Consider the following 72,089-nt stretch of genomic DNA (forward strand, 5'->3'; position numbering starts at 1 on the left):
AAGAATTTTCAACCCCAATTCTGTTGAATATGCTACAAAGACAACATATTTGATGTTAAAACTGCTAAACATTTTTTTTGCAAAGAATTTAGGGATTTTACCATCTACGGTCCGTAAAATTATCAAAAGGTTCAGAGAATCTGGAGAAATCACTGCACGTAAGCGATGTACTGCATTAAAAACCGACATCAGTGTGTAAAAGATATCACCACATGGGCTCAGAAATACTTCAGAAAACCACTGTCAGTTACTACAGTTGGTCGCTACATCTGTAAATGCAAGGTAAAACTCTACTATGCAAAGCAAATGCCATTTATCAACAACACAGAGGAACGCCGCGGGCTTCGCTGGGCCCGAGCTCATCTAAGATGGACTGATGCAAAGTGGAAAAGTGTTCTGTGGTCTGACGAGTCCACATTTCAAATTATATATGGAAATTGTGGACGTGGTGTTCTCCGGAACAAAGAGGAAAATAACCATCCGGCGCAAAGTTCAAAAGCCAGCATGTGTGATGGTATGGGGGTGTATTAGTGCCCAAGGCATGGGTAACTTACACATCTGAGAAGGCACCATTAATGCTGAATGGTCCATACAGGTTTTGGAGCAACATATGTTGTCATCCAAGCAACATTATCATGGACGCCCCTGCTTATTTCAGCAAAACAATGCCAAGCCACGTGTTACAACAGCGTGTCTTCGTAGTAAAAGAGTGCGGGTACTTTCCTGGCCCGCCTGCAGTCCAGACATGTCTCCCATCGAAAATGTGTAGCGCATTATGAAGCGTAAAACACGACAACTTAAGCTGTACATCAAGCAAGAATGGTAAAAAATTCTACTTTCAAAGCTTCAACAATTAGTTTCCTCAGTTCCCAAACGTTTATTGAGTGTTGTTAAAAGAAAATGTGATGTAACACAGTGGTGAACATGCCCCTTCCCAACTACTTTGGCATGTGTTGCAGCCATGAAATTCAAAGTTAATTATTATTTGCAAAAAAAAAAAAGTTTGAGTTTGAACATCAAATATGTTGTCTTTGTAATGCTTTCAATTGAATATGGGTTGAAAAGGATTTGCAAATCATTGTATTCAGTTTATATTTACATCTAACACAATTTCCCAACTTTTATGGAAACGGGGTTTGTATATATATTAGGGCTGGGCAATGATTAAAATTTTTAATCGAAGTTAATCGCACTATTTCTCTTATTAATCGCGATTAAATGCATTGTATACACAAAGCCCAATAATGAATTCAAAAGTAGTGTGTAGTGCACCTTTATTGGGATATTCTCCCACATGAACAAAAGCGCCAAAACATTTGTTGTGCAAACACAATTTAAATCAGTCCTTGTTAAACAGTAGCAGTTAAATAGCATATTTGATGAAAATCAACTCGAAAAATGTAAATACAAACATTTAAGCTTATTGCCACTGCCAGGGTATTTAAGTTATCCTGTTTGTTATGGAAAATAAATATAATCTACATACAAATCTCTGAGCCACAATCATAACATCTGAACAGGCAATTTCTGAGGTAACAGCAGAAACATTTTTTTTTTTAGCAGGGATCTTATGTTTAAAAAACTTATATTATAGGTAGTGGGCTGTTTTAGGGAATTTTTGATCAAATTATCCGTAGTAGCAATATTAATAATGTTGTGTTTATTCTGCGTAGTGGACTTAAAATAATTATGACCATATCTGTTTGCTTGGTGCTTTGATAAACTGAACGCATATACATGGTACTATATTGTAATGTTATGAGCCAGGGGAAAAAAGAACTACCCTACCCAGCATGCAACAGGAGTGACGAGCATGCGCGGGAGCCCGGGATAGGTTGTGTCGCCATGACGGCATCTTGTATGTTGTGATATGCACGCTCTGAAAGCAAACGTTAAGAACTCAGCCAACACTCCTCGTCTGCATTATTCATAAATAGACAGACAACACATATACTCCGCTACTTCACAAAGCACAATATGTTAAATGTTTACTTTTACAGTTTTCTAATTCTTCCTTTCAGATTGACAGCAGGACAAATCGCTGGAAGTAGGTATGTCTCAAGCTTCTTCCACTTGGTCCACTCCAAAGCGGGGTAAATAAATAATCCACATCATTTACTAGAATATTATATTACGTTTTGCACCTTTTCACTGTGTTATAGTCATTATTCCTTCAGTAAGAAATTGTATTTTGTCTCCTTTATGACAGCTGCAAAGGGGAAGAAGTGGAAGCAGTTGAATGACACATGTTGCATTTTGTAACTGGCAACAAAGTACCAGGTAAAAAAGATTGTGAAGCCTGCCTCCATAAAGAACTAGTAGCTCTACAGGACAGAGATTGGCTTGCCATCAAGTACTACATCCATAACAGAATTACATTAAAAAAAGGGAAAACAAATGTTTTCCCACATCTTCTGTGCTAGTTTGAGTATGTTACCAGCAATTAAAAAAGCAAAATAAACAGCAAGCGTTTTGTATTTATTCCAGATAATTCTTAGCGACAAAATCCACAAAAACAATTCAGTTACACTTAGTCGACAATTACATTTTTACCCATGTTTCTTTTAAACTCTTCTTGGTTTTAGATTACAGTAGCATGGGATTGGGATTTTTTTTTTAAATGACAACACATCAACTAAACCAACTCAGGTGGTTTTGTTAAGTCTCTGATGTCATTAGCCTCATATGTCACATGAACCTGAAATCTTTAACACTCTGTGATGTCATGGTTGTCATATTTCACAAACTTGAAATCTTAAACACTCTGTGACGTCATGGTCATCATATGTCACATAAACTTGAAATCTTAAACACTCTGTGACGTCATGGCCATCATATGTCACATGAACCTGAAATCTTAAACACTCTGTGACGTCATGGTCATCATATGTCACATAAACTTGAAATCTTATACACTCTGGTCTTCATTTGTCACCTAAACCTGACAAGTCCTCATATGTACCATAAAAATCAGGTTCAGAAAAAAACAAAAGAGTTGCAAAAATCTCAATAGACCACTGTGTTTCTAAAATTCTGGTTCACTAACCGTCTGATTCCCAGGCCTGTAGGACCATTGGAAAGGCATGTCCCCATATGTCACGTTTTTGTCATAAGTCCTCATATGTCACCCAAACACGTATGTGTGTGTGTGTGTGTGTGTGTGTGTGAGACAACATGTCCTCTTAAAGTAGCCCACCTACCTTCATCACCATCATCTCCATCATCACCTTCACATGTCATGCTGCCTCACAGCAGCACCTTGCTGACATCACATGCTTTTCATCAATCTCTTACTTGAGGTAGAAATAGATTTTAAACTCAAGCCCCCCCCCACCTCACACACACACACACACACACACACACACACACACACACACACACACACACACACACACACACACATACACACACACACACACACACACTTTTGCAATGAGCTTTTGGTTTTCTCCCCTTGTGAGCGAGACAAAACAACAATAATAATTCTGCAGACTTTCCTCAGGAGACTGACTCCATGGAGTCTTACACACGCACACTCTCACACTCAAAAACACACACACATATTCTCACAGACACACGTACACACTCACACACTCTCTCACACACGCACACATACACACACACACACACACACAAACATACACGCTCACACACACTTTTTCACACACACATGCACTCTCACTCACACACACATACACACGCACCCTCACACATACACACGTACACACTCACACACACACGTACACAAGCACCCTCACACACACACACATACTCACACACACACACGTACTCACACACAAGTACAAACACACACACACTCACACACACACACATACAAGCACTCTCACACACACGTACACGCACACACACACATTCTCATAGACACACATACACACTCACACACACATTCACGCACACACACACACATACACACTCACACACACATTCTCACACACACGTGTACACACACAAATACGCGCACACACACACACACGCTCTCACGCTCACACACACACACACACACACACACACACACACACACACACACACACACACACACACACACACACACACACACACACACACACACACCTCCCTCACAGGCTAAATAAAAGCGATGGATATTTGCAAAGCAGTTCCATTTAAGTCGAGATATAAACTGCCTCATTGCTGACAAAGGAAATAGCCGCTAGTTTTTTCCTTCGCTTTGTACTCTACGGCTCATGAAACACTGCGGCTATTTTGGGGATTTTTTTTTTTTTGCGCTGACAGCAGAAATGCAAATAGTTTTATAAAAAAGAAACTAAAAAGGTGTTGTTACTGCGCCATCTTATGCCGGTGCGTCACTAGCTTTTGTTTAGAGCTTTGAACCGGAAGTAGAAGTGCCGTTCAGTCTTCTCGCCGTCCATAGCGTTGCTACTCTAAAGGATTCTTCAGTCATCGCTCCAGAATCAGAATCAGAATCAATTAACGTTTTGTAAGTTTTACAATATAACCAAAACAATTCTTCCTTACTAAAGCATCCCATGTGTGATGTCTGTAGGAGTGTTTCCATGCATATTTGTACCTGCTATCATGATGTGATGACGCTAGCGTCGTTAGTATTAGGTAATATGCTAGCATGTTTACAAGTGTCTGTTAGTATTATTAACTTACATTCTTTTTGTATTGTTTCACTTTCCCAAATTCCTCAGTAAATTCACCCAAAACGTCACCGTGGAGTTATTGAGTCTGTTTACCATACCACACCGACTTTATTTATAAAGTCCTTTAAAAACAAGCACAGTTGAAGATGAAATACAAAGAAATACAGGCAAAAGAAAGACAAAAAATAACATTTAAAGGGGAACATTATCACCAGACCTATGTAAACGTCAATATATACCTTTATGTTGCAGGAAAAAGACCATATGTTTTTTTTAACCAATTTCCGAACACTAAAAGGGTGAATTTGCCGATTTAAATGCCTTACTTCGCTGTTGGAGCGATGACCTTTCACTCGTGACGTCATAACAGGAAGCAATCCGCCATTTTCTCAAACACATTACACACACCAAGTCAAATCAGCTCTGTTATTTTCCGTTTTTTGGACTGTTTTCCGTACCTTGGAGACATCATGCCTCGTCGGTGTGTTGTCGGAGGGTGTAACAACACGAACAGGGATGGATTCAAGTGGACTTACGTGGAGTGTCCATCGATTAGCACGGCATGCTAATCGATGCTAACATGCTATTTAGGCTAGATGTATGTACATATTGCATCGTTATGCCTCATTTGTAGCTATATTTGCATCCAGCCTTTCCCTCCACCCACATTTAATGCCAAACAAACACATACCAATTGACGGATTCAAGTTGCACCAGTGTCAAAAGATGCGAAAGTCCCTCGTTTGTTCTGCACATTTTACCGACGATAGCGATGCTACGACAGATGGCACAGAGATGTGTGGATATCCTGCGACACTCAAAGCAGATGCCTTTCCAACGATAAAGTCAACGAAATCACAAAGGTGAGTTTTGTTGATGTTATTGACTTATGTGCTAATCAGACATATTTGGTCACGGCATGACTGCCAGCTAATCGATGCAAACATGCTATTTAGGCTAGCTGAATGTACATTTGTAGCTATATTTGCATCTAGTCTTTCCCTCCACACATTTAATGCCAAACAAACACTTACCAATCGACAGATTTAAGTTGCTCTAGTGGTCAAAAGATGCAATCGTTGGTTAGAAGGCGATCGCCGAATAGCTTCAATAGCTATTCGCTCAATAGCTTCAGTTTCTTCTTCAATTTCGTTTTCGCTATCTGCCTTCACACTCCAACTATCCGTTTCAATACATGCGTAATCTGTTGAATCGCTTAAACCGCTGAAATCCGAGTCTGAATCCGAGCTAATGTCGCTATATCTTGCTGTTCTATCCGCTCTGTTTGTTTGTATTGGCGTCACTATGTGACGTCACAGGAAAATGGATGGGTGGATTTACAGATAGGGAAAATCAGGCACTTTAAAGCCTTTTTTCGGGATGTTCCATGATGGGTAAAATTTTGAAAAAAAAACTTCGAAAAATAAAATAAGCCTTATTGGTTTTAACCCTTCTGAAATTGTGATAATGTTCCCCTTTAAAACAGAAGTAAAATTCACATTGAAAAAGCAAATACAAATGATTATAAGAACAATTTGTTAGATAAAAAAACTGTTAAAAACAGTTAAAAGTGTAATTGTTTAGTGTAATTAATTTGCTGTCTTCTATCATTTTTGTCAAACTTAATTTTTGGACACTTTTTTGAAAGGTTTACTTAATTCCATTGCTTCTTCAACGTATCGCCAACTTATTTATTCAAAGATTTTTTTTAACGAATAAAATTAAATACGTTTGTATAACTTGTAAAAATTAATTGAAAAATGTTGCAACCTTTTTAAAAAGCTGCATCAAAGTAAAATATTTTTACCTTATATATATTTTAATTAGGTGTGGCGTAATTAATTAGCTGAATTTTTTCATGTTTATTCAACCAAATTTTGTTGCAGCTTCAACTTTTCACCAACTTAATTACACAAAGTAAAAAATAAAAAAAAAGTAAGTTCCCAAAACGTAAAAAATTGATTGGAAAATGTTGCGACAATTAAAAAAAAAGTGGCATTAAAGTACATTTTTTTAAAATCATATTCATATATATATTCATATATATATATATATATATATATATATATATATATATATATATATATATATATATATATATATATATATATATATATATATATTAGGTGTGGTGTAATTAATTTGCTGTCTCCTTTCATTTTTGTCTAACTTAATTTTTGAACACTTTTTTGAAAGTTTTACTTAATTTTGTTACATCTTCATCTTATTACCAACTTAATTACATAAAGTTAAAAAAAAAAAAAAATTAGTAAGTTCCAAAATATTTAAAAAATATTGCGACAATTACAAAAAAATTGCATCAAAGTAACATTTTTTTTACTTATAAATATATTTTAATTAGATGTAGTGTAAATAATTTGCTGTCTTCTTTCATTTTTATCTAACTTAATTTTTGGAAAATTTTCTAAAAGTTTTACTTCATTTCGTTGCATCTTCATCCTATTACCAACTTAATTACATAAAGTTAAAACAAAGAAACATTTAAATAGTAAGTTCCCAAAACGTGAAAAATTGATTGGAAAATGTTGCGACCAATTTTTAAAAGTTGCATCAAAGTAAAACATTTTAACTCATATATATTCTAATTAGGTGTAGTGTAATTAATTTGCGATCTTCTTTCGTTTTTGTCTAACTTCATTTTTTGGACACTTTTTCGATAGTTTTACTTAATTTTGTTGCAACTTCATCTTATTACCAACTTAATTATACAAAGTTTTACCAACTTATAAAACACATTTAATTAATTAGGTGAGGTGTAATTAATTAGCTGTCCTTTTTCATGTTTATTAACCTTAATTTTGTTGCATCCTCAACTTATCACCAACTTAACAACACAAAGTTTTAACAAATAGAAAACAAAATATTAAGTCCCCAAAACGTGAAAAACTTATTAGAAAATATTGCAACATTTTTTTTAAAAAGTTGCATCAAATTTTAAACATTTTTACTTATATATATTTTATTTAGGTGTGGTGTAATTAATTTGCTGGCTTCTTTCATTTTTGTCTAACTTAATTTTTGGACAATTTGTTGAAAGGTTTACTTAAATTTGTTGCATCGTCAACGTATCACTAACTTATTTATGCAAAGATTTAACAAAAAATAAACAAAGGAAGTTCCCAAAACGTGAACAATTTATAAGAAAATGTTTTTAAGTTGCATCAAAGTAAACATTTTTAACTTAAATATATTTTAATTAGGTGTAGTGTAATTAATTTGCTGGCTTCTTTCTTATTAATATTTGGACTCTTTGTTGAAAGGTTTAGTTAATTTTGTTGCACCTTCATGTTATTACCAACTTAATTACACAAATTTTTAACAACCTATAAAACACATTTAATTAAGTGTGGTGTATTAATTAGCTGACTTTTTTCATGTTTATTAACCTTAAATTTGTTGCATTTTCAACTTAAAAATTTTTATGAGAAAATGTTGCGACAATTTTTTTAAATGTTGCATCTAAGTAAAACATGTTAACTAATATATATTTCAATTAGGTGTGGTGTAATTAATTTACTGTCTTCTTTCATTTTTGTCTAACTTCATTTTTGGACAATCTGTTGAAAGGTTTACTTAATTTTGTTGCATCTTCAACGTATCACTAACTTATTTATACACATTTTTAACAAATTTAAAAAATAGTAAGCTCCTAAAACGTGAAAATTTGATTGGAAAATGTAATCAAATTAACATCTAAGGACCGTGATGACAGAGAGCTAACTGTTGTATTGACATGTTGACCTGCTGCATGGCCTCTGAGTTGGTGAAAGTGAATTGCAGATGATAAATCTCTCACCTGGATAGTAGAATGTAGTGTACATAAACCACAAGTCAGTCAAAAGATGCTTGTTTGCAGCATTTTTTTGTAACCCTTAACAAGGATTTTAATGAATTGTTGACTTAAGGGGAAGATACAACCATCCCACCAGTCTTCATCCCCGTGAGAGCACACATTGTCCAATAAGTGATTGTTTTATCATGTTTGTTGTCTGTGATATTTGTCTAACTTAGTTTTTGGACACTTTTTCGAAAATTTTACTTAATTTTGTTGCATCTTCATCTTATTACCAACTTAATTATACAATGTTTTACCAACTTATAAAACATATTTAATTAGGTGTGGTGTAATTAATAAGCTGTCTTTTTTCATATTTATTAACATTACTTTTGTTGCATCTTCAACTTATCGCCAACTTATTAACACAAAGTTTTAACAAATTGAAAACAAAATAGCAAGTTCCAAATTGATTGGAAAATGTTGCGACAATTAAAAAAAAAAAAAAAGTTGCAATATATAAAAATTATTTCACACATATATATTTTAATTAGGTGTGGTGTAATTAATTTGCTGTCTTCTTTCATTTCTGTCTAACTTAATTTTTGAAAAATTTGCTGAAAGGTTTACTTAATTTTGCTGCATCTTCATCGTATCACTAACTTATTTATACAAAGTTTTAACAAATTAAAAAAAATAGCAAGCTCCTAAAACGTGAACAATTGATTGGAAAATGTAATCAAAGTAACATCTAAGGACCGTGATGACAGAGAGCTACCAAGTTTATGCTGCTACTGTATATTGACATGTTGAGCTGCTGCATGGCCTCTGAGTTGGTGAAAGTGAATTGCAGATGATAAATCTCTCACCTGGATAGTAGAAGGTAGTGGACATAAACCACAAGTTGGTCAAATGATGCTTTTTTTGCAGCATTTTTTTTTACCCTTAACGAGGATTTTACTGAATTGTTGACTCAAGGGGAAAATACAACCATCCCATCAGTCTTACTCCCCGTGAGAGCAGACATTGTCCAGTAAGGGATTGTTTCATCATGTTTGTTTGTCTGTAATGTTTAGTAGAGTTGTTGTTGTAGGGAACTTTGGTTCACGTCATGTCCGTGAGATTGATAACTATTTACTGGTGTGATAAATCAGAATATATGATCATTGAAGCAGCGACATGGGAGAGTCGGAACCTTCCGGAAGACAAATTGCATGTCAGGAAGAGCGCGTCACACATCTAAAGTCTGGCCACTAAAGTGCTGGCTCAGCACCACAACTGGCAAAAAGCCTCAATTCCTAGCTTTCCAGCGAGCAGAGGGACAAAACCATGAAGCAATTGGACGGTAGCGGAAGTTTCCGCATTAATTCTCTCTGCCCGCTAATCACCCCATGAAGTCTTCTCACAATGCTGCAAATTAAACCTTTTGTTTGTCGCACAATAAGCAGCAACGTCTGCAGCCACCACCGCTTACTGGAGGGACACTGTATTAGGGACACCTCCATAGACCGAATGAGCCAAAAGACCGGAGAGAGTTGTGCACCCCTGCCAGACACAGCACACCCGGATCTCTTTTTATGTTACAGCCTTATTCCTCAATGGAATACATACATTTTTGTCCTCAAAATTCTATACACAATACCCCTTAATGATTATTTTATTTTAAATTATTCTGCAAATGTATTAATAATAAATAGGTATACAGACCCTTTGCTCAATACTTAGTTGAAGCACCTTTGGCAGAAATTACAGCCTCAAGTATTTTTGAGTACGATGCCACAAGCTTGGCACACCTATCTTATCTTTGGGCACTTTCTCTCTATACACATACACATATACATATATATATACATTCACATATACATACATACACACACAAAATGTTGTTTGCGTTTGCATTATCATTATGGGGTTTTGTGTGTAGAATTTTAAGGACAAAAATGAATTTATTCCATTCTAATATGCAAGATAAAACAACTGTTCACGTTGTCATTATGGGGAGTTTGTATAATTGGGAATTTTGAGGGCAAAAATAAATGTATTCATTTCTAATATGCAAAACAAAATAAATTGAAAAAACATTTTTACATTGTCATTATGGGACATTGTGTGTAAAATTTTGAGGGCAAAAATACATGTAATCCTTTCTAATATGCAAAACTAATAAAAAACATTTTCACATTGTCATTATGGGGTATTGTGTGTAGAAGTTTGAGGGCAAAAATAAATGTATTCCTTCCTTATATGGAAAATAAATAAACATTTTCACATTGTCGTTATGGGGTATTGTTTGTAGCATTTTGATGACAAAAAGGAATTCATTCAATTTTAATATGCAAAATAAAAGAAAACGTTTCACATTATCATCATGCGGTATTGGGTGTAGAATTTTGAGGACAAAAATGTATTAATTTCATTCTAATATGCAAAATAAACATAAAAACGTTTCACATTATCATCATGAGGTGTTATTTGTAGAAGTTTGAGGGGGGAAAAGATAATGTATTGCTTTCAAATATGGAAAATAAAAAACATGTTCACATTGTCATTATGGGGTATTGTTTGTAGCATGTTGAGGACAAAAATGAATCCATTCAATTTTAATATAAAAAATTTAATAAAAAAAAAACCGTTTCACATTATCATGAGGTGTTATGTGTAGAATTTTGAGGGAAAAAATAAATGTATTCCTTTCTAATATGTAAAGTAAAAAATATTTTCACATTGTCATTATGGGGTATTTTTTTTATCATCTTAAGGACAAAAATTAATGCATTCAATTTTAATACGCAAAGTAAAAATAAAACATTTCACATTATCATCATGGGAAATTGTGTCTAACATTTTGAGGGCAAAAATAAATGTAATCCTTTCGAATATGCAAAATAAATAAACATTTTCACATTGTCATTATGGGGTATTGTGTGTAGAAGTTTGAGGGCAAAAATAATTGTATTCCTTTCTAATATGGAAAATAAATAAACATTTTCACATTGTCATTATGGGGTATTGTTTGTAGCATTTTGAGGACAAAAAGGAATTCATTCAATTTTAATATGCAAAATAAAATAAAATATTTCACATTATCATCATGTAATTTTGAGGGCAAAAATACATGTATTCCTTTCTAATATGGAAAATAAATAAAAACAACATTTTCACATTGTCACTATGGGGTATTGTGTGTAGTATTTTGAGGACAAAAATTAATTCATTTCATTCTAATGTGCAAAATAAAAAAAAATAAAAAAAACGTTTCACATTATCATCATGGGGTGTTATGTGTGGAATTTTTAAGGGAAAAAAATAAATGCATCCCTTTCTAATATGGAAAATAAAAAACTTTTTCCCATTATCATTATGGGGTATTGTTTGTAGCATTTTGAGGGCCAAAATGAATTAATTTCATGCTAGTATGCAAAAAAACACACACAAAAAACCATGTTTCAAATTATCATCATGGGGTGTTGTGTATAGAATTTTGAGGACAAAAAAATACTTTGTGTGTGCGTCATAAACAAGTTGCCGCTGTGTACCTAATGAAGTTATATATATATATATATATATATATATATATATATATGAATGTATATGTATATATATATATATATATATAAAAAGAACTCACTCGGCAATGTCGAAACTGAATGTTGCTCTCCATTTTTCAAAGAGACTCCCAGAATGAAGCTGCAGGTCTCTGGAGAAGAAGGATCTGCCAAGAGAGGAGCAGGAGGCAAGAAGATTTCCTGTGAGGACGACAGGAGATAAAAACTAATTCGCCCGTTTCACTTTTACAAGCCCTCCCTGGACACTGATGCAGACTCGAAGCCGTCGGCGTGGAAGAAAAAGACGCCTCTGAGCCCTAAAAAGAAACATCAAACACACTTTTTTTTCCATTTTACTTCAGCACAAAGTGTCCCAACAATAAATATTAAGGATGGCCAACAATTTACAGATTTAATCCCGATAAATCCCACTTTGTTCATATTTAACTCAAAATTAATCGCAGATAAAAATATTTTCCATCATTAATAGGTGCACCCTAGACAAATATTTGTTAAGTTTTAATTATCACGACTGGGCAATTAATATTGTTATTTTTTTAATGTTCAACACAAAAATGAAAAACATGCTTTTAATGACAATTAAAAAAAAATGTACCTGCAGAGTGGTCGTGTCTTGCCAGATTTTGTATTTTATAGGAATACAGAATATGTATTTCTGTTGTAGGAGCACTTGCATTCAAAGGACGAGCTACAACATGTTTAGAGAGCCCCTCCATCCATTTTCTACCGCTTATTCTCTTTTGGGGTCACGGGGGGCGCTGGCGCCTATCTCAGCTATAATCGGGCGGGAGGCGGGGTACACCCTGGACAAGTCGCCACCTCATCGCAGGGCCAACACAGATAGACAGACAACATTCACACTCACACTCAAACACTAGGGACCATTTAGTGTTGCCAATCAACATGTATTTGGAAGTAGGAGGAAGCCGGAGTACCCGGAGGGAACCCACGCATTCACGGGGAGAACATGCAAACTCCACACAGAAAGATCCCGAGCCTGGATTTGGACCCAGGACTGCAGGAACTTTGTATTGTAGGGCAGACGCACTAACCCCTCTGCCACCGTGAAGCCCTGTTTAGATAGCATTTTGTTTTTAATTACATTTTTATTGACATCCAGCATTAGAAATTCCTATCCATTACATCAAATTTATATGCATCTATTTTCTGCCCTAAATGTCAAAATCTTTTTTTGTTTATATTTCAACAATGCCACCCATCCAAAAAAAAGAGAAAAACAGCGGGGGAAAAAAACAAATCAAACCAAAGCGATACTGATATTAAAAAAATACATATATAAAAATGATAATAATAAATATAAGAATATTGAAAGATAAATAAATAGATAAAAAACTCTAAACATCCATCCATCCATTTTCTACCGCTTATTCCCTTTCAAACATATATGGATTAATCTTTTTTATACAGTCCAATGACTGATTGGAGAAAATAAAATCACGCTTATGGGGTGTGACATCATTGACCCAGTTTTCCTTTTATGAAAAACATTTCTCCAATTTATAATGAATTAGAGAGCAGTTTCACACATGGATAACACAAACTGTGGATAGTTAGCATCACGCTTTGATTGTCAAAGATGTTTGCTATCTGTGATATTTGCATCTGCTTCTGATATTTTGGTCTTCGTATCTCTGCATGACAATGTTTTAGCCTTCTCAATTAATTCATGAAAGCCTGCTAAACAAGTTATAGAAGTTATTTCAATTTGCCAGAAAACCTTTATTTAGGGTAGAACAATCACAGATTACATTACAAAACATATTTGACAAAGTATGATTGTAATTTTTCATTTAATTATAAATGTATTATATGAATATACATATATATATGTATATACATACATATATATATATATATATATATAGTATAACCTACTAAGTGGCCTAGTAGTTAGAGTGTCCGCCCTGAGATGGGTAGGTTGTGAGTTCAAACCCCGGCCGAGTCATACCAAAGACTATAAAAATGGGAGACATTACCTCCCTGCTTGGCACTCAGCATCAAGGGTTGGAACTGGGGGTTAAATCACCATAAATGATTCCCGGGCGTGGCACCGCTGCTGCCCATTGCTCCCCTCACCTCCCAGGGGGTGATCAAGGGTGATGGGACAAAAGCAGAGGACAAATTTCAGCACACCTAGTGTGTGTGTGTGTGTGTGTGACAATGATTGGTACTTTAAGTTTTTAACTTAATATATTTAAATATAGACATGTATGTACATAAATACATGTACGTATATACATGCATATATGCATACTTGCATATGTATAGATACATATATGTATATATACACATATATATACACACACACATTCATATTTATACATATATATATACATATATACACACATAGCGGCATGTATATGCATATACAAACACACATATATACAGTGTGTTTGTATGTATGTGTTTTTGCCCCATACAGTGGGGCAAAAAAGTATTTAGTCAGCCACCGATTGTGCAAGTTCTCCCACTTAAAATGATGACAGAGGTCTGTAATTTTCATCATAGGTACACTTCAACTGCGAGAGACAGAATGTGAAAAAAAAATCCGTGAATTCACATTGTTGGAATTTAAAAAAAAATCATTTGAAAATTATGGTGGAAAAGTATTTGGTCAACCATTCAAAACTCTCACTGATGGAAGGTTTTGGCTCAAAATCTCACGATACATGGCCCCATTCATTCTTTCCTTAACACGGATCAATCGTCCTGTCCCCTTAGCAGAAAAACAGCCCCAAAGCATGATGTTTCCACCCCCATGCTTCACAGTAGGTATGGTGTTCTTGGGATGCAACTCAGTATTCTTCTTCCTCCAAACACGACGATGTGTACATACTGTATATATATGTATACACATATATATGTATACATCATATACATATATATACCCACATATATACTGTACATACATGTATACATAGATATACATATATATGTATACATACATATACATATATATGGATACATACATAAACATATATGTATACATACATATATAGGGGACGGCGTGGCGCAGCGGGAGAGTGGCCGTGCGCAACCCGAGGGCCACTGGTTCAAATCCCACCTAGAACCAACCTCGTCACGTCCGTTGTGTCCTGAGCAAGACACTTCACCCTTGCTCCTGATGGGTGCTGGTTGGCGCCTTGCATGGCAGCTCCCTCCATCAGTGTGTGAATGTGTGTGTGAATGGGTAAATGTGGAAGTAATGTCAAAGCGCTTTGAGAACCTTGAAGGTAGAAAAGCGCTATACAAGTACAACCCATTTATCATTTATTTATTTATATACATATACAGTTATGTTCATAATAATAGCAGTGTGTTTAAAAAGGTGAGTAAACCTCAAAATTATTCAAATAAGTTGTATTTAAATGAACACAAATGCATTGGAGACACTGCACATTTATTTCAAAGCCAGAAAATTGGAAAAAAGTCAAATTAATTTGGTAGTATTTTACAGAAAGTCAAGAAATATAAAACAAAAAAAGCAGCGTTATAAACGAAGAAAGGCTTGCAGATTCAACTTTCTTGAGAATCATTAACTAATATTTAGTTGCATAACCATGGTTTCTGATAACTGCTTCACATCTGTGGCACATGGAGTCCACCAACTTCTGGCACCGGTCAATAGGTATTGCAACCCAAGAAAATTGTACTACGTTCCACAATTCCTTTGCATTTCTTGGCTTTGCCTCATGAACAGCATTTTTTATGTCAGCCCACAAGTTTTGAATGGGATTAAGGTCCGGGGATTGTGCTGGCCACTCCATTACTTGAATTCTGCTTGTCTGAAACCATGATTTTGCTGGCTTTCTGGTGTGTTTGGATTCATTGTCTTGTTGAAACACCCATTTCAAGGGCATTTCCTCTTCAGCATACGGCAACATGACTTCTTCCAGTATTCTGATGTAGTCAAACTGATCCATGATCCCTGGTATGTGATAAATAAGACCAACACCATAGTACGAGAGACATCCCCGTATCATGATGCTTGCACCATGCTTCACCGTCTTCACTATGTACTGGGGATTGAATTCATTGTTTGCAGGACGTCTGACAAACTGTCTGTGGCCCTTAGACCCAAAAAGAACAATCTTACTCTCATCAGTCCAAAAAATATTACGCCATTTCTTTTTAGGCCAATCAATGTGTTCTTTGGCAAATTGTAATCGCTTCAGCACGTCTTTTTTTTTTTAACAATGGGACTTTGCGGGGGCTTCTTGCTAGTAGCTTGGCTTCACGTAGACGCCGTCTGATTGTTACAGTACTCACAGGCAATCTTAGATCTTCTTTGATCCTCCTGGAGCTGATCATTGGCTGAGCCCTTGCTATTTTGGTTATTCTCCGATCCATTCGAATAGTCGTTTTTCTTTTTCTTCCTCGCTTTTTTGGTTTCGGCTATCATTTTAAAGCATTTGATATCATTTTAGCTGAACAGCCTATCATTTTCTGCACTTTTTAATAGTTTCCCCCCCTTTTTATTAATTTCTTAATCAAAGAACGCTTTCCGTCTGAACGGTGTCTTGAACGACCCATTTTAGTCTTTTTTCAAGGACAAACACGCAGCCAGCATATGCAGCGTCAGTTTCCTTGATCCTGGAATAAGGGCCACTTTTTTAACACCTTTTTTTCCCACATAATCAATGGCCTCACAATATTGAACTACGCACTGCGATTTTTTTTAATACAACCCTTTCAGTAAATGATTCAGTTTCATAGAATCGGCAGCCTGCACATGAGTGTTGGGTCTGTTTTTTTTTTTATACCTTTACTAAACCTTCAAGAAACTTACTTGCCGTGTCAAAGTTGAAATTCTAACAAAAGCAGTGATTTATCTTGCTAGTGATGTGGGACTGCTATTACTTTGAATACAATTGTATATGTATACATACATATATACATATATAGTATGTATACATACATATATATGTATACATACATGTACATATATATGTACATGTATGTATACATGTTTTGTGGGAAGACCCACTGGAGACGAGTATAATGTCGACAGAGGACCCAATGGAAGGGAGGCTGGTGGCGTCGTGGGAAGAACCACTGGAGAAGAGGCTGACATCACGGAGGACCGAATGGAGGAGAGGCTGGTGGTATGGTGGGAAAACCCACTGGAGAAGTGGCGAGTGTATCGGGTGACCTCGCCAAAGCAGGAGGGAGATGTGCATCCCCCGCCGCACTGCCTCCCATGGCTGTTGTCTCGGGACTTACCATTGGCTGGCTCTTCAAGATCACCAGGATCATCAGTCCTGCGGCAGTCGAGCTGGTTTCATCCACCAAGCGGCATCCGGTGGTCCACGTCTCCAATCTTGAGAAAGACCGTCTTAGACAGCAGAAGGCGGGACAGGGATGTTCGGTATCTGGTTGACTGGGACGTTTACGGCCCTGAAGAACGCTCAAGGGTCTCCAGCTCCTGTATCCTCAACCGATCCCTTCTGCATCACACCTCATCTCTCCATCCTGAGAAACCAGGTACGCCACCAGTGGTCGGCCTATGGGTGGGGGTACACTAGCATGCTAACGTTTTCAGCTGGCCTTTAAGCTAATTGTATATGTTCAAACCTAAAAATCATGAATGTGGACACTTGGCGCCATCCGAGTATGCCGGCCTCGATGGACCACAGGAGCAGACATTGTACAGTAAGTGATTGATTTATTATGTTGATAGTTTGTACATCTTGTCTAGCACTTTGTTGTTGAAGGGAAGAGTGAACGTTATTTACATACAATTACAAATCTGTAAATATTATTGTACATGTTATGTATGTGTCGGTTACTACATTACAAGCATGTATAGAAAACGATGATTTTTCAGACACTTTATAGATCGAATTGAGCAAATCCTATTACCTGCACCGTTAGCTAACTCCACGTGAACAAAATTAGTTTTCACACTTTCAAAAACGCTTTCCTGCTTATGTTTGCATGTATCACTTACTAAATTATGGCTAAAGTGTGTACCTGTAACATGAGGTAAAAAAAAAGCTAGCACGCTAACAGTATTATTTTAGCATGATTAAATTAACTTAACATGCTAATGTTAGCATGCTAAAATGCCAATTGTAGTGTGCGTCAACTATAAAAATATACCACACCGAGGTCTGTATCAGAAAAATTGCTTGCCTGCTTACGTTAGCATACATAAAGCACCAAAGTATGTCTGATGTGCGTATCCCTACACAATTTACTAAAAGAAAAATGTAACAAGCTAACAGGTAGCATGCGTCAAGTCAAAAAATATTTGACGCAGAGGTGTATACCTGCAACATTGGTTAACAAAACTAGCATGCTAAGATGCTAACCTTAATATTTGTCAGGTACCTGAGGCGCTTACCTGCAAACTTTTAAAACGCTTGCCTGCATAAAGTACCAAATTATGACTTAAGTGTGTACCTATAACATGAGGTAAAAAAAAGAAAAAAGCTAGCATGCTAACAGTATTATTTCAACATGCTAACAATAGCATGCTTAGTTAGAATTAGTAAAATACATACATATCACACTGGGGTGTATATCTGTAAAACTAACTGAACATGCCAATGTTAGCATGATAAAATGCCAAATGTAGTGTGCGTCAACTACGAAAATACATTCCTCTGATTTGGGTATCAGAAAAAATTGCTAGCCTGCCTACGTTAGCATACATAAAATATGACTGATGTGTATACACCTACACAATTTACTAAAAGAAAAACCTAGTATGGTAAAAGGTAGCATTCGTCAGGTCAAAAAATATTTGACGCTAATGTGTATATCTGCAACATTGGCTAACAAAGCTAGCATGCTAAGATACTAACCGTAATATGTGTCAGATACCTGATACGCGTACCTGCAAAATGTTTTTAAAACGTTTGCCTGCATTAAGTGCCAAAATATGACTCAAGTGTACCTATAACATGAGGTAAAAAAAAAGCTAACATACCCGATTGTAACTGAGATAGGCGCCAGCGCCCCCCGCGACCCCAAAAGGGAATAAGCGGTAGAAAATGGATGAATGGATGCTAACAGTATTATATCAACATGCTAACAATAGCATGCTTAGCAGTTAGAATGAATGAAATACAAAAACATATGACACTGAAGTGTATATCTACTAAATTAACTAAGCAGGCTAATGTTAGCATGCCAAAATGCTAACATTAGGATGCTAAAACGCCAAATGTGTGCTGCAAGGCTGGATGCCAAAAAAGCCTGCAGAGCAAATCAGAAAGTGAATGCGAGCCACTTCCACGTGTTTCCTTGTGATTTATTCATGCTCCCGCTGAAATATTAACGTCGGGAGACTTCAAAGCCGCCGCGGTGATTTGAAAGGTTGCTCAAAGGTAGCAGCTTCTGTGTACTCAGGTTGCACACCTCAACCTGACTGAGAAACATCGGTACAATGGTCGCTTTGCTTCTTGTTTTGATCGTTGAAAAGAGCGTGTATCGCCGCAGCAAACAATATGAACAAAATGAGGTTAAAAAAAAAAAGGTAGCATGCTAACAGTAGTCTTAACATGCTAACAATAGCATGCTTACCATTATTAGTGAAATACCAACATTGTTGACACTGAGATGTATACCAGATAAATTAGCTATAAAAGCTACCATGCATTAAGTACGAACATATACCAGATGTATACCTACAAAAATAGCTAAAAAAAAAAAGCTAGCATGCTAACAGTACAGTATTAACATGCTAACAATGACATGCTTACAGTTATTAGTGAAATACCAACATTATTGACATTGAGATGTATAGCTGCTAAATTAGCTGTACAAGCTAGCATGCTAATGCTAGCATGCATAAAGTACCAACATATACCAGATGTATGCCTACAAAAGTAGCTAAAAAGGCTAGCATACTAACAGTACTATGTCAACATGCTAACAATAGCATGCTCAGTTATTAGTGAAATACCAACATTTTTGATACAGAGATTTATAGCTGCTAAATGAGCTACAACAACTAGTACCCTAATGCTAGCATGCATCAAGTACCAAAATATAACATATCTATGCCTACAAAATTTGCACAAAAAAAAGCTAGCATATTAACAATAATATGTCAACATGCTAGTAGTTGACGCACACTACATTTGGCATGTTAGCATGTTCAGTTATTTAGCAGATATACAACCGTGTCATATGTTTTTGTATTTTGCTAATTCTAACTAAACATGCTTTTGTTAGCATGTTAAAATAATACTGTTAGCATGCTAGCTTTTTCTTTTTACCTCATGTTATAGGTACACACTAGAGTCATATTTTTGTACTTAATGCATGCAAACATAAGCAGGCAAGCGTTCAAAAAAATGTTCAGGTACACACCTCAGAGTAATTTATTTGGGTACCCGACACATATTACGGTTAGCATCTTAGTACGCTAGTTAGTATTGCAGGTTTACACCGGAGCGTCAAATATTTTGCAACTTGACGAACGCTACCTGTTAGTATGCTAGGTTATTCTTTTAGCAACTTTTGTAGGTGTACACACAACAGTAATATTTTGGTACTTGAAGTATGCTAACTTAAGCAGGCTGGCAATTTTTTCCTGATACGCACCTCAGAGGAATATATTTTCGCAGTTCACACACATTACAGTTGGCATTTTAGCATGTTTGGTTAATTGTCATGTTTTTGTATTTCACTAATTCTATCCAAGCATGCTATTGTTAGCATGTTAAAATAATACTGTTAGCATGCTAGCTCATGTTATAACAGTCATATTTTGGTACTTAATGCAGGCAAGCGTTTAACAATTTTTTCAGGTACACGCTTTACAGTCATTTTTGTAGTTCACGCACACTACATTTGGCATTTTAGCATGTTAGCATTGTTCGCTAATATTGCAGGTACACCATGTTCTGGTATTTCACAAATGTCGAGACGTACATCTGCTCAATTAGCTAAAAAAAAAAACAACTAGCATGCGAATGTAGAAGTCAAGTGCCAAAACATGACTGTGTATACCTACAAAATAAGCTAAAAAAAGTTTGCCTAATAACGTTAGCGTTCGTCGAGTATCAACATATTTGACTCTTGGGTCTATAGCTGTAAAACCAGCCAAGTAACGTTAGCGTTCGTCAAGTATCAAAATATGTGACGCTTAGGTGTATACCTGCAAAATTAGCCAAATCATGTTAGCGTTTGTCAAGTATCGAAATATTTGACGCTTAGGTTTAAACATGCAAAATTAGCCAAATAACGTTAGCATTTGTCAAGTATCAAAATATTTGACGCTTAGGTGTATACCTGCAAAATTTGCCGAAATACCTGCAAAATTAACCAAATAACGTTAGCGTTTGTCAAGTATCAAAATATTTGACGATTAGGTGTATACCTGCAAAATTAGCCAAATAATGTTAGCGTTCGTAAAGTATTAAAATATTTGACGCTTAGCTGTTTACCTGCAAAATTAGCCAAATAACATAAGCCTTCATTAAGTATCAAATTATTTGACGCTTAGGTGTATAAATGAAAAATTAGCCAAATAACGTTAGCATTTGTTAAATATCAAAATATTTGACGCTTAGGTGTATACCTGCAAAATTAGCCTAATAACATTAGCGTTCGCCAAGTATCGAAATATTTGATGCTCAACTGTTTACCTGCAAAATTTGCCAAATAACGTTAGCGTTTGTGAAGTATCAAAATATTTGACACTGCGGTGTATACATGCAAAATTATCCAAATAACGTTAGCGTTAGTGAAGTATCAAAATATTTGAGGCTTAGGTGTATACCAGCAAAATTTGCCAAAAAAGATTAGCATCCGTCAAGTATTAAAAATATTTGACACTTAGCTGTTTACCTGCAAAATTAGCCCAATAACGTTAGCGTTCGTCAAGTGTCAACATATTTGACGCTTAAGTGTATACATCCCAGTGGGCACCTTGACATCAATTTGACGTCAAAACTCAGTCAATATTTGACTCGGCATTGATAAACATTACTGCAGCCAATTTTCCCAAGTCGGTGTTTGAAGATGTACATTGGATAGCAAAAAGCAAATTAACCCGTGAGTATATAATGTGTTTTTGGTGTGGTGGTTGATATGGTCGACGTTCATTTGACATCAATTTGACGTCGGACCATCGATGTCAAATTGACGTCATATTGATGCCAAATTGACATCCATGGCTTCTTAGGTTTTCATAGCTCTCCGCCAATAAAACGGGCTTATTAGGCTTAAATTTATTTTTGCATTGTAGGATTATTGTTTTTCTGGTGTTTGTATGCGTCAGTGGCGCATTTTGGCGTTGCAAATATCGGCTGCCTTCATGTCGAGCTGTCAGCAGGCCGCCACGCTGCCATCAAGGGGTGGTTTGCAATTGCCGATGTGCGAGCAGAATGGCAGGCCACATGGGAACGCCGGAAGTTGCCTCGTTTTGAATCATTCAGCCGTTGAATTTGAACCGGTCAAAGACAAAGAAAATTAGCTGGTGGAGGAAATAGAGTCGTTTCGAAGGTAAATATCAGGCTTCCGCACTCAATTTTGGTTCTATTTGAGAGACTAATGTTTGTAAAGTATGCGTAAATGTGTATTTTCAAAAGATTTTGTGTATATTTTGATATTCGGGAGGCCTGAATCTGGTGGGATTTCCGTTGCAACAATGCACCGTACTACTATCTATTTTCGTTGTACCGCAAACCCCCCCCCAAAAAACTTAGAGAAAATGACCCTTTCCATGGATAAAAAGGATCACATGTACATAAATGTCGAAATAATCCCACTACTTTGGCATGCTTGGTACAATAATGCCGAAATTGCTCACTTGTGTCTATTATTGCCCACAAACGTGCCTAGCCAGGTGGCGGCACCATGACGCCGATCATATGAGTTTTGTATGGTAGGCCCCTTTGTGTTGCATATTATTATATCTAAAATCTACATGGGATAAAGCGACAGCATGTTCAGTTTTTGTGCTATATACATGATGTAGCTGCATGATTAAATGGAATTGGAAAGGCATACTCTAAGCCTAAGACTAGGTAGCAGTAGTCACCTTTCTGAAACCTCATCCCTGGTTATGCATGTGCATGCTTCTATTTTGCAGTCTGTTGAGCAATTCCCGATGGCAAACCACAAAAACTGGAGGAAACGCAATGCTGAAGTACAGGCTCTTACTGAAGATTCAAGTAGCAGTGATGATGCCAGGCCCAGGGAACATTTGGGAACTTCATTCAATGAGGAGGGTGTCTTCTGGCCACCTGCAGTTGATGACATTGGTGACATCTCTGACTATGATTCTGATGCGATGCCAATTACTTCAGACAGTGATGCTGAGCTGTATACTTTTGACCGCCTCACTTTGTCTGACGAAGAAACTGCTCCTGATCTGAGTGAGGAGATTGCATCCTGGGCAACCAGGAACAAATGTACAAGGTCTGCATTGAATGAGCTCCTGGACATACTTCGACGCCAAGGACATCGCCTCCTTAAGGACGCCAGAACACTGCTGAAAACACCTAAGGAAGTGACAACGGTCGAGAAATGTGGGGGACACTATGCCTACTTTGGTATTGCATCGGGCATTATAAAGATTCTGGTCATGAACCCAGGTTTTACGGAGGACAGCATCAACATATCCATCAATATTGATGGTGTACCTTTTTTCAAATCTACCAACATGCAGATGTGGCCAATCCTGTGCAGTTTCAAGGACTTTGCACCCTTCATAGTTGCTCTGTACTGTGGAGGATCAAAGATAACGTCGACTAAAGACTAACTGTCTGATTTCCAGGCTGAACTGCAGCAGCTGAAGCAAGATGGCATTACCCATGGACAAAAAACATTTCACCTGAGAGTAAAGGCCTTTGTTTGCGATGCACCAGCCAGAGCATTTTTGAAGTGCATAAAGAATCACAACAGTTACTTTGCTTGTGAGCGGTGTACAATAAAAGGCACCTATGTCGAATCGAGGGTTGTCCTTGGTGCAACCGAAGCGGGAGCGGTTCCAAGGTCTGAAGCACAATTCAGCAGAGTGGATTACAAGGATAGTCAGGTTGCTAAATCTTCACTGTCCATGGCAGGAATTCCATGCATCCGAACATTTGCGCTGGATTACATGCACCTGGTATGTTTAGGCGTAGTTCGGAGAATGCTTCATTGGGTGAAGTGTGGGCCTGCGACATGCAAATTATCCTTCCAGCAAAGAAGTGCGATTCCAGACAATCTCAAAGAATTGAGTGGACACTTGCCAGGTGAGTTTGCTCGGCAACCCAGGAGCCTGTTAGAATTGGATCGGTGGAAAGCAACTGAACTGCGACAGTTCTTCCTGTACACAGGACCATTAGTTTTGAGAAGAGTTGTGTCAGGTACCATGTACACTTTCTTCGACTGGTGGTCAGCATGTCGATCATGTTGAATTCTGATGGTGAGGTTCGCAACAAGTATCTGGACTATGCCAGGCAGCTGATGTTGTCTTATGTCGAGAAGTGCAAAACCATTTATGGGAGAGCCTTCACTGTGTACAATGTACACTCACTGATTCATCTGGCAGATGATGTGGACCACTTTGGTTGTTCACTGAATGATGTATCTAGCTTCCCATTTGAGAACTACCTCCAAACATTGAAGAAAATGGTCAGACAATCCAGAAATCCCACCGCTCAGGTTGCCAAATGCCTGACAGAGCTGGAACATGTGCAAAGGTCAACACCTTCATCTCACAACAACAATGGGATGGGTGTTTCCTTCTTGAGGATGGAAACTTTGTATTTGTGAGGGAGAAGCGAGTGGACGGCACTCTCCTCTGTGATCTTCTACGCCGGCGTGTTACCGAGAGTTACTTCCATTCTCCGTGTGACTCCAAGCTGATCAACATTGTACGCATTAGAGACATGGACAGGACACACCGTCGGCTGATCAGCAAAGAAGAGTTGCATCGGAAAGTGGTAGCTCTGCCAGTCGACCCAGGATATGTTCTGCTCCCCATACTGCATGAAGTAGAGTGTTACTGATGCCTCACCATACAAACATAGTTCACATTATTAAAAGGGTTATGTTCCTAATCTGAATGTCTGCATCATACTGAAAGGTACCAGCAGTGACTACTCATGCCAAAAGTACTAAGCATGCAGTGTATGATTGCCTTAATTGTGCGATATTATTATTAGGAGTAGTATCATTAGTGTTGTCGCTTTTTCCAGGTTCAATGTGTACCAAGACAGTGCGGCTAAGGACCCGTGCGGTCTGGCTGGAGAAAAACACGGAGCAAGAGAGTGTCATCCCCAACTGCTGGATAAAGGGTAGCAATGTGCTCTGGCCCAATATGGCGAACGCCACCAAGGCCCTCAACGATATGAGGAGCCTGCAGTAACATGGAGCAAATTTCCTCTCGTCAAAGTTAAAATCAGCTCGAGTAAGTTTGCTTACACAGTATACAAGTATTGAATAAATGTTACAATAAGGATAATGATGGGGGGTTTTTCGCTGCAGCGAACAGGAAGAGTGTGAGCAATATGACATCACAACAACAGCAGAGCTCTCTGAATTTGAGGATGGGCCTGAGGAAAAGAGGAAGTCGAAAAAGAAGACATACCCAGATTTTATCACAAGTATGTGACGCATAATTATGTACTATTTATGTGTATGATAATGTGGTTTCTAGTATGGAGTCGCTGGACTGCCACACTTGCCACACTCATATAAACTGATCTTATTGTGCTTAACAAATAGTTCAATTACTAATTACAGCCTCTCCAAGAAGTGCCACATTTTGGTGACCCCATGCGACGGGTCCTAAACGTTACCAAGTAATATGGTTTTGTTTTTGTCTGGATGCAGATGACCAATGTGATGAAGGTGATGATTCTGCAGGACCAAGACTGACGGCGTTGGTTTCCGACCACTATAGCCCCAGCCGCAGCCGCAGTAAATAATATTGTTATGTTTAATATTCATCATTATTATCCAAAATTGTATGACATTGACAAGATGTTCATTTTTACAACTAAATTGATAGTTTATTTCTATCATTTCTCTTTAAGGTGCCTTGCTACCACTGGAACTAGTGTTTGAGACCAGCTCCTACAGTAGGGGGTCCTCTTCCAGGCGCAGGTCGAAGTCAAGGTCCTTGTCAATGTCTACATCAATGTCCACATCCAGGTCCTTGTCAACGTCAAGGTCCAGATCCAGGTCAATATCAAGGCCAGTGTTCACATCCATGCCTAAGCCAGGGCCCAAGCACTGATCAAGGTCTATGTACAGATCCGGTTCGAAAGACCGATCGAGGAGCAAGCACAAGAGGCCAAGATCAACATCCAGAGATAGATCGAGGAACAAGCACCAGTACATCAACCAAAGATGATGATCCAAAATTCAGCTATGGAAGAAGGAAGTGAGTATTAAATTAATGTGTGTCATTGATACACTGGCAGAAGTATGAATCCATGCACCTCTGGAAGAGGTGTGTTAAATTATTATTTTGTACAACTTTCAGAGTTCCAGAAGCGTGTCTTCTTCCTCCTGATGGACATGCGAGCAACAATATCGGACCTTGGGAAAATGTATGAACCCGTCGATTCCCAGTTCCATGTTGAAATGATCAACTGGAGGAAGAGACTCGCACAACTGGAACGAAAGCTTGCCGATGATGACTACCGGAAACTATTGGTGAGTGTATCCTATCTGAACCTTGCATTATTACACCTAATTATAATTGTATTCAATTTTCCCAGCAGGCCTCAGTATCCATTTAATTGGTTCCTTTGTTTAAATTTTCAAACGTCTCGTTTGCGCAAGATTGGGGGCTCCAGCCTGGAGGACAATGTAAAGAACGTGATGAAAAGGTGAGTGAACAGACAAATAATAATAAATACTATGCATTATTGTCACTGAATATTACTCATTGATAAATATTAATAAGCATCTGGTACATCTTATTGTATCTTTTTCCTAATGCTTATACTTGTACACCCCCTGCGAATGCTTACAGAGTCCTCACCAACTGGCTCATGGCTCAACTGAACATGGACGGGGCACCACCAAAAAAGAAGTTCAAAGTCACACGCCTTTGTAAAGTTATGATAGGTATTTACATGACAATTTCTTTACCATTCTCAGATATTTGGTTTGTTCACCAATTTATTACCTGGCTCCAAACAGGATCAGAAGGTTTGTGATATGATTTTGAGTTTCTTGACTGTTATTTCTTGCTCAGGTGCCATTCAACAAACCAACCAGTCAGCCACTGAGAAGGACATCACTTAATTTATGGGGAACTTCTTGCGATCTGCTCCTGACATAAATGGCGGTGGAGGGAGGAAGAAGAGTAAGACTGCAATAGAACTGGCGTCTGATTCCGAGGCAAAATAGGAATTATGGTACGGTACTTTGGTAATTTCTACATGTTCCCATGCTCCCAAATAACGTGTGTAATTAATTGCAATTATAAATGACCATTGATGCTGTTTATTTAAGACCCAAGTGCTCTTTTTGACAGATTTCATCAGTCCTGCATGATGAAGCGCCGAAGGAAGGAAAGAAGACAGAAAACTAGTGGCCGGCCAACAATCCATCACTTTCCTGCCAATTTTGGCTGTATTTTATAAATTAAAATCTTGTCTTGTGCCATGCATACCTGTTTTTGGTGGGTTTATGTAATAATTGAAAGGTCAGAATAGGGTTAAAATCATGACGTCAATTTGATGTCAAACTTTTGGCGTCAATTTGATGTCAAACTTTTGACGTCAATTTGATTTGCAAAATCGACAAATTTTTGACGTCTTTTTGATGTCAATTCAACGTCAATTGCCCACTGGGATATGCAAAATTAGCCAAATAACGTTAGCCTTAGTGAAGTATCAAAATATTTGACACTGCGGTGTATACCTGCAAAATTTGCCAAACAACATTAGCATTTGTCAAGTATCAAAATATTTGAGGCTTAGGTGTATAGCTGCAAAATTTGCCAAATAAAGTTAGCGTTAGTCAAGTATCAAAATATTTGAGGCTTAGGTGTATACCAGAAAAATTAGCCAAATAAAGTTAGCGTTCCTCAAGTATCAAAATATTTGAGGCTTAGGTGTATACCAGCAAAATTAGCCAAATAACGCTAGCGTTCGTCAAGTATTAAAATATTTGACGCTTAGCTGTTTACCTGCAAAATTAGCCCAATAACGTTAGCGTTCGTGAAGTATCAAAATATTTGAAACTGCGGTGCATACATGCAAAATTAGCCAAATAACGTTAGCGTTAGTGAAGTATCAAAATATTTGACACTGCGGTGTATACCTGCAAAATTTGCCAAATAACGTAAGCATTTGTCAAGTATCAGAATATTTGAGGCTTAGGTGTATAGCTGCAAAATTAGCCAAATAGAGTTAGCGTTAGTCAAGTATCAAAATATTTGAGGCTTAGGTGTATACCAGCAAAATTAGCCAAATAAAGTTAGAGTTCGTCAAGTATCAAAATAGTTGATGCTTAGCTATTTACCTGCAAAATTGGCCAAATAACGTTAGCGTTCGTGAAGTATCAAAATATTTGAAACTGCGGTGTATACATGCAAAATTAGCCAAATAACGTTAGCGTTCGTCAAGTATCAAAATATTTGAGGCTTAGTTGTTTACCTGCAAAATTAGCCCAATAACGTTAGCGTTCGTCAAGTGTCAACATATTTGACGCTTGAGTGTATACATGCAAAATTAGCCAAATAATGTTAGCGTTAGTGAAGTATCAAAATATTTGACGCTGCGGTGTATACCTGCAAAATTAGCCAAATAACATTAGCATGCTGTTATTAGAATGCTAAGTGATAGAATGTTGCTACGGGCCGCACTTAACACACCCCTGCCGTACGGTGACACCTTCAAACGTGAAAACTGAAGTGTGGAGTGGGTGAGACCTAACGGTTTTTCCTCCTACAGCTTGGTGGCAAGTCGGGCCGAGGACAGGACTTGGTCGCGGAGGAACTGGGACACCATGGGCGCCAGGACCTGGGGATGGTTGAGGTGGACGTGATGGCCGCCGTGCACCGTCACCACAGAGTGCTGTGGGAGACCGAGACAGGAAGAAGGAGGCCTTGAGGTTTCGTGACCGTCTTTTCTCTCGTCAGCAAGACCTGGACCAGACGCCACCACTTAGGGTTCTCAGTGAAAACATCGTACTCAACACAACGCATGTCATGTTCACACTGAGAAACTTCTTTCTTTTTTTGCAAATAATCATGAACTTGGAATTTGATGGCAGCAACACATTGCAAAAAAGGCATTTTTACCAGTGTGTTACATGGCATTTCCTTTTAACAACACTCAGTAAAGGTTTGGGAACTGAGGAGACACATTTTTGAAGTGGAATGCTTTCCTGTTCTTGCTTGATGTACAGCTTAAGTTTTTCAACAGTCTCCTGCCTCATATTTTTAGCCTTCACATTTTCAATGGGAGACAGGTCTGGACTACAGGCCGGCCAGTCTAGTACCCGCACTCTTTTAGTACAAAGCCACACTGTTGTAACACGTGGCTTGGCATCATCTTGCTGAAATAAGCAGGAGGGTCCATGATAACGTTGTTTGGATTGCTCCAAAAGCTGTATGTACCTTTCAGCATTAATGGTCCCTTCACAGATGTGTAAGTTACCCATGCCTTGGCCACTAATACACCCCCATACCATCACACATGCTGGCTTTTACACTTTGACCCTAGGACACTCGGGATGCTTCTTTTCCTCTTTTGTCCGGAAAACACAACGTCCACAGTTTCTGAAAACAATTTGAAATGTGGACTCGTCAGGCCAAAGAACACTTTTCCACTTTGCATCAGTCCATCTTAGATGAACTCAGGCCCAGTGAAGCCGGCAGCGTTTCTGGGTGTTGTTGATAAATGGCTTTGGCTTTGCATAGTAGAGTTTCAACTTGCACTTACAGATGTAGTGATCAACTGTAGTTACTGACAGTGGTTTTATGAAGTGTTCCTGAGTCCATGTGGTGATATCTTTTACACACTGATGTCGCTTTTTGATGCAGTACTGCCTGAGGGATCCAAGGTGCGTAAAATCATGGCTTACCTGCAGTGATTTCTCCACATTCTCCAAAACCTTTTGATGATATTACAGACCGTAGATGGTTAAATCCCTAAATTCCTTGCAATAGCTGGTTGAGAAATGTTGTTCTTAAACAATTTACTCGAGCATTTGTTGACAAAGTGGTGACCCTCGCCCCGTACTTGTTTGTGAATAAGTGAGAATTTCATGGAAGCTGCTTTTATAGCCAAACATGGCACCCACCTGTGGTATGTTCCAAATAAGTGCCTGATAAGCATTCCTCAACTTTCTCACTCTTTTTTGCCACTTGTACCAGCTTTTTGGAAACATGTCGCTGGCATCAAATTCCAAATGAGCTAATAATTGCAAAAATTAAAGTTTACCAGTTCTAACATGAAATATCCTGTCTTTGCAGTCTATTCAATTGAATATAAGTTGGAGTGTACAGTTTCAAAAGATGCATTGTTATCATCACTTTTGGAGAGGGCGGTGTGTGGTTTCATTTGCCATCTGGGAACACCTAAAAAAAAAAAACAGGTTGCACAGGCGTTTGTCTGCTTTTTGAACATTGCTGCAGCGTGTTGGGAACATTCAGGAGTGCGTGTCAATATCCGCCTGGACTTATTTGACTTTGTTTGTTATTAAGATTCATCTTATATATATATATATATATATATATATATATATATATATATATATATATATATATATATATATATATATATATGTATATATATATATATATATATATATATATATATATATATATATATATATATATAGTTTTTGTGGGTTACTTGTTTGGGGGGAAAAGAACATTTGACATGTGTTTAATTGTGTTTCTGGACTCTATTGCAAATATTCAACACACTTTATATATATATATATGGGACGGCGTGGCGCAGTGAGAGAGTGGCCGTGCGCAACCCGAGGGTCACTGGTTCAAATCCCACCTAGAACCAACTTCGTCACGTCCGTTGTGTCCTGAGCAAGACACTTCGCCCTTGCTCCTGATGGGTGCTGGGGAGCGCCTTGCATGGCAGCTCCCTCCATCAGTGTGTGAATGTGTGTGTGAATGGGTAAATGTGGAAGTAGTGTCAAAGCGCTTTGAGTACCTTGAAGGTAGAAAAGCGCTATACAAGTACAACCCATTTATCATTTATTTATATATATATATATATCAGAGGTGTGGACTCGAGTCACATGACTTGGACTCGAGTCAGACTCGACTCATGAATTTGATGACTTTGGACTCGACTTGACAAAATGTAAAAAGACTTGCAACTCGACTTAGACTTTAACATCAATGACTTGTGACTTGATTTGGACTTGAGCCTTTTGACTTGCTACTTTCCCCAAAACCCAAAGATTAAAAAGTTATTCAGGAGCGCTCCGTATCTTCCATTGTGTACGCAAGTGTGTCAGAGTGTGTGCGATGACAGCCTGTGCGCTACCTGTCAGTACGACAGCCAATCAAATCACATCCACGTTATTTTCGTCACACAGCATTCATCCAATCAAATTGCAGGAAAACCAACGAAGAAGAGCTGTCAAACAATAGAAGAATAAGTGAGGAAAAATTATGCCTTAAAGTGTTTCGTTCGGGTATTAAAACTAAGACTTGGTTAACAAAAAAGGAATTCCAGTATGCAAAACATGCGGTTGGACGATTACAGACAGAGACGCAACAACTTCCAACTTCGTTCGATATTTGAAGTTGCACAAAGAAGGGTAAGTTTTGAATGTAAGCTAACGTTTATTGGCTGAGTAACGTGACTTTTATTTGCTGTTTAGTTAAATCAGTGAGGCTGTAAACTCACTGCTAACGTTATGAAAATAGACATCTTATAATTAGACGCAGCATCCAGCGCTACTGCCTACTGGCGCAGACGTGACGCGGGGCCGCCATCTTGGAGTGGTGATCTGCTCCACTCAGTGCAATTAATTTGTCAGGAGCAATGAAGTGTCAGCGCATTTAATCCATATTAACTCACTGAATACCATTGATATTCACGCGCTTTTTTGTCATACGTGTAACTATGATAAAGGACACATGTTTTGGCGTGTTCATAATTTGCTTAACATTAATTGAATATGCTTATATGCTATAAGTGACCAGATGTCTGAGATCAAAACTGGGAATAATCATCTCAGAGAAGGGGGAAAAAACAGTCAGCTATTTTTAAATTGAAGAAACAATATGATTAGTTTATATATACATGCGTATATCCTACATAAACAATGTATGAATACATTAGATATCTATATATCTTACGAACCTATAGACCAGTGGTTCTCAAATGGGGGTACTTGAAGGTATGCCAAGGGGTACATGATTTTTTTTTTATATTTTAAAAATAGCAACAATTCAAAATCTTTTATAAATATACTTATTGAATAATACTTCAACAAAATATGAATGTAAGTTCATAAACTGTGAAAAAAAATGCAACAATGCAATATTCAGTGTTGACAGCTAGATTTTTTTTGTGGACATGTTCCATAAATATTGATGATAAAGATTTCTTCGTTGTAAAGAAATTTTTAGAATGAAGTTGATGAATCCAGATGGATCTCTATTACAATCCCCAAAGAGGGCACTTTAAGTTGATGATTACTTCTATGTGTAGAAATCTTTATTTATAATTGAATCATTTGTTTATTTTTCAACAAGTTTTTAGGTTTTTTTTACATATTTTTTTTCCCCAAATAGTTCAAGAAAGCCCACTACAAATGAGCAATATTTTGCACTTTTATACAATGTAATAAATCAGAAACTGATGACATAGTGCTGTATTTTACTTCTTTATCTCTTTTTTCAACCAAAAAATGATTTGCTCTGATTAGGGGGTACTTGAATTAAAAAAATGTTCACAGGGGGTACATCACTGAAAGGGGTTGAGAACCACTGCTATAGACTTTATCTCTGTTACTGCAACAGCAGAGAGTTTATTCTGTCTTGACACTTTGTATTGATATTTGCTATTACATTCTTCCCTTAAATGATCATGTTTACAGTGATTGTTTTATATGTATTTTTCATGTATGTTGCTTTGGATAAAAGTGTCTGCCAAATACTTACACATATATAAACACCTGAAAGTCTTTATATCAGCCAAAACCACCAATCTGTTTCACTGGTTTCAGAATAAAACCAAATTCTGTCTTACCCAACAAAGTTAGTATTTGAATATTGTTACGTGAAGACTTATTTCTGGTTACAATTATACTGTTAAGAGAGTATTGTCTTATGTTTTGCCTAAAATGAGAATGCATCATAATCAGTGGCGACTGGTGAATTTTGTTTTAGGTGGGGCTTAAAGTTTGTAAACCAAATACCTATAGGGGGGTCATCCACACCCAGAAAATTTTTTTGTGATTTTCACATAAAAATATTGTAGTTCTTTGCTCCTGCTTAACTCTGTGGTAATATTTTCAGAAAATACATCCAATAGTATGTTAATGTTAAATCTTACTTGTGAAAAGTAATACCCCCATTCCTATTTTCAACAGTCCGCTCATTTGAGCAGGAGAACGCTGAATACCAGCCCAGCATCTTTGTGTTCTACCTGTCAACTGTCAGTTTAGGCTGCTTGCCAGCTCCTCATCACCACTTCAAGATGGCAGCCAAATTGCTCTCGTCACAGCAGCCAATTCTGCGTCTACCTATAAGATGTCTATGGTTATAACGTCATTGCAACCACGGCAATCTGTAGCGTCCACTGCAGTTTGCTACCTTATTCATACTTTTTGTCAAGTGATTTTTTTTAAGCAGAGTTTCATGAGGTACCTACATATAACGTTACGTTAGTGAATGCATCACACACAGTAACGTAACGTTAGACGGTGGTCAGCAGCACCGCGTATTTTAGCCACCTACAAAAAGACAAACATAGTCAAATAAAGGTCAGTTAAAATGTATACTATATTAAGAATATGTGTACATATTCCATAGAGCCCTGACATCTAAAAAGTACAGCACTGTTCATTGTTATGTTCATGTATTTATGTTTTTCATGTGTACGCACACATAAACACATATACAGTGTGAGATGAGATCAATGAGATAAGGTAACAACAGGATATAAACTGCTGTGGAACTAGCTACAATGCAATATTCTATGGAAATACAATGTTAACACTTTTGTGCAAATAAGTACAGTAGCACTTGTTTTTTCAAATGTGTTTCTACTGTAAAGGAATGAGTTAAATGTTTAAAATAACTGGTTAATTGTGCTATTACGAAGTGCAATGTCAGCACTGTTTTTTTTATGATGAATACACACAGCGTTTTAAAAGCATACACAATCTGTGTAAATATATTAGTCTGTGGTTAAAAAGACTTGAAACTCAAAATGCAGGACTTGGGACTTGACTTGAGACTTTCCAGTATTGACTTTGGACTTGACTCGGGACTTGCCTGTCTTGACTCGTGACTTGACTCGAGACTTGAGGGCAAAGACTTGAGACTTACTTGTGACTTGCAAAACAATGACTTGGTCCCACCTCTGATTATATATATATATATATATATATATATATATATATATATATATATATATATATATATATATCCATCCATCCATCCATTTCTACCGCTTAGGAACATAAGATTAAAAACAGGTGAATACTAAAAACCTACATTTTCAAAAAGTGTCATTATGTTGCAGAATAAGCGTGTTTGGAAACCTGAACAAACTGAGTATAGGATCAGTTTATTATTTGACATTTTTATAGTGTTTTTTTTTTTTTTTTTATGATGGGAGATTTTTTAGCATGTTTTTGATTGATGTCTGATGTGAAAGGATAAAGGCGGTACTGTAGGCCTACTGTAATTGTCAAGATGGTATACTATATAAAGCCACTACTATGGCCTCCATTGTTAACTGACTTTTGCTAACGTCTATTTATGAGTTAGAATGTTTTTTTTTTAAACATACAGTTTAAAGAACATAATGTTAAAGCTGTCTTTGATCTTACCAAGCAAAAGGCTTGTAAAACTCCCACCGCGTACAATGGGAAGCGACATGAAGGTGTCGGTTTCTTTGATCTATTGTGATCCACAGGAAGATCTTGTCTTGACCCGAGATCTATAAAGCGGAGAGGAAGCGGGACCTGACGCAAGCTCCAGGTATCTTTTCTTTGAACTGTTTTGTGACCGAGTGCAACAGCTTTTTACGACCCCATCTCCCCTTGGAAACAGCTGTTGCTGTGTAATCCTTTACTAATGACTGAGCATTTCATGGAAGCTGCTTTTATACCCAATCACGGCACCCACCTGTTCCCAATAAGTGTTTGATGAGCATTCCTCAACTTTCTCAGTCTTTTTTTGCCACATGTGGAAGCTTTTTTGAAACACGTCGCAGGCATTAAATTCCAAATGAGCAAATATTTGCAAAAAAATAACAACATTCACTAGTGTGAACATGAAATATCTTGTCTTTGCAGTCTATTCAATTGAATATAAGTTGTAAAGGATTTGCAAATGATTGTATTCTATTTTTATTTACGTGACAATTTCACTGCTTTTGGGGGTTTGTACAACCCTAGTGTGTTGTGCATCAGACAGTATCTGTTGTTGTGTCTGCCTTACTACTTATAAACTCACTAAAACTAGAGCAAGAGCATGCAGGCTCACCCGCTTGGCATGAACACACTTACATTTCTGTCTCTGTAGCCCTGCAGAAGTGCTGATGTGAATTTCTTCTGCTCTTGTTCCGCAAATATTTTCTCAAAGCCTTGATCCGCTCTGGAAGAAAAGGATGGGATGTGGATTTAGACTTCTGCAGCGTAATCACACCACACAGCAGACCCATAATTACACAATCTGCAGCTGTTCACTGAATAATGAATATCTTACAGGAGCACGAGGACTGGGGCTCGTATCCTGGATTGCAGCTCCAGACTTTGCTCCAGGCTAATGCGAACGATGTTTTTCTTCATGTAAAATAAAAATAAAAAGAAAGGCGGACATACAGTATTTCCTTGAATTGCCGCCGGGTATATAGTATGCGCCTGCCTAGAATTACTGCCGGGTCAAACTCGTTTCGCAAAATAATTAGCACATGCTTAGCATTACCGCCTGCTCAGGATTAACGCCGGGTTAAACTTGTTTCGCAAAATATTATTTTTATTAGCGCATATCTAGAATTTCCGCCGGGTCAAACTCGTTACGTCACGAGTGACACATCCCCTGTCATCATTTTCAAAATGGAGGAGGCGGATTTCAATCATTTGAAATCGCATTAAGGGAAGAAGATTAAGAGCTATTCAGTAGGATTTAAGGTCCAAGCTATTGGATATTCTAAAAAGAACAGTAAGCAGCTATGTTTTATTAATATACCGTAGCTGTGTGTGTCAAATATGAGTCATTAAATGACTCCCGCCTCCTGGTGGTAGAGGGCGCTAGTGATCGTTTTTGCGACAACCAGGCTGCAGAAGAAGTGACAACAAGCAGCAAGAGTGAGCAGCGATCGTTTATTTTTTCCTCTTGTTTGCACTTTTAACATGGAGGATTAAATATCTAAAATAAAACAGTTTTCTAAACTGGACTTTCAATCGAAGCAGGATGTAATAAAGGAAGATCTCCATCGAGATAGAGAGACCTTTAAAATTGTAAAAAGTTAAGGAAGACTTCTATAAACAAATTATCGATGCTTTTGATCAGAAGGAGCTGCGCATGGACTTCATTTATAAGTAAAGGTAAGACCATAATAACTTTTTTTTTAATTAAATGTGCTTTTCATGATGGTATCCTTACATCACACTCAAATTTATAAGCGCAGGCCTAAATTTACCGCATGCCTTTGGTAAGCGCCGGAGTGAGAAGAAGTTTTAAAATAATTGGCGCATGCTTGCCTTTACTGCATGCCTTTGGTAAACACCGGAGTGAGAAGAGGTTTTAAATTAATTAGCGCCCCGGCAGCAATTCAAGGAAATACGGTACTCGAATGTGTGTGATGATGACGCTGGCAGTGATCAGCGGGAACCTACCAGATTAATACGGAGGTCGCGGGAGAAGACGACTCCTACGTGAGAAGACCACAGTGAGTTTGCAGATTGAGGGGAAAATGTGAAGAAAAAGCCAGGACAAACCTCCTTCCACTTCAACAAGGCCGCGTTCTAGAAGGATGCGGACGGACGCCTCGGACAGTGTCGGGTTCGCAGCTGACAATCTAAAAAAGTTACACAAACTCACTAGACGTTGTTTTGTAAACAAAAGAAAGAAGAAGAAGCGATACCTCTCCACCGCTTTCTCCAAGGTGTAAACTCTTTGGCTCTTTTCGGGCGTCTTTTCAAACTCGAGCATGCCTTCCATCCCTTTCCGCATCACCGAGGATAATTCTTTCTGCAAATGATGGGAAGACGTTAAAGCAGGTATGTCAAAGTGCTTTTCATTTAGGGCCACATGGCATCCGAGGGCCCCTTGTAACAGTGAATAATGTAGGGATTTGATTTCATTATTAATTATATCAATTCTTTTGAGTAGACTGTCCATTTTACAATAAAAACTTTACATTTACAAAATTTTACTGTAAAAAAGTGTATTTAAAAAAAAAAAATTTTACAACATTTTACGTTAAATGGAAAGACAGTACCACTGTTTTTTGGGGGGGTTTCTTGAAAAAGCTGTCATATCAGATGTTTTGAGAAGACTGTCCATTTTACAGTAAAAACTATACATTTACTAAATTTTACTGTAAAATAGTGTATTTTTAAAAAAATGTTTTACATTTTACGTTAAATGGAAAAACAGTACCACTGTTTTTTAGGGGGTTTACCGGAAAAAGCTATCATATCAATTGTTTTGAGTAGACTGTCCATTGTACAGTAAAAACTGTACATTTACAAAATTTTACTGTAAAATACTGTATTTTTTAAAAAACATTTACAACATTTTACGTTTAATGGGAAAACAGTACCACTGTTTTTTGGGGGGTTTACCGGAAAAAGCTGTCATAGCAATTGTTTTGAGTAGACTGTCCATTTTACAGTATTGATTGATTGATTGATTGAATTTTGATTGAAACTTTTATTAGTATATTGCACAGTACAGTACATATTCCGTACAATTGACCACTAAATGGTAACACCCGAATAAGTTTTTCAACTTGTTTAAGTCGGGCTCCACGTTAATCAATTCATGGTAAAAACTTTACATTTACTAAATTTTACTGTAAAATAGTGTTGTTGTTTTTTTACAACATTTCACGTTAATTGGAAAAACAGTACCGCTGTTTTTTGGGGGGTTTTCTGGAAAAAGTTGTGTGGAGAATGCATATATGTTTAAAAGTTATTTCTTTATTTATAGTCATGTTTAAAGCAGCTAGTATTTTTCCATTTATACCGTATTTTTCGGACTATAAGTCGCAGTTTTTTTAATAGTTTGGCCGGGTGCGCGACTTATACTCAGGAGCGACTTATGTGTGAAATTATTAACACATTACCGTGAAATATCAAATAATATTATTTAGCTCATTCACGTAAGAGACTAGACGTATAATATTTAATGGGATTTAGCGATTAGGAGTGACAGATTGTTTGGTAAACGTATAGCATGTCCTATATGTTATAGTTATTTGAATGACTCTTACCATAATATGTTACGTTAACAGACCAGGCACCTTCTCAGTTGGTTATTTATGCGTCATATAACGTACACTTATTCAGCCTGTTGTTCACTATTCTTTATTTATTTATTTTAAATTACCTTTCAAATGTCTATTCTTGGTGTTGGTTTTTATCAAATAAATTTCCCCAAAGGATGCGACTTATACTCCAGTCCAACTTATATATGTTTTTTTCCTTCTTTATTATGCATTTTCGGCGGGTGCGACTTATACTTCGGAGCGACTTATACTCCAAAAAATACAGTACTTTTGACCCAGCACATTTCCTCACATTTTCAGGAGAGCCATAATAAATTCATAAAAGAAGCAAACTTCATGAATGTTTTTTGTGACCAACAAGTATGTGCTCCAATCACTCTATCACAAAAAAATAAGAGTTGTAGAAATGATTGGAAACTCAAGACAGCAAAGACATTATGTTCTTTACAAGTGTATGTAAACTTTTGACCACGACTGTATGTAGTGTTTTGTTTGGACCAGATGTTCCTCAAAGGGAATTTAAGTTACAGGTCAATCCCACGTTCTTTTGATGACACATAAGCTGAGTTTAAATGATCACCCAGAACAGAGTAGGTATTTTGCAATTTATTCCAAAGCTTTGGAGAGACCAACCTAAAAATAACACATTCAAACCTTACGGAAGCGCTGTCTTCTTCAATATCTACAAAAAAAGACGGATTTCCGACTATAGAGGGAAAAACCACATGCCTGGTTATATTCTCCACGGGGGGCTGATTAGGCCACACTTTGAAACCACAGGAAGTTGCAGCTTTAAAACTGCTGATTTGAAGTTCGAAATGTTTACCACATCTGTAGGTAAGAATCCATACGAGTCCAGCAGCACGACAGCTTCCACCATGTCAGGAAAAAGAGCACTAAACTGCAAACATGACACCCCGGGTCCAGCCATGAGACCAACAAACAGAATAAAGAATGAAAGAGATGAACGAAGACACAGACAACTCACCATCCCGGCGATATTACCACCTGGAAAAAGAAAGGACATTTAGCGAAGAGCAGTGATGGAAATGGATGTGCGAGGCCACGCTCACCCATGCTGTGGCCCAGGATGGAGAACCTGCTCCAGCGGAGAGCTGCGGGAGTTAATTTCACACATCATCAGGCCGGTGCTGCATCTCATCAAAGAACTACATCCTGGATGACTTTTACTCGCCACACAACATCAGGGTTGGCAAGCATGGCTGGACAATGTGATTGAAATCAATAAGAGGCTATTGGACTTTTATCTGAAGCAATCAGAAGGTAACGAGTGATAACAAATACTTGACAATGAGATTAAACGTAAAAAAAAAAACACACAAGCGCTTGCGTCTTTTTTTTACTTGTTTTATATATTCTGAGCAAAACACGTCTGCTTAAAGGGGAATTCTTCTGAAATGTTACAACGTTGCTTGTTCGTGTTAAAGGAGCCATATGTAATAATTTCAAGTCAATGTCAAAAGGCATCAATAAATCATGTTCTTTCCCAATACCTCTATAACTGATAACAGTTGTTCAGACAAGATATGCTCATTTCAAAATTAGATTTACAGCCCCGAAATTAGGGCTGGGCGATATGGCCTTATTTTAATATCTCGATATTTTTAGGCCATGTCACGTTACACCAGGGGTGTCCGAACTTTTTCCACGAAGAGCCATACTCGGAAAAATTTAAGCATGCGGGGGCCATTTTGATATTTTTTATTTTTCAAACCATAACAAAGTATATGGATTTTTTTTTTTTACCTTTATGGTTCCCAGGGACCATAAAGGGTTCAGTTATTAAAATGTTAAAAACAAGTTAAATTGTAATTTTTTTTGTTTTTTATTTAACGCTTACAGTAAATCTCTACTGTGTATCAACTTCAGGTTGATATTAAGTAAAAAAAAAGAAAAAAAAAAGGTTGTATGCCTTCTCTGTCAAAGACAACTTTTTTTTTATAATAAAACTGAAATATGCAGTATTTCCCCCGCTGCCCAAAACATTCAGAAAGCAATTATTGATGTGAAGTAATTAGAGTCTTAAAAAGATCACTAATGCAGGACGCTAGTGATTTTAATTATTATCTTTGAGTAATCACAGTGAAAAGATAAATAAAATCCCATTTAATATATTTGGGATCCAAAAGGTGCCTCACTCATAAAGTGATAAATTTTTATTAGTTTTTTTTTTACTTTCAACACTTAAGTTACGAGATCAACTTCAGATATATCTGTCGATTTTATGTTTGAACTCCTATTTTGTTTGTATTATGCTCTTTTGTCAAAGAAAATGTTTATGTCTTTATATGGCAACCATACAATATATGCACGATTTTCCACATCAAACATTTTAAAGTGAAATATGTGAAATAATTGAAGCCTTGAATAGGGTCATTGAAACATTTCTTTTTTTTTTAACAATGGCAAAAAAAGAAAAATAAATATAGACTAGGGCTGGGCGATATTGGCTTTTATTAATATTGCAATATTTTTATGCCATATTGCGATATACGATATATATTATGATATTTTGCCTTGGCCTGAATGAACACTTGATGCATATAATCACAGCAGGAAGATGATTCAATGCGTCTACATTAAAACATTCTTCTTCATACTGCATTAATATAGTCTACTTTTAAACTTTCATGCACAGAAGGAAATCACAACTAAGTCAATTTACCAAAACTTTATTTATTAAAGTTATTAGCAGGTGACTTTTCAAATGATGCTACATTGATTGATTGATACTTTTATTAGTAGATTGCACAGTTCAGTACATATTCGGTACAATTGACCACTAAATGGTAACACTCGAATAAGTTTTTCAACTTGTTTAAGTCGGGGTCCACGTTAATCAATTCATGGTACAAATATATACTATCAGCATAATACAGTCATCACACAGGTTAATCATCATAGTATATACATTGAATTATTTACATTATTTACGATCCGGGGGTGGGATGACAAGCTTTGGTTGATATCAATGCTTCAGTCATCAACAATTGCATCAACAGAGAAATGGACATTGAAACAGTGTAGGTCTTACTTGGTAGGATATGTACAGCGAGCAGAGAACATAGTGAGTTCAGATAGAATAAGACAAGTAAATACATTAGAAGTACATTTGATTATTTACATTAGGTTATTTACAATCTGGGGTTGATAGGATGTGAATGGAGGAGGGTATTAGTGAAGGGGTGGAAGTTGTCTGGATGTGTTGTTTTAGAGCGGTTTTAAAGGAATATAGAGATGCACTTACTTTTACACCTGTTGGGAGTGCATTCCACATTGATGTGGCATAGAAAGAGAATGAGTTAAGACCTTTGTTAGATCGGAATCTGGGTTTAACGTGATTTGTGGAGCTCCCCCTGGTGTTGTGGTTATGGCGATCATTTACGTTAAGGAATAAGTTTGACATGTACTTCGGTATCAGGGAGGTATAGCGGATTTTATAGACTAGGCTCAGTACAAGTTGTTTTACTCTGTCTTCCACCCTGAGCCAGCCCACTTTGGAGAAGTGGCTTGGAGTGAGGTGTGATCTGGGGAGGAGGTCTAAAAGTAACCGGACTAGCTTATTCTGGGATGTTTGGAATCTAGATTTGATGGTTTTGGAGGTGCTGGGGTACCAGGAGGTGCAACAGTAATCGAAAAAGGGTTGAATGAGAGTTCCCGCTAGAATCTTCAAGGTGCTATTGTTGACCAGAGAGGAGAGACTGTAGAGGAATCTCGTTCTTTGGTTGACCTTTTTGATTACCTTGGTTGCCATTCTATCACAGGAAAGATTAGCCTCTACAATGGAACCTAGGTAGGTGATCTCATCTTTCCTGGTGATAACAATGTCACCCACTTTTATAGTGAAGTCACAGACTTTCTTAAGGTTGATATGGGACCCAAATAGGATGGATTCCGTTTTACCTAAGTGTATGGATAGCTTGTTGTCAGCGAGCCAGGTGCAAATATTAAGCAGTAATATTAGCAGTAATGCTACTTTTGGTAGCAACGCTTGTGCCCCACACTTGACAAATTAAAGTTGTCTATTTGACATATTCCCTCTTGAAGCCGAACCACCGGCAGACGATGGACCCCATGCTGTTTTTCTTGGGAATTAATTCTTCCTTCATTTGTTACTAGGGGTGCAACGGATCAAAAAACTCCTGGTTCAGATTGTTTCTCAGATCAGAGTCACGGATCAGATCATTTTTCGGATCAGCAAAAAAAAAAAAGACAAAACAAATAAAAATAAGTTTTGTCGTTTTGTTTTGTAACACTTTTTAATTATTAATTAATATATATATATAATCAAGTTCAAGTGCACAAGGCATAATATCTTCTTTTTAACATTATTAATGAAAAACAGTGCCACATAAAAAGGGATTTCTCCTTTCTTTAAACTTGGACCAATGACCATTAATAAAAAAAATAAACAATTTCAAGTGCAACATAAGAATGCGCAACAGCTTCCTTGAAACACAGGTAGTGAAATAAAGCTTGACATCTGGAGTGCTGCTGCTGTCTTCCACACTTGGAGCCATGGATTGTAGAATACTTGTTTTCAGTGGGAGGATCATTGACACAGATGGTGAAGTTTCAATGCTCAGCAGAGATGTAACAGTTTTGAGGGGTTCAAGCACCTGGAGGACATCCTCTGCCACTCTCACATCATCATCAGACAGGATGATGATGTCTTTGACATTTGTCTTCAGTGTCTTGTGGGTCAATGCAGAGTATATAGCTGCCTGATGCTCCAACATATCAAAAGTGCAGTTCCACCTTGTTGGGACATCATGAGTAGGCAGCTTTAGCATTTCTTGCTTTGTCTTAAGCACATGAGCAGATGTTGTGCTTGGGTGGAAGTAGGAAACCTTCCTGATCCTCCCAAGGAGGCGCTCCATCTTATTGACTGAGATGTGATGCCAAATTCAGTACATGTGCAAAGCAACCTACCTGTGGTCCCAGTCCTGCCTCATTCACTGCATTGATTTGATTTTTGGCATCATCAGTTGTGACTAGGATATCTTTATCTTCCATTCCTCCATTGCTTGTGTCAATACTTGCGCAAGGGGACTTTCGTAGAGGGGGCGTGTCTTCTCATCTCCCACTCTGCTGTGATGAAATGACCGCTTATCGTCACATAGTTCCCCTGGACCTCCACCCTTCTATATCGCACAGAGTCAAACCTGCGATATATGGCATATATCGATATATCGCCTAGCCCTAGACTATTATACAGTATCATTCACATGTGAATGATATAGTCTATTATACAGCATTATTCACATGTGAATAATATAAATACAGTCAATTATCCAGCATTATTCATATGTGAATATAGTCTCCTCTCTGAGCTGCCACCTTATCGTGGTAGAGGAGTTTGCGTGTCCCAATGATCCTAGGAGCTATGTTGTCCGGGGGCTTTATGCCCCCTGGTAGGGTCTCCCAAGGCAAACAGGTTCTAGGTGAGGGATCAGACAAAGAGCAGCTCGAAGACCTCTATGAAGAAGACAAAACATGGACCCAGATTTCCCTCGCCCGGACGCAAATGATTTTGTGATTTATTTTATTTTATACGCTAGGCTAAGCCACAGCGCCTCATATGTTATTTTTTTTTGTAAACTGAATTTAATATGGAAAAACATGGGGAAAAAAAAGTATTTTCTGACTTTGGAAGTCAGGCCCGGAGGTGGGGCACGATGGCGAGCGCCTGTTCCCATGGGGTCCGGCCGGGCACAGCCCGAAGAGGCAACGTGGGTCACCACTCCAATTGGCTCACCACCCATAGCAGGGGCCATAGAAATCGGGTGCAATGTGAGCTGGGCGGCAGCCAAAGGCAGGGCACTTGGCGGTCCGATCCTCGGCTACAGAAGCTAGCTCTTGGGACGTGGAACGTCACCTCACTGGGGGGGAAAGAGCCTGAGCTAGTGCGCGAAGTGGAGAAGTTCCGGCTGGATATAGTCGGACTCACTTCGACGCACAGCAAGGGCTCTGGAACCACTTCTCTCGAGAGGGACTGGACCCTCTTCCAATCTGGCGTTGCTGACAGTGAGAGTCGACGGGCTGGGGTGGCAATTCTGGTTGCCCCCCGACTTAAAGCCTGCACGTTGGAGTTCAACCCAGTGGACGAAAGGGTAGCCTCCCTCCGCCTTCGGGTGGGGGGACGGGTCCTGACTGTTGTTTGTGCTTACGCACCAAACAGCAGTTCAGAGTACCCACCCTTTTTGGGTACACTCGAGGGAGTACTGGAAAGTGCTCCCCCGGGTGATTCCCTTAATCCTACTGGGAGACTTCAACGCTCATGTTGGCAACGACAGTGAAACCTGGAGAGGCGTGATTGGGAAGAATGGCCGCCCAGATCTGAACCCGCGTGGTGTTTTGTTATTGGACTTTTGTGCTCGTCACAGTTTGTCCATTACAAACACCATGTTCAAACATAAGGGTGTCCATATGTGCACTTGGCACCAGGACACCCTAGGCCGCAGTTCCATCATCGACTTTGTAGTTGTGTCATCGGATTTGCGCCCTTATGTTTTGGACACTCGGGTGAAGAGAGGGGCGGAGCTTTCTACCGATCACCACCTGGTGGTGAGTTGGCTGCGATGGTGGGGGAGGATGCCGGACAGACCTGGCAGGCCCAAACGCATTGTGAGGGTCTGCTGGGAACGTCTGGCAGAGTCTCCTGTCAGAGAAAGTTTCAATTCTCACCTCCTGAAGAACTTCGAACATGTCACGAGGGAGGCGCTGGACATTGAGTCCGAGTTGAGCATGTTCCGCACATCTATTGTCGAGGCGGCTGATCGGAGCTGTGGCCGCAAGGTAGTTGGTGCCTGTCGAGGCGGGAATCCTAAAACCCCTTGGTGGACACCAGCGGGGAGGGATGCCGTCAAGCTAAAGAAGGAGTCCTATCGGGTCCTTTTGGCTCATAGGACTCCGGAGGCAGTGGACAGGTACCGACAGGCCAAGCGGTGTGCGGCTTCAGCGGTCGCTGAGGCAAAAACTCGGACATGGGAGGAGTTCGGGGAACCCATGGAAAACGACTTCCGGACAGCTTCGAAGCGATTCTGGACCACCGTCCGCCGCCTCAGGAAGGGGAAGCAGTGTACTATCAACACCGTGTATGGTGCGGATGGTGTTCTGCTGACCTCAACTGCGGAAGTTGTGGATAGGTGGAAGGAATACTTCGAAGACCTCCTCAATCCCACCAACACGTCTTCCTATGAGGAAGCAGTGCCTGGGGAATCTGTGGTGGACTCTCCTATTTCTGGGGCTGTGGTTGCTGAGGTAGTTGAAAAGCTCCTCGGTAGCAAGGCCCCGGGGGTGGACGAGATCCGCCCGGAGTTCCTTAAGGCTCTGGATGCTGTGGGGCTGTCTTGGTTGACAAGACTCTGCAGCATCGCGTGGACATCGGGGGCGGTACCTCTAGATTGGCAGACCGGGGTGGTGGTTCCTCTCTTTAAGAAGGGGGACCGGAGGGTGTGTTCCAACTATCGTGGGATCATACTCCTCAGCCTTCCCGGTAAGGTTTATTCAGGTGTACTGGAGAGGAGGCTACGCCGGATAGTCGAACCTCGGATTCAGGAGGAACAGTGTGGTTTTCTTCCTAGTCGTGGAACTGTGGACCAGCTCTATACTCTCCGCAGGGTTCTTGAGGGTGCATGGGAGTTTGCCCAACCAGTCTACATGTGCTTTGTGGACTTGGAGAAGGCATTCGACCGTGTCCCTCGGGAACTCCTGTGCGGAGTGCTCAGAGAGTATGGGGTATCGGACAGTCTTATTGTGGCGGTCCGCTCCCTGTATGATCAGTGCCAGAGCTTGGTCCGCATTGCCGGCAGTAAGTCGAACACATTCCCAGTGAGAGTTGGACTCTGCCAAGGCTGTCCTTTGTCACCGATTCTGTTCATAACTTTTATGGACAGAATTTCTAGGCGCAGTCAAGGCGTTGAGGGGTCCCGGTTTGGTCACCGCAGGATTGGGTCTCTGCTTTTTGCAGATGATGTGGTCCTGATGGCTTTATCTGACCGGGATCTTCAGCTCTTACTGGATCGGTTTGCAGCCGAGTGTGAAGCGACCGGAATGAGAATCAGCACCTCCAAGTCCGAGTCCATGGTTCTCGCCCGGAAAAGGGTGGAATGCCATCTCCTGGTTGGGGAGGAGACCCTGACCCAAGTGGAGGAGTTCAAGTACCTAGGAGTCTTGTTCACGAGTGAGGGAAGAGTGGATCTTGAGATCGACAGGTGGATCGGTGCGGCGTGTTCAGTAATGCGGACGTTGTACCGATCCGTTGTGGTGAAGGAGCTAAGCCGGAAGGCAAAGCTCTCAATTTACCGGTCGATCTACGTTCCCATCCTCACCTATGGTCATGAGCTTTGGGTCATGACCGAAAGGATAAGATCACGGGTACAAGCGGCCGAAATGAGTTTCCTCCGCCGTGTGGCGGGGCTCTCCCTTAGAGATAGGGTGAGAAGCTCTGCCATCCAGGAGGAACTCAAAGTAAAGCCGCTGCTCCTTCACATCGAGAGGAGCCAGATGAGTTGGTTCGGGCATCTGGTCAGGATGCCACCCGAACGCCTCCCTAGGGAGGTGTTTAGGGCACGTCCAACCGGTAGGAGGCCATGGGGAAGACCCAGGACACGTTGGGAAGACTATGTCTCACGGCTGGCCTGGGAACGCCTCGGGATCCCCCGGGAAGAGCTAGACGAAGTGGCTGGGGAGTGGGAAGTCTGGGTTTCCCTGCTTAGGTTGTTGCCCCCGCGACCCGACCTCGGATAAGCGGAAGAAGATGGATGGATGGATGGATGGATGGAATAATATAGTTTATAATACAGCATTATTCGCATCTGAATAACATAAATATAGTCCGTTATACAGAATTATTCACAAGTGAATAACATAAATACAGTCTATTACACAGCATTATTCACAATGTGAATAATATAAATACAGTCTATTATACAGCATTATTAACGTGTTAATAATATAAATACAGTGTATTTATACAGCATTATTCACGTGTGAATATTATAAATAGTCTATTATACAGAATTATTCACATGTGAATAACATAAACACAGTCTATTACACAGCATTATTCACATGTGAATAACAAATACAGTCTATTATACAGCATTATTCACATGTGAATAATATAAATAGTCTATTATACAGCATTATTCACATGTGATTAACATAAATACAGTCTGTTATATAGAATTATTCAGAAGTGAATAACATAAATACAGTTTATTATACAGAATTATTCACATGTGAATAATACATAGTCATACAGCATTATTCACATGTGAATAACATAAATACAGTCTATTACACAGCATTATTCACATGTGAATAATATAAATACAGTCTATTATACATCATTATTCACATGTGAATAATATAAATACATTATACATTTACAGTACATGTACAGTCAAAAGGAACATATGCATTATATATAGCTTATAAGTATTTGAGTATGTTGTACAACTCACCATCAACAACTCGGCGAATATCAGCCACATAAGCCGAAAACGTGTAAAAGACCCCAGGAGGACGATGTGAGGACAGCCCGTGACCCGCCAAGTCCACCGCCACGTATCGGCACTCTGGCAGGAAGTCAAGGACAAGAGAAGCGTATTCTCATTAACAGATTAAACTTTTTTTTTTTTAAAAAGGGCAGAATTAATTCTTCTGTTTGAATTCAGCACAGAAGCATGAACATATCTGTTGAGATGAATCTTCCACACGCGAGACAGTCATTGTTATATCATCGTTAAATATGCAGGACTAAAATGATGTTGAACTGTCGGATTGGTATTCAAAACAAATAGAAACGCAGGACATATACAAGTTCAACTGACTGACCTTTGGGCAGAAGTGGAATCAGAGTGTTGTAGGTTCCGCTGTTGTCAGCCCAGCCGTGCAGGCACAACACAGGACGCCCATGGTCAGGACCCCACGTTTTACCTCGGATTTCCCCCCAAGGAACTGGTATGGAGAGTTCTGGGCAAAAACAAAGCTCGCATATGTTGCCACCTCGACTTAAGAGTGTTTTGAGATGAGAGACGTCTCTGGGGTAATTGTTAGGCTTTGAGTTACAAGCAAATATTTGCCTTAGAACCATCTCCGCCATTAGTTAGTTTAGCCAGTTAGATCACATTCGGGCTTACTCGCAAGCATTAGCGTATAGTGACGTTCGAAATCATCAAAAATATGACAGGGATTGTCGCTAGAAATTGGAAGCGTGGCACCGCTAGTCTGCGCCATACTGAAGCCGAACGCCAGCCAAGTATGTTAAAATAATGTCTAAACGGCGAACATTTATCCATGAGAATATTGAGAAGCTACTTCATAAAACTGTAGTCGTTTTTCATACAATATTTATTGTCTAAAAAGGAGTTTTCATTATTCAAAGGCGTGTTACACTTCAACATTACCGTATTTCCTTGAATTGACGCCGGGTATACAGTATGCGCCTGCCTAGAATTACTGCAGGGTCAAACTTGCTTCGCAAAATAATTAGCGCATGCTTAGCATTACCGCCGGCTCAGGATTAACGCCGGGTCAAACTCGTTTCGCAAAATATTATTTTTATTAGCGCATGTCTAGAATTTCCGCCGGGTCAAACTCGTTTCGCCAAATAATTAGCATATGCCAACAATTTCCGCAGGGTCAAATTCGTCACGTCATGAGGGACACTTCACCTGTCATCATTTTCAAAATGGAGGTGGCTGATTTCAATAATTTGAAATCGCATAAAGGGAAGAAGATTAAGAGCTATTCAGTAGGATTTGAGGTCCAAGCTATTGAATATGCTAAAAAAAAACAGTAAGCAGCTATGTTTTATTAATATACCGTGGCTGGGTGTGTCAAATATGAGTTATTAAATGACTCCCGCCTCCTGGTGGTAGAGGGCGCTAGTGATCCTTCTTGCGACAACTCTGCTGCAGAAGAATTGACAACAAGCAGCAAGAGTTAGCAGCGATTGTTTATTTTTTCCTCTCGCTTGCACTTTTAACATGGAGGATTACATATCTAAAATAAAACAGTTTTCTAAACTGGACTTTCAATCGAAGCAGGACGTAATAAAGGAAGATCTCCATTGAGACAGAGCGACTTTTAAAACTGAAGAAAGATAGGGAAGACTTCTATAAACAAGTTATCTGTGATTTTTAATCAGAAGGAGCTGCGCATGGACTTCATTTATAGAAAATAAACTTTTTTTAATTAAATGTACTTTTCATGATGGTATCCTTACATCACACTCAAATTTATAAGCGCAGGCCTAAATTTACAGCATGCCTTTGGTAAGCGCCGGAGTGAGAAGAGGTTTTAAATTAATTAGCGCCCCGGCGGCAATTCAAGGAAATATGTCACAGAACCAATACAGCTCCTAAGTTGGGGGTGGGAGGGTGGGGGGGGGATTCGTCAGCAACCTGCGGCTCTCGAGTCACATGCCGATCTTGAGTGCGGGACTATTGGCTCCCTGGAGCTTTTTCAGAAATGTATGAAAATGTAAAAAGATGAGGGAAAAATATATTTTTTTGTATTAATTTAGTTTCTGTAGGAGGAAAAATATGACACCTAATTGTTAGAAATCACACTGTTTATATGCTTCACTGATGAGAGTATTTGCCGAGCGCCATTTTGTCTTACTAATTTTGGCGGTCCTTGAACTCACTGTAGTCTGTTTACTTGTACAACTTTCTCCGAAGCTGCCACAGAAAGATGCGTTTTATGCCACTCCTTTGTCTCATTTTGTCCACCAAACGTTTTATGCTGTGCGTGACAGCACAAAGGTGAGCTTTGTTGATGATATTGACTTGTGTGGTGTGCTAAATCCATTAGAAGAAGACCACCAGCAGTTTCCTTTAACTTTGACACACACATCTATACTTTTGGTCATTCTAAGACAGTCATTTCCAGGAGTTACCTCACCCTCTGAAAAGTTTTACTAATGTTTTCCAATGTGGTAAAAATGTGTAGAATAAATTTCAACATTTCTGTCAAAGAAGATTTACGTCAGCCTGCGACACATAGTCATTTTGATAGTAGGCTAATATAGACACTTACATCATGTGTTGTCTTCATTATAAGACTTATATAAGACTTTTAAAGTAATTTTGATAGTAGGCTAATATAGACACTTACTTCATGGGTTGTCTTCATTATAACACTTATATAAGACTTTTAAAGTAATTTTAATAGTAGGCTAATATAGCTAATTTAGACACATCATATGTTCTTTTCATTACAACACTTATATAAGACTTTTAATGTTATTTTGATAGTAGGCTAATATAGACACTTAATGGGTTGTATTTGTTAATAACACTTTTAAAGTCATTTTGATAGTAGGCTAATATAGGTTATTTAGACACGTACAAACCCCGTTTCCATATGAGTTGGGAAATTGTGTTAGATGTTCCATTCCCACCTAGTACCAACCTCGTCACGTCCGTTGTGTCCTGAGCAAGACACTTCACCCTTGCTCCTGATGGGTGCTGGTTGGCGCCTTGCATGGCAGCTCCCTCCATCAGTGTGTGAATGTGTGTGTGAATGGGCAAATGTGGAAGTAGTGTCAAAGCGCTTTGAGTACCTTAAAGGTAGAAAAGCGCTATACAGTACAACCCATTTACCATTTAATGCACTACAAAGACAACATATTTGATGTTCAAACTCAATTTTTTATTTTTTTTTGCAAATAATAATTAACTTAGAATTTCATGGCTGCATCAAGTGCCAAAGTAGTTGGGAAAGGGCATGTCCACCACTGGGTTACATCACCTTTTCTTTTAACAACAGTCAAAAAACGTTTGGGAACTGAGGAAACTAATTGTTGAAGCTTTGAAAGTGGAATTTTTTCCCATTCTTGTTTTATGTAGAGCTTCAGTCGTTCAAGAGTCCGTCGTATTTTACGCTTCATAATGTGCCACACATTTTCGATGGGAGACAAGTCTGGACTGCAGGGGGGCCAGGAAAGTACCCGCACTCTTTTTTTACGAAGCCACACTGTTGTAACTCGTGCTGAATGTGGCTTGGCATTGTCTTGCTGAAGTAAGCAGGGGCGTCCATGAAAAAGACGACGCTTAGATGGCAGCTTATGTTGTTCCGAAACCTGTATGTATCTTTCAGCATTAATGGAGCCTTCACAGATGTATAAGTTACCATTGCCTTGGGCACTAATGCACCCCCATACCATCACAGATGCTAGCTTTTGAACTTTGCGTCGATAACAGTCTGAATGGTTCGCTTCCCCTTTGGTCCGGATGACACAATGTCGAATATTTCCAAAAGCAATTTGAAATGTGGACTCGTCAGACCACAGAACACTTTTCCACTTTGCATGAGTCCATCTTAGATGATCTCGGGCCAAGAGAAGCTGGCGGCGTTTCTGGATGTTGTTGATAAATGGCTTTCGCTTTGCATAGTAGAGCTTTAACTTGCACTTACAGATGTAGTGACCAACTGTATTAAGTGACAGTGGTTTTCTGAAGTGTTCCTGAGCCCATGTGGTGATATCCTTTAGAGATGGATGTCGGTTTTTGATACAGTGGGATCAAAGGTCACGGTCATTCAATTTTGGTTTACGGCCATAATGGTTACGTGAAGTGATTTCTCCAGATTCTCTAAAGCTTTTGATTATAATATGGACCGTAGATGTTGAAATCCCTAAATTTCTTACAATTGCACTTTGAAAAACGTTGTTCTTAAACTGTTTGACTACTTGCTCATGCAGTTGTTGACAAAGGGGTGTACCTCGCCCCATCCTTTTTTGTGAAAGACTGAGCATTTTTGGGAAGCTGTTTTTATACCCAATCATGGGTATTTATTGCCACCTTTCCCAACTTCTTTGTCACATGTTGCTGGCATCAAATTCTAAAGTTAATGATTATTTGCAACAAAAAAAACATGTTCATGAGTTTGAACATCAAATATGTTGTCTTTGTAGCATATTCAACTGAATACAGGTTGAAAAGGATTTGCAAATCATTGTATTCCGTTTATATTTACATCTAACACAATTTCCAAACTCATATGGAAACGGGGTTTGTACATCATGTGTTGTCTTAATTATAACACTTATATAAGGCTTTTAGTTTTTTGCAGATTTTTATTTATTAGTCCAATATGGCTCTTTCACCCTTTTGGGTTGCTGACCCCTGCCCTAAGTTGCGGTAGACGACTGTATGTCATTTATTTCACTCCAGTCTGTGTAACATTGAACATGCATACAGTTGAGTGTGTTTGTATACAACCGTTAGCAGTCGTTCAATCTGAGGACTTTCATTAAAAGACTAAAGCTGTCACGATTTCCAGAGCTTTGACGCAGCTGGCAGAGGAAAAGTGTTTCAAAGTCTTCTCTACTAACATCAATGCAACATGCTGGTATCGAAGTATCGACCCTGCTGACAACAGCAAGGACAAAATTACCTGTTTGTTTCATTGCGAAGGTCGACAGGTTTCTGGCGTTTTTTTTAAAAACTCGGAACATTGATGAATTCGCACAGCTTTACTCGGCACACAGTAAAGATTGAAGCCGGGATTTGGCAATTTGACAACAAAAACCGAACATTTACTCCGACTTCTGGAAGAGAATATGCCGATCGAGCCGACAGGTGCTGTCGTTTCCGGGTTGGTTGTAACTCGTGACATTTACCGAACTCTCGATTGGACGCGCGCAGGGGGTGGAGCAACGGTGTACACCAATCAGCGCTTAAAAAGGGGCGGGGCTCAGCAAATGCGCCGAGGAGCGCGACGACGCGTTCATGCTGAAGCGACGTGGCTCCGTGGCGGCCATATTGGTGGGGACAAAGCTTCCTTAAAGGCTATAGACATGTATTGAAAATAACTCACAACTTGCTCATTTCTTCAACAATTTTCATGCAATTTACTTTAATGTCAACGTAAAACATATGCTATTATCACACAACATTTTTATTTCATTATATTAGACTTATTTTAGATTATTTGAACTGGACTCTCACGGTTATGTTAAATCCACTATGGATTGGATTTTCACAATATCATGTTAGATCTGCTCGACATCCATTGCTCTCGGTTCTCGGGAGGGGGGGGGGGGTGTGCCCACATATGCGGTCCTCTCCAAAGTTTCTCATAGTCATCATGGTCGACGTCCCACTGGGGTGAATTTTTCCTTGCCCTTATGTGGGCTCTACCGAGGATGTTGTTGTGGTTAGTGCAGCCCTTTGAGACACTTGTGATTTAGGGCTATATAAATAAACATTGATTGATTGATTGATTGATTGATTGATATCTCTGAAAGGTTATTATCTGTATCCTCGTTTCAACCATTCATTTTACCACAAATTGATTAACGTGGACCCCGACTTAAACAAGTTGAAAAACTTATTCGAGTGTTACCATTTAGTGGTCAATTGTACGGAATATGTACTGTACTGTGCAATCTACTTATAAAAGTTTCAATCAATCAATCAATCAATCAATCAATGGTACGGCGTGGCCTGCAACCGTACTCATGTTCTTGTTGTTTCAGTTTCCAATACTGTTGGACTCTATCCGCAGTCTTTCTTTGAACAGTAAGAGAGCGGGCATTCTGGGAGATTTCACGGGCGTTTATTAAAACATGCCACGGGTAAATGCTACAGCGTTGGTCTCACTGCCGCAACAGCATTGTCAAATGCGTATGTATGCAAACGTATGCAAAGGTCAGCCCACATGAGGGATTCTAACTGTCTTTGTAACAAAAGATAAGTCCAATGGGTCAACAAATCCATGGAAATAATTAAAATCATTATTATCATTTTAAAATATCAATATGTGAGGATGGTTTCTCCTTTTCAATATTTCACCTTTTGTACTATTTTTTTTAGCTATGGAAGACAGCTTGAATATAAGCTACATTCCAAAACATTCTTTGCTACAAGAGACTAGACGTACCAAAACACACATCAATGTGTACAAAACAACAGATAGTAGGCCTAAAAGTAAACGAAGAAGCCACATACATGTGCACGCTTAATCAAAAGTCAAAATAAGTTCAAAACAAAGTGTATATTACCTATAACATTCTAACAGTGTCTTGTACAACCATGACAATCTGCCCCTACTAGCTTAGGGTTGCCGTAGGTTCACGGCTCAAAAGGGGCGCGTCCCATCTACCGATTACTTTCTGACCAAACTAGCCTGATTAGCACTCCACACAAGTCAATAACATCAACAAGGTTCACCTTTATGCATTCAGCGTAAAACGTTTGGTGGACAAAACGAGACGAGGGAATGGCATAAAAAAACGTCTTTCTTTGGCAGCGTCAAAGAACGTTGTACGTGTAAACAGACTACGGGGAGTTAAAAGACTGCTGAAATTAGTAGGACAAAACGGCGCTCGCCAAATCCTCTCATCAGTGAAGCATGTTTAGAGGGATTTGTAACAACTAAGAAGGTTTGTGTCATGTTGGTCCTCCTACACAAACCATATTCAGACAAAAAATATATATATTTTTTTCCCTCATCATTTTCCATTTTTTATAAATTTTTCAATAAGCTCCAGGGAGCCACTCAGATGGCAATAAACCACCCTAAATATACCAAATATTAAAAATATATTTTTTGTTTTGTTTTATGCTCTTTGTAAAAAATAAAAAAAATAAAAAAAAATTGATTTCACTTTTGGAAAAAAGCTAATTTTTCCCCAAAAAAAGAGGACCAGTGCTTGGTCCTCACATGGTCGGTAGTTTTATGGATGTTTGCTTGTTGTGTTTTATGCTCTAGGTAAAGAAAAAAAAAAAAACTAAAGTTTGGGCGGTATAGATCGGTTGGTAGAGTGGCCGTGCCAGCAACTTGAGGGTTCCAGGTTCAATCCCAGCTTCTGCCATCCTAGTCACTGTCATTGTGTCCTTGGGCAAGGAACTTTACCCACCTGTTCTCAGTGCCACCCACATTGCTTTAAAAATTTAACTTCAATATTGGGTTTCACTATGTAAAGCGCCTTGAGTCACTAAAGAAAAACGCTATAAAAATATAATTCACTAAAGTTAACTGGTGGTTGAGAAGTGTTATTACACCCAAAACTCTTTCCTCTTCCATCCATCCATTTTCTACCGCTTATTCCCTTTCAGGGTCGCGGGGGGCGCTGGCGCCTATCTCAGCTACAATCGGGCGGAAGGCAGGGTACACCTCTTGTATTTGATAAACCTTATTTGTCATACCTTTGCAAAAGGTGCCACTTTAAAAATAAACTTGCTCAAAACCGTTTGTCCTTTGACCTTTACATTTTACAGATTTATCAAAGATGGGGAAGAAAATGCAGAGCATTTCGTTTTTTGGGTCAAAGGTGACTCAAGGGTTAAGTGCAAAAAATTAGCTTTACTGCGAGTCAGTATTTTGGGCTTTAGAATGAGAATAAAAGCCTGCAATTAACAGCATCGTTAGACCTTGGAACATCAATGCCTCAAGCAAGACTTGTACCTTCAGTGCAAACATGCTCAACTATTTGACAATGCATCTTTTGTTCTGATGTCATGATGATCCAAATGTGACAATGGTAGGATTAGTTTGGCGATGGAAGGACAAGCAAACAACACAATGTCACACACCTGCATATCAGAGATGGCAGTTGGAGAGACGCACTTGTGGGTGATAGAGGTGGTGCTGGGATACTTGGAGTGGTATAAAAGGTCAGTTTCTGATTGGGGAGGAGGTCACAGCGAGTGTATCTCACTAGGATCATTTATATCTCTGCAGGTAGGTGACTTTAGCAAGACTTCAATACTACAACTAGATGAGGTGTGAATGCTCCTATGCTGAAGTTGAAGTGAAATGCTGACAGAATGTAGAAATGGTTTGAACGTTGAAAAGTTGGAATTTCCAGGAAAAACCAGGAATATGGTTTGGAACTTGGGAAAATGTTAGTTTGAATGTCCAGGATGAGTGGAATGTGTTGATGTTGGAATGGTTTGAATAGGTTGAAAAATGTGAGAATTGTGCAACTTGGAAAAAGGTTCCTTTCATTTCAATGGGAACTTCCTGGAATTTTGGAGAAAAGCGGGATTAAAAAAAAAAAAAAAGATTAGGAGCATGAATGTTCTAAATTATCTGAATTTGTTGGTGTTGTAATCGCTTAAATCAGTCAAGAAATGTTGAAGTAGTAACAGTTTTTAATTGAGACATGGTACAACGGAATTCCCGGGAAAAAAATTGAATTTTTCAAGTTCTTAAACCAACTTGTTTTATTGTCCTGACTAAGAAGAATGTTTTGATGGTGGAACGCTTGAAAAATGTGAAAGGAGTCAATGCACTAAAAAATGTAGGAAATAAGGTTAGAAAAAAACTGGAATTCCTGGAAATTTGTTGAACTTGGAAAAATGGTTGTTTGGATTTCCAGGATGAGTTGAATGTGTTGAAGGTGGAATGGTTTGAATCACTTGAAGATGTGGAAATAGTGGAAGTTTGAAAAATGGATGATTAATTTTGAATAGGTAAAATGTCCTTGGAAATTGGGAATTCGAGGAAATCCAGATTTTTTTTTTAAATAATTGTAGCTGAGATAGGCGCCAGCGCCCCCCGTGACCCCAAAAGGGAATAAGCGGTAGAAAATGGATGGATGGATGGATGTTGAAGTAGAGCGCACAATTCCTGAACAGGCTGAATATGTTTGAAGTTGGAATGGTTCGAATCGGATGAAAAATGTGGGAATTGTGGAACTTTGAAACATGTTCCATTCTTTTCAATGGAAATTTCTAGAAATGAGGGAATTTTAGGGAAAATGCAAAAAATAATCAATGTTCTGAATGAGTTGGAAATTAAATTGGAGTTGAAATGATTGGTGTTGGAATTTTTCAAAACGGTCAAGAAGTGTTGAGAAATTGTGTATTGGAATTCCTGGAATTTCGGGAATTTTTCCAGTTAAAAAACAACTGCGTTTTTGTCCTGATTAAGAGGAATAATTTAACAGTGGAACGGTTGAAAAATGTGGAAGGAGTAGTCGGCAGAAAAGTGAAAAAGGTTTGGAAAAACTGGTAATTCCTGGAATTGTTTTTGTTATAGTTTGAATGTCCAGGATGAGGGGAATATGTGGGATGGTTTGAATCGCTTGAAAATGTGGAAATGGTGGAAGTTTGAAAAATGGATAATTCATTTTGAATAGGAAAAATGTCCCTGAAAACTGGGAAATCTAGGAAATCCGGAATTTAAAAAAAAAATATTTGTTGAAGTTAAGCACACAATTCCTGAACAGGCTGAATATTTTTGAAGTTGGAAGGGTTGGAATCGGATGAAAAATGTGGGAGTAGTGGAACTTTGAAAAATGTTCCGTTCTTTTCAATGGGAATTTCTGGAAAAGAGGGAATATTTTGGAAAATGCAAAAAAAATAAGTAATGTTCTGAATGAGTTGGAAATGAAATTGGAGTTGAAATGGTTGGTGTTGGAATTTTTCAAAACGGTCAAGAAATGTTGAGAAATTGTATGATGGAATTCCTGGAATTTCGAGAATTTTTCCAGTTAAAAAAACAACTACGTTTTATTGTTCTGATTAAGAGGAATAATTTAACGGTGGAACGGTTGTTAAAATGTGAAAAGGGTTTCAAAATACTGGTAATTCCTGGAATTGTTTTTGTTTTAGTTTGAATGTCCAGGATGAGTTGAATATGTGGAATGGTTTGAATCACTTGAAAATGTGGAAATGGTGGAAGTTTGAAAAATGGCCAATTCATTTTGAATGGGGAAAATGTCCCTGAAAACTGGGAATTCTAGGAAATCCGGAATTTTTTTTAAAATAATTGGTGAAGGGAATAAGCAGTAAAAAATGGATGGATGGATGGATGGGGAAGTAGAGTATACCATTCCTGAACAGGCTGAATATTTTTGAAGTTGGAAGGGTTGGAATCGGATGAAGAATGTGGAAGTAGTGGAAATTTGAAAAATGTTCCATTCTTTTCAGTGGGAAATTCTGGAAAAGAAGGAATTTTTGGGAAAATGCAAAACAATTAATTACTGCTCTAAATGATAGAATTCCTGGAATTTCGGGAATTTTTCCAGTTGAAAAAACAACTTAGTTTTTTTTTTCCTGATTAAGAGGAATAATTTAACGGTCAAACGGTTGAAAAATGTGGAAGGAGTAGGCGGCAGAAAAAAAGAGTGAAAAGGGTTTGAAAAAACTGGTAATTCCTGGAATTGTTTTTGTTATTGTTTGAATGTCCAGGATGAGGGGAATATGTGGGATGGTTTGAATTGCTTGAAAATGTGGAAATGGTGGAAGTTTGAAAAATGGATAATTCATTTTGAATAGGGAAAATGTCCCTGAAAACTGGGAAATCTAGGAAATCCGGAATTTTAAAAAAAACAATTGTTGAAGTAGAGCACACAATTCCTGAACAGGCTGAATATTTTTGAAGTTGGAAGGATTGGAATTGGATCAAAAATGTGGGAGTAGTGGAACTTTGTAAAATTTTCCATTCTTTTAAATGGGAATTTCTGGAAAAGAGGGATTTTTTTTGGGAAGTTGCAAAAAAAAAAATTAATGTTCTGAATGAGTTGGAAATTAAATTTGGAGTTGAAATATTTGGTGTTGGAATTTTTCAAAACGGTCAGGAAATGTTGAGAAATTTTATGATGGAATTCCTGGAATTTCAAGAATTTTTCCAGTTAAAAAAACAAGTTCTTTTTTTGTTCTGATTAAGAGGAATAATTTAACGGTGGAACGGTTGTTAAAATGTGGAAGGAGTAGTTGGCAGAAAAAAAGGGTGAAAAGGTTTGGAAATACTGGTAGTTTCTGGAATGGTTTTTGTTATAGTTTGAATGTCCAGGATGAGTTGAATATGTGGAATGGTTTGAATCACTTGAAAATGTGGAAATGGTGGAAGTTTGAAAAATGGCCAATTCATTTTGAATAGGGAAAATGTCCCTGAAAACTGGGAATTTTAGGAAATCCGGATTTTTTTTTAAATAATTGGTGAAGGGAATAAGCAGTAGAAAATGTATGTATGGATGGGTGGTGAAGTAGAGCATACCATTCCTGAACAGGCTGAATATTTTTGAAGTTGGAAGGGTTGGAATCGGATGAAAAATGTGGGAGTAGTGGAACTTTGAAAAATGTTCCATTCTTTTCAGTGGAAAATTCTGGAAAAGAGGGAATTTTTGGGAAAATGCAAAAAAATAATTAATGCTCTGAATGAGTTGGAAATGAAATTGGAGTTGAAATGGTTGGTGTTGGAATTTTTCAAAACGGTAAAGAAATGTTGGAAATTGTATGATGGAATTCCTGGACTTTCGGGAATTTTTCCAGTTAAAAAAACAACTTCGTTTTTTGTTCCTGATTAAGAGGAATAATTTAACGGTGGAACAGTTGAAAAATGTGGAAGGAGTAGGCGGCAGAAAAAAAGAGTTTGGAAAAACTGGTAATTCCTGGAATTGTTTTTGTTATAGTTTGAATGTCCAGGATGAGGGGAATATGTGGGATGGTTTGAATCGCTTGAAAATGTGGAAGTTTGAAAAATGAATAATTCATTTTGAATGGGGAAAATGTACCTGAAAACTGGAAATTCGAGGAAATCCGGATTTTTTTTTTTTAAATAATTGTTGAAGTAGAGCACACAATTCCTTAACAGGCTGAATACTTTTGAAGTTGGGTTGGAATCGGATGAAACATGTGGGAGTAGTGGAACTTTGAAAAATGTCCCATTCTTTCCAATGGGAATTTCTGGAAAAGAGGGACATTTTTGGAAAATGCAAAAAAATAATTAATGTTCTGAATGAGTTGGAAATTAAATTGGAGTTGGGACGGCGTGGCGCAGTGGGAGAGTGGCCGTGCGCAACCCGAGGGTCACTGGTTCAAATCCCACCTAGAACCAACCTCGTCACGTCCGTTGTGTCCTGAGCAAGACACTTCACCCTTGCTCCTGATGGGTGCTGGCTGGCGCCTTGCATGGCAGCTCCCTCCATCAGTGTGTGAATGTGTGTGTGAATGGGTAAATGTGGAAGTAGTGTCAAAGCGCTTTGAGTACCTTGAAGGTAGAAAAGCGCTATACAAGTACAACCCATATAAATGGTTGGTGTTGGAATTTTTCAAAACGGTCAAGAAATGTTGAGAAATTGTATGATGGGATTCCTGGAATTTCGGGAATTTTTTCCAGTTAAAAAAACAACTTAGTTTTTTTTGTTTGTCCTGATTAGGAGGAATAATTTAACGGTGGAACGGTTGAAAAATGTGGAAGGACTAGTCTGCAGAAAAAAAGGGTGAAAAAGGTTTGGAAAAACTGGTATTTCCTGGAATTGTTTTTATTATAGTTTGAATGTCCAGGATGGGTGGAATATGTGGAATGGTTTGAACTGTTGAAAATGTGGAAATGGTGGAAGTTTGAAAAATGCCCAATTCGTTTTGAATGGGAAAAATGTCCCCGGAAAACCTGGAATTCTGGGAAATCTGGGAATTTTGGGATATTTTCCAGGGATAGCCCGCCATTCCCGAAGTTGGCACAGATTGAATGGGGTGAAAAATATGCTTTGGGGCATTCACACAATCATGAGTGCTTTGTGTTAAAATGAGGTGAAAGTGATTCCTATCCAATGTGTTAATTCGTGTAGACAGCACACGATGCAGCTGCATTGAGATTATTCCTAATGAGTAGAAAGGCAATGCCTCCTGGCTGTTGGCCATCAAACCTTATTTAACACTAGAACGAAAGGATAATACTGGAACAAAAGGATACTAGTCTTTGTTTTTTCTCCTCCTTTGCCTTGGAATTGTCCTCCAATTAGCATGGATTCCAAGTCTTCCTCATCTTCTACCCGCACAGTTGATTTCCTTCAGGTCATGTCTGACTTTGACACGGTTCTCAAGTTCTGGGCTCCAGTGGAGGCAGACTACGACACCTATGGAGGTCTGGTCCTGATCCGGTGAGTACAGGTTTATGTTAAGACCCAATGCAGGTGTCCAATGTGTGTTTACACATCCAGACAATATCATTACACAGCAGCCATGAAAAAGTGCAATTAAAGAGTAAAAAGGTGAAATGTAATTCAGAAAAAGTTGCATTGTTGACTCTAATAACACAACGTTATTTTTTTTTTACTTTAAAACTGTTATCGCTCAAAAAATAATAATGAATCAAAATCAATGTCGTTATGAATTATTGACATATTTAAGTCTCAAACGACTTTACAAATATTCAACTTTGAAAAAAATAAATACATTTTGCATATTTTGCGTTTGCCATAAGGGGCATTAAAAACTAAAAAAAAAAGATCCCCAAAAATTATTAAATCGTATAAATGGACGAAAATTGCTCGAGAAAGTAAGTGGAGAGTAAAAAAAAAAAATTATGAATTACTTGATTTTAACGCTTTTATGAGTGGGGCCATTTTGGATCCCTGACAATTCTGAGATTTTTTATTTTTTTTTAAAGGGAAATTTTCATCGCTCAAAAAATAACAATGAATAAAAATCAATGATATTATGAATTATTGACATATTTAAGTCTCCTATTACTTAAAAAATATTCCACTTTGAAAAACAATACATTTTGCATATTTTGCGCTTGCCATAAAGGGCATAAAAAACAAACAAAAAACATCCCCAAAAATTATTAAAATTTATAAATTGACAAAAATTGCTCGAGAAAGTAAGTGGAAAGTTAAAAAATAAATAAAAATGAATGACTTATTTTTTAACACTTTTATGAGTGGGGCCATTTTGGATCCCTGAGAATTCAGAGATTTTTTCATTTTTTAAAGAAAAATTTTCATTTCTAAAAAAATATTGAGTTAAAATTAATGTTGTTATGACTTATTGAACTTTAAAAGCACAAATTAATTCACATCAAATATTCTACTTTGAAATAAATATTTAAAAAATTAAAAATGTAAAAATTGACGGGAATTGCTCTAGAAAGGAAAAGAGTCTCAAATTACTTCACATCAAATATTCCACTTTGAAATAAATAAATATTGCATTTTTTTGTGTGTTTGCCATTAAAAACTAAGTTTTAATATTACAAAAAGGGCAGAAAAAACTAACAAAAAAATTCCCCAAATATTATTGAGACGTATAAATTGAGGAAAAATTGCTTGAGAAAGTAAAAAAATTAAATAATGAATGACTGATATTCAAGACTTTTCTTGTTAAAAAAAAGAAAAGTTTTAATCAATGTTATAAATTATTGACTAATTTAGGTCTCCAATTACTTCACATCAAATATTCTACTTTGAAATAAAAAAAATCGCATTTTTTGTGTGTTTGCTATTAAAAACAAAGTTTTAATATGACAAAAAGGGCATAAAAAAATAACTAAAAAAGCATGAATTATGTTGTGTAATTAAAACGTATAAATCAACAAAACTTTCTCGAGAAAGTAAGTGGAAAGTAAAAAATTAAAAAAACTATTTTTAAACACTTTTTTGAGTGGGTTCATTTTGGTTCACTGAGAATTCTGTGAGATTTAAAAAATTATAATAATTGATAAAAAAAATAATGAATTAATATTGTTTGGAATTACTGACCTAATAAATGACTTCACATCAAATATTCCACTTTGAAATAAATAAACATTGCATATTTTGTGTTTGCCATAAAAAAAAACAAAGTTTAAAAAAAAAACAAAGTTTTTTTTTATGACAAAAAGGGTATTAAAACCAAAAAAAAAAAGAAAAAAAATTAAAACGTATAAATCTACGATAATTGCTCAAAAAAGTCAGTGGGAAAAAAAAAAAATTATAATGAAAGACTTATATTTAACACTTTTATGAGCGGGGCCATTTTGGATCTCTGAGAATTTTGTCGGATTAAAAAAAGTGTGTTTTTGTCATAAAATATTGGCTTCATTTACAAAGTGTATAAAACAGCAAACAAACAAAAATATAAAATATATATTGACAGATAGGTTTGAAGTTAATCTCGAGATTTAAACGTTGAAAACAAAATACAAATATATGACCCATTTTTTATATCTCTATGACTCAGACCCAAACTTGAGAGGAGCCCTAATGGTTAAAAAAAATCTATAATTTGTATTGGTTTTGAAAATGAAAGATTGCAAGATGGCCCCCGCATGCTTTGATTCTTCAGTGGAACAAGTGTGGACCCCCCTGACACAGACCAACAATGTCTTTCTCTCCACAGTTTATTCACCAACCACCCTGAAACTCAGAAGCTGTTCCCCAAATTTGCCGGAATCCCCCTGGCTGACCTGCTTGGGGATTCTAGAGTCTCCAGCCACGGGGCCACTGTGTTGAAGAAACTAGGCCAGCTGTTCAAGGCTCGAGGGAGCCACTCTGCCATCCTCAAACCTCTGACTAAAAGCCATGCCACCAAACACAAGATAGCCATCCGTCACTTCCAGGTAAGATTCGCACAGAGTTCCTTCTGTGACAACCTCTCCACTTGGGTTTGTCTGGTTCTTCACAGGAGATCTCAGAGGTCATTGCTAAGGTCCTGGAGGAGAGAGCTGGGCTTGATGGAGTATGTGGAAAGTAAAAAATTAAAAAAAAACATTTTAAACACTTTTTGAGTGGGTCCATTTTGGTTCACTGAGAATTCTGTGAGATTTAAAAAATAATAATAATTGAGGCCGACTACAAAGAGCTCGGCTTTACAGGCTGATGGCGCTTTTGAAAATGACGTTTTGCACAAATGGTGGCAGATTTCCAGAGTGTGCTAATAAAAACCTCTGACACTCACAAACCACTTGCCGTGTTCTCTGTTGTTGACAAGTCCTACTGCACGGATAAGCAACACAAAGATAATGTGGGAATGTACAGCTCAAAGGTCCTGACTTGTCACCTGAACTCTTAATCTCAAGTGCCTGCATGCACCACAAGCACACAGCCATTAAACAACCGACCATGTGAGGACCCAGCTCTGGGATCGTTCAACTGTGGTCAGCTGATCATGCACAACAAGCACACATCCATGAAACTACCGACTATGTGAGGACCCAGCTCTGGGATCGTTCCACTGTGGTCAGCTGATCATGCACAACAAGCACAAATCCATGAAACTACCGACTATGTGAGGACCCAGCTCTGGGATCGTGCCACTGTGGTCAGCTGATCATGCACAACAAGCTCAAATCCATGAAACTACCGACTATGTGAGGACCCAGCTCTGGGATCGTTCCACTGTGGTCAGCTGATCATGCACAACAAGCTCAAATCCATGAAACTACCGACTATGTGAGGACCCAGCTCTGGGATCGTTCCACTGTGGTCAGCTGATCATGCACCACAACCACAATATAAAAGATATTGTATACCTTTCAAATAAAGTACCATACTCCTTATGAAGGGCAAATATTGTATTGGAGCTCTTACATAAGGGGTGTAAAAACTACGACCCACCGGTCAAATGGGGCCTGCGAGACGTCACAAGTTTAATTATAAATCTGACGCACGGGGTGTGTCCAATTAAAGTTTAGATATTACACATCATAAATGCTGCATATACATCGATACTTTGTGGACAGCATGAGTAGTTTGGGTTAATGACCATGAATTGCACTTCCAAGTATTTTCTTATAAATGAAGCAATCCAAACAACTATTCCCACTCATGGTCACACTTAACACAACCTGCTCGCCAAATTTTGATAGTATTCCACGAGACTACCGCGTCAGAAATACCCTTTTTACAATTGAAAGCAACAAACAGCACCACACTAAAATGAACTTGATATGAAATAGAAAGAGACAACATCACACAGCAAACAACATATAGGCTAAGTAAACAAACACGCCTACAACCACTACTTGGAGGGAATAATAAACAAATCAATGATTCAAGTGAAAAGCTTGCAGTCCTCGGTAACGAGTGACTATTATAATTACTTTTCAAAAGTACTTTTCCCAACACCGCTACTCAGTTAGTGCAAAAAAGTGTTGATGGACGCCATATTTACGGTGGCCTGTTGGTGCAAAACACTAACATTTAAAGAAACAAAATTACAGCTACCATTTCGTGTTATTTATTTGATTTGTGTAAAGGTGCCGTACATTCCCGACGATAGGCCAATTTCTTTCCCACTCTTTGAGCCAAACGGTGTGGCTAATTTATGGATTTTTCTTCACTGACAGCCATAATGCATATCATCGTTTAGTTTTTTTTGAAGAAAACTAAGCAAATACACTGAAAAGGTTTGTTATTGTTTGCGCTATGGCACCATCTTTTGGACGAGTGCACTCACTGCAGGTGCTGCATTGCTTTTCTATTCAGAGTAGTGTTTTAAACCGGAGGGAAAAGTGCTGTTTCGTTTTCTAGTCGTCCATAGCGTCTCTACTCGTATGGATTCTTCATCCATCACTCCAAGCAACGTTTGAAGTTTTACAATATAACTAAAACAATTCTTACTTACAAAACCATCCCATGTGTGATGTCTGTAGGAGTGTTTTCATGCATATATCTATGTGCTATCGTAATGTAATGAAGATGGCGCGGTTAGCATTAGCTAATATGCTAACACGATTACGAGTGCCTGTGTTAGTATTTTTTACTTACAATGGCATTCTTTTTATATTGTTTTACTTTCACAAATTCCTCAGTAAATTAGCCAAAACGTCACCTTGGAGTTATTGAGTCTGTTTAGCTGATTGGAGAGTGAGCTTGTGAAGCTAGCGGGTCCATGACCATGACTTCTGTTTTGTTTGATCAGCCGTTTTACTGCCGTTTTTGTTTAGAAACAATTAGGGTATGTACAAACCCCGTTTCCATATGAGTTGGGAAATTGTGTTAGATGTAAATATAAACGGAATACATTGATTCGCAAATCATTTTCAACCCATATTTTTTTGCAAATAATAATTAACTTAGAATTTCATGGCTGCAACATGTGCCGAAGTAGTTGGGAAAGGGCATGTTCAACACTGTGTTACATCACCTTTTCTTTTAACAACACTCAAACGTTTGGGAACTGAGGGAACTAATTGTTGAAGCTTTGAAAGTGGAATTCTTTATCATTCTTGTTTTATGTAGAGCTTTAGTCGTTCAACAGTCCGGGGTCTCGGCTGTCGTATTTTACGCTGCATAATGCGCCACATATTTTTGATGGGAGACAGGTCTGGACTGCAGGCGGGCCAGGAAAGTACCCGCACTCTTTTACTACGAAACCACGCTGTTGTAACACGTGGCTTGACATTGTCTTGCTGAAAAAAGCAGGGGCGTCCATGATAACGTTACTTGGATGACAACATATGTTGCTCCAAAACTTGTATGGACCATTCAGCATTAATGGTGCCTTCACAGATGTGTAAGTTACCCATGCCTTGGGCACTAATACACCCCCATACCATCACAGATGCTGGCTTTTGAACTTTGCGCCTAAACAATCCGGATGGTTATTTTCCTCTTTGTTCCGGAGGACACCACCTCCAGAGTTTCCAAATATAATTTGAAATGTGGACTCGCCAGACCACAGAACACTTTTCCACTTTGCATCAGTCCATCTTAGATGAGCTTGGGCCCAGCAAAGCCAGCGGCATTCCTTCGTGTTGTTGATAAATGGGTTTTGCATCGCATAACGGAGTTTTAACTTGCACTTACAGCTGTAGCAACCAACTGTAGTTACTGACAGTGGTTTTATGAAGTGTTCCTGAGCCCATGTGGTGATATCCTTTACACACTGATGTCGGTTTTTGATGCAGAGGGATCAAAGGTCCGTAATATCATCGCTTACGTGCAGTGATTTCTCCAGATTCTCTAAACCTTTTGATGATTTTACGGACCGTGGATGGAAAAATCCCTAAATTCCTTGCAATAGCTTGTTGAAAAATGTTCTAAAACTGTTCGACAATTTGCTAACAAATTGGTGACCCTCGCCCCATCCTTGTTTGTGAATTACTTAGCATTTCATGGAAGCTGCTTTTATACCCAATCATGACACCCACCTGTTCCCAATTTAACTGCACACCTGTGGGATTTTCCAAATAAGTGTTTGATGATCATTCCTCAACTTTATCAGTATTTATTGCCACCTTTCCCAACTTCTTTGTCATGTGTTGCTGGCATCAAATTCAAAAGTTAATGATTATTTGCAAAAAAAAAAAGTGCTTATCAGTTTGAACATCAAATATGTTGTCTTTGTAGCATATTCAACTGAATATGGGTTGAAAATGATTTGCGAATCCTTTTATTCTGTTTATATTTACATCCAACACAATTTCCCAACTCATGGAAACGGGGTTTGTAAATAAACATTTACAAAATATTTATGTGTAAATAACTAGAGGTAAATGCTTTAAAATGTAATATCGGAAATTATCGGTATCGGTTTCAAAAAGTAAAATGTTTGACTTTTTAAAACGCCGTTTTAAAGTGGTATACAGACGTAGGGAGAAGTACAGAACGCCAATAAACCTTAAAGGCAATGCCTTTGCGTACCGTCCCAGTCACATATCATCTACAGCTTTTCACACACACAAGTGAATGCCATGCACACTTTGTCAACAGCCATACAGGTCACACTGAGGGTGGCCGTATAAACAGCTTTTACACTGTTACAAATATGTGTCACTGTGAACCCACACCAAACAAGAATGACAAACACATTTTGGGAAAACATCCGCACCGTAACACAACATAAACACAACAGAACAAATACCCAGAACCCCTTGCAGCACTAACTCTTCTGGGATGCTACAATATATACCCCCCGACCCTGCCCACCACAACCTTCTCATGCTCTCTCGGGGGGAGCATGTCCCGAATTCCAAGCTGCTGTTTTGAGGCATGTTAAAAAAAAAAAGCACTTTGTGACTTCAATAATGAATATAGCAGTTTTTTCCCATAACTTGAGTTGATTTTATTTTGGAAAACCTTATTACATTGTTTAATGCATCCAGCGAGGCATCACAACAAAATTAGGCACAATAATGTGTTCATTCCACGACTGTATATATCGGTAGATATCGAAATCTGTAATTAATAGTTGAACAATATCAGAATATTGGCAAAAAAGCCATTATCGGAAATCTCTATAAGTAGCTAATTTCACAACTTATGTGGCTAATATATGGAAAAATATGTTTTTCTTTTAAAATGTAGTGGTTGCGGCTTATATATCGTTGCGCTTTATGGTCCAGAAAATAGTTTTGTCTAGTACTTAGTTTCGTGATTGCAAATTGAGCAACTCCGAAGCCGGCAAGCATCATTGGGGAGATGATGATAGACGCCTTCCCGTGTGCTGCAGTTTCACCTGGTTTCTAAAGAGCAAAAGTAAGAGCGGATATTGTCGGTGTGACTCCATGCTCCAACAAGCAGGGAAAATAGCCATGACCACCTATTATTAGTCAATGTGTGCGTGCAGCAGTGCAGGTTGCAGACACAAAGGCTCACCCGCCAGCACTGCCATTACATATCAGCTGCTATACCCAGAATACATTCTTTGTAAATGTAATCTTACACTTAAAATACAGCCTCTGTGGTCAGACAAAGTGGATTTCACCAGCAGGTGAATAAATGCCGTGTCAATAGGAAGAAATATTCGCATCCTGGCACCGCCATGTTGCTATGAGAGGTTGTACTGCTTGGTTTTTCTAACCAGAGATTTCGGTGTTTCAAGGTCCACATGGAAGTTAAAAAAACAACAAAAAAGAAGCATGGCTGAAGTTGGGCAAGAGAGGTGCATAAAAGCAGTGTTTGTCAAATATTTAGTAGTCAGGACCCCCTGGGGAGATGTTTGTGTTTATAACAGGGGCGTCCAATTGGCTGGATAAGCCCACTGCTTAAAAAGTAACTTGCATATATACATACAAATTATATATACACACACTATATATATTCACATATAAACACATATGTAGATGTATATATACACACACACACACGCACACACGCACACACACACACACACACACACACACACACACACACACATATACAGTACATACATCATCATCGGCGGTCACTCGTGGTCGAGTATGACTTTCCTCCTTCCTGGTCCTTGTGGGTCTTCAGGTGGGCGTGGAGGCCGATTCTGGACCTGATTATTCTGGGGCAATGTGGACAAGGGAATGTAGTGGTGGTGGGTTTGGGTTGGGCCTGTTTGGTGGATGCTCTGTCCTTTCTTAGTCTGCGCTTGTCTTGTGCAGCATGGCGGAGGTCGTCATTATATTGCGCGGCACCCTCACGGACAAGGTTTCTCCACATCGTCCTGTCTGTTGCCTTGACTTCCCAAGACTTAAGGTCTATGCGACACTTTGTCAGGTTTGCCTTGATGTTATCCTTACATCTCTTCTTTTGACCTCCTGGGGCCCGTTTCCCTTCAACAAGCTGGGAATAAAGGACTTGTTTTGGGAGGCGAGAGTCAGGCATGCGGACTACATGGCCAGTCCATCTGAGTTGGTTTTGGGCAATCGTGGCAGTGATGGTGGGCAAGCCAGCCTCCTCCAGGACGCTGGTGTTGGTGCGTCAGTCCTCCTAGCTGATCCTGAGGATTTTTCTGAGACATCTATGATGGTAGGTCTCGAGTGCCTTTAAGTGCCTGCTGTAGGTGGTCCAGGCTTCTGACCCATAGGTGGGGAGTACGACTGCTTTGTAGACCAAGATTTTGGTCTTTGCTTCGAGGTCACGGTTCTCGAAGACTTGCTTCCTCAGCCTTGAGAAGGCCCCGCTGGCACAGCTGAGGCGGTGGTGACAATGACAACTTTAGATGACATGAGGCTCCCGAGATATGGGAAGTGGTCCAGATTTTCCAGTTGGATTTTGTCAATTGAGAGATTTGGGGGAAGGACAGGCGCATTACTGTTTGGTGGTGGTTGGTGGAGGATTTGGGCTTTCTTTATATTGATGGCAAGACCAAGCTGTTTGTATGCCTTCGCAAAAGCAGACAGAGTGCACTGTAGGTCCTCTTCTGAGAGGGCTACGAGGGCATTATCGTCTGCATACTGCAGCTCCATGATGGATATGGTGGTGGTTTGACCTTTAGCCCTGAAATGGTTGATATTGAGGAGTTGACCGTCGGTTCTGTACATTATTTCGACTCCCTGGGGCAGATGTATGTTTGTGAAATGGAGGATAGCAGCAACAAAAATGGAGAATAGTGTTGGAGCGATGACACATCCCTGTTTTACACCTGTGTCTACCCTAAAGGGTTGCGTTTCATCTCCACTGCCGCTGAGCACTGTGGCTGACATGTTATCATGCAGTAGTCTCAGTACCCGGATGTATTTGTCTGGGCAGCCAATCTTGGACAGAACCAGCCAAAGGGCCTGGCGGTTAACCGAGTTGAAGGCTTTGGTGAGGTCTATAAAGGGCATGTATAGTGATTGGTTTTGTTCCCGGCGTTTTTCTTGCCTCTTGTCGTGCGATGAAAATCATGTCTGTGGTACCTCTGCTTGGGCGAAATCCACTCTGAGACTCAGGAAGCACGTTTTCTGACAGGGAGGGGGGGGGGAGGGGGGGGGGGGGAGGGGGGGTGAGTCTGTTGGCCAAAACCCGAGCGAGGGCTTTCCCTATGGTGGACAGGAGAGAGATGCCGCGGTAATTCCCACAGTCTGCTTTGTCTCCTTTCTTATATATGGAGACAATTAGGGTATTTATGAGCTGTGCTGGGATTTCCTCTTCTTCCCATATTTTGAGAAGCAGGGCACGGATGTGCTTGGTAAGATCGGGTCCGCCTTTCTTCAGGACATTTGCTGGAATGCCGTCAGGCCCAGCAGCCTGGTTGTTCCTCATTTTCCCAATGGCATCCTGCAGCTCATCCAAGGTAGGTGGTTCTACCATGCTTTCATCTATGGGTTGTTGTGGGAGTTGGTCAAGAGCCTCCAGCTCAGGTTTAGTGTCCCTGTTTAAGAGGTCCTCATAGTGTTCTTTCCACCTGTTTGAAATTGCGTCCTTGTCCTTCAGCAGCAGCAGACCATCCTTTGAGCGAAGGGAGGTTAGGCAGCGGTGGCTGGGACCATACACCGCTCTTGTGGCATCGAAGAAGCCTCTCGTGTCTCCAGAGTCAGCAAGCTGCCCGATCTCCAGAGCCTTCTTTGTCCACCACTGGTTCTTCAGTTTCCTAACCTGTGTTTGGACAGCTGCCTTCGCTTTGGCATGGGCTGCTCTTTTCACTTTGCAGTGGATGTCGGTTTGCCAAGTGATGAAAGCTTGCCGCTTGTTGTCTATTAGTTGCTGGATCTCAGTGTCGTTTTCATCAAACCAGTCTTGATGTCTCCGCTTTTTGAGACCAAGGATATTTTTGCAGGATTTCATTATGGCAGTCGAAGGTGTGCTCCAGTGTGTTTCCGTATCTTCTCGGTACTGTTTGGGCAACGCTGCGCTAAAGGCCTCCTGCAGCTGTTGTTGGTAGGTGGTGTCACTCAACAGCTCGATGTTAATTCCTGGCCGGTACTGTCTTTTCTGCATCCGTCTTTTCCGCATTAAGCGGATGGACGTGATGGAGAGAATGAGGCGGTGGCCGGTCCAGCCGTCTGCACTGGTCATTGCTCTGGTGTTTAGGACGTCGCGATGGTCTTTAGAGCGGACAATGACGTAGTCAATGAGATGCACCAGTTTGGAGCGAAGGTGCATCCA

The 72,089-nt window shown here is 38.7% G+C and overlaps 2 protein-coding genes and 1 long non-coding RNA gene across 6 annotated transcripts in view; 2 read left to right on the forward strand and 1 right to left on the reverse strand.

Moving 5' to 3' along the window:
- LOC133556334 (uncharacterized) overlaps positions 1–2,365 on the forward strand; it is an 11,884-nt gene extending 9,519 nt beyond the window's left edge. Inside the window, exons 7-8 of the long non-coding RNA XR_009807493.1 lie at positions 2,022–2,093; positions 2,210–2,365. This is a non-coding gene — a long non-coding RNA (uncharacterized LOC133556334). The remainder of the gene's footprint in view (positions 1–2,021; positions 2,094–2,209) is intronic.
- A 15,309-nt stretch (positions 2,366–17,674) lies between these two features.
- On the reverse strand, positions 17,675–53,247 carry serhl (serine hydrolase like). 4 transcript variants are annotated; one of them, XM_061906162.1, is made up of 12 exons: positions 53,045–53,247; positions 48,476–48,613; positions 48,103–48,216; positions 39,685–39,726; positions 39,600–39,619; positions 39,438–39,512; positions 37,244–37,350; positions 37,098–37,177; positions 36,996–37,030; positions 35,863–35,939; positions 35,664–35,751; positions 17,675–29,014 (listed from the first exon to the last, which is right to left on the reverse strand). In XM_061906162.1, the coding sequence occupies exons 1-12, from the start codon at positions 53,103–53,105 to the stop codon at positions 28,886–28,888; spliced, it is 966 nt and encodes a 321-aa protein (XP_061762146.1). In that variant the 5' UTR covers positions 53,106–53,247; the 3' UTR covers positions 17,675–28,885. The 4 variants fall into 4 exon arrangements, with proteins under 4 accessions (XP_061762146.1, XP_061762151.1, XP_061762161.1 ...); XM_061906167.1 differs by having other exon boundaries at positions 17,675–29,085; XM_061906177.1 differs by lacking the exon at positions 17,675–29,014 and adding an exon at positions 29,096–30,522.
- Positions 53,248–56,206: 2,959 nt separating this feature from the next.
- Positions 56,207–64,266, forward strand: mb (myoglobin). Its single transcript, XM_061875611.1, has 4 exons — positions 56,207–56,335; positions 61,347–61,484; positions 63,706–63,925; positions 63,991–64,266. The coding sequence occupies exons 2-4, from the start codon at positions 61,348–61,350 to the stop codon at positions 64,057–64,059; spliced, it is 426 nt and encodes a 141-aa protein (XP_061731595.1). The 5' UTR covers positions 56,207–56,335; position 61,347; the 3' UTR covers positions 64,060–64,266.
- Positions 64,267–72,089: the final 7,823 nt, after the last annotated feature.

The sequence above is a fragment of the Nerophis ophidion genome, linkage group LG01 (assembly GCF_033978795.1).
Source record: "Nerophis ophidion isolate RoL-2023_Sa linkage group LG01, RoL_Noph_v1.0, whole genome shotgun sequence".
Classification (NCBI taxonomy): Eukaryota; Metazoa; Chordata; class Actinopteri; order Syngnathiformes; family Syngnathidae; genus Nerophis; species Nerophis ophidion.

Coding starts and splice junctions, on each gene's coding strand:
- serhl (XM_061906162.1), bottom strand. CDS start 53,105: ATGTTCCGAGTTTTTAAAAAAAACGCCAGAAACCTGTCGACCTTCGCA. Junction 39,727..48,102: donor TATTCGCCGAGTTGTTGATG/GTGAGTTGTACA, acceptor TAACTCCCGCAG/CTCTCCGCTGGAGCAGGTTC. Junction 37,351..39,437: donor GATTCTTACCTACAGATGTG/GTAAACATTTCG, acceptor CATCATTTGCAG/AAAGAATTATCCTCGGTGAT.
- mb (XM_061875611.1), top strand. CDS start 61,348: ATGGATTCCAAGTCTTCCTCATCTTCTACCCGCACAGTTGATTTCCTT. Junction 61,485..63,705: donor GGAGGTCTGGTCCTGATCCG/GTGAGTACAGGT, acceptor TTCTCTCCACAG/TTTATTCACCAACCACCCTG. Junction 63,926..63,990: donor TAGCCATCCGTCACTTCCAG/GTAAGATTCGCA, acceptor GGTTCTTCACAG/GAGATCTCAGAGGTCATTGC.